Here is a 60,948-nt window from a genome sequence, read left to right on the forward strand (position 1 = left end):
CTGGGTCACATTATCTCTATCGCAGGCATCCAAATGGACCCCGTAAAGGTTGAGGCCATCGCCATTTTATACGCAACTTTGGTGTGGTGGCAGCTCTCTCACGGTCCTAACCCGCAAGTCCCAGACCCATTTTTGCTGAACTCCCGAGGTTGACAGGGAATTCATGGAGCTCAAGGGATATTTCACTTCTGGACCCATCCCCGTTCATCCTGATCCTCCCTTTGTGGTAGAGGTGGACGCCTCGGACACAAGAGGAGGGGTGGTCCTTTCACAGTGGAACGAAGAGGACAAGAAACTGCACCCATGCGCCTTTCTCTCCAAGCGATTCTCGCTAGCGGAACACAACTACAATGTAGGCAACCGGGAGCTCTTGAGAGTTAAGTGGACCCTTGAGGGTTGGAGACATGGTTGTTGGGGGCACCTCATCCTTTTGTGACCTTTCACAAGGGCTATTAGCAGGACAATAGGCATGATTTGTTCCCCAAAACACCTCTCTAACATAGGGTCCAGCATATCTTGAATGTCATATAATATCTTGCCAGCTTTGATCCATGCCTGGGCCTGAAGAACGCAAAGTTCAAATTGAATAATAAGATACGTGTTGCAAGATTTATTTTTCCTTATTTACATTTTTTTTTATGGCTGACAAATTTTGCCATTCCGATGAATAAGGGCTCTATGACATCATCCTATCTGTTGTTCTCACTATGTGTGTAACAACATGATCTGAATGGTTACCATGACCTAAATATTGGAATAAAGTATGCTAATGAAGGCAACTAATTGTTTCCAAAGTCATACAATTGTTATAATAGGATTTGAAGCATTAGCCTACCCGCATGTGGTCAACTATTTCGGCACCGTTTCGCGCTGCTCTGGGACAAGCATGGGGACTGGTCTTGATAAATCAATGAGATTTTATTTTCACTGAATCTCCGTTTGGGTATTGGTTAGACTAAAATTAGTGTGTGCAAATGTTAGAATTATTTTGCTCTTAGTACTGTAGCCTACTCCCGACCGGTCACGTTGTACAGCGCCATATTTTCCTAACGGAAAGCCTGAGGGTTTCTTTTTTTCTTCTTCTTGGAATAGAAGCACCATAATATTAATCAAATGAATTAACCAGTAATGCATTAGGGGGCGCTATTAAACATTTTGGATGATATTTTAAACAAGATATTTTGTCATGAAAAGATGCTTGACTATGCATATAATTGACAGCTTTGGAAAGAAAACACTCTGACGTTTCCAAAATTGCAAATATATTGTCTGTGAGTACCACAGAATACTGAGGTAGTCATTTTTCCAATCGCTTCTTATGAGAAACCAATTGCCTCGACGGATATATTATCGAATATATATGTTAAAAACACCTTGAGGATGGATCCTAAACAACGTTTGTCGTGTTTCTGTCGATATTATGGAGCAAATTTTGAAAAAAGTTTGCCGTTATAGAGGAAGGAACATTTGCTATCTAACTTGGAGTCTCCTGAGTGAAAGCATCTGAGTTCTTCAAAGGTAAATGATTTAATTTGGTTGCTTTTCTTATTTTCGTGAAAATGTTGCCTGCTGCCAGCAGAGCTAGCATAGCATTATGCTATGATAAACTTACACAAATGCTTGTCTAGCGTTGGCTGTAACGCATATTTTGAAATCTGAGATGACAGTGTTGTTAACAAAAGGCTAAGCTTGTGTTTGAATATATTTATTTCATTTCATTTGCGATTTTCATGAATAGGAAAAGTTTCTAGGGGCATTTATGTCCGCTGCGTTATGCTAATGCATTTGAGGCTATAATTACACTCCCGGATACGGGTTTGCTCGTCGCAAGAGGTTAATGTACATTTCTTAAAATCAATCACATATATTATGTTCTTACTTAACTTCTTGGCGCTACCCCCGTTAGCGGGATCATTTTCGTCAGCAACCGCTGAACAGCATAGCGCCACAGTCAAATAATATTGTCAGGGATTTCCTCCTCTTCTTCCGAAGAGGAGAGGCGAAAAGGATCAGAGGACCAATATGCGGCGTGGGAAGTGTCCATGGTTCTTTTAATATGTAAATGTACACATGAACACTACAAAACAATAAACATGAAAAACCTAAACAGTCCTATCTGGTGCAAAGACAGAGACAGGAACAATCACCCACAAACACACAGTGAAACCCAGGCTACCTAAGTATGATTCTCAATCAGAGACAACTAATGACACCTGCCTCTGATTGAGAACCATACTAGGCCGAAACATAGAAATACCCAAATTATAGAAAAATAAACATAGACTGCCCACCCAACTCACGCCCTGACCATACTAAATAAATACAAAACAAAGGAAATAAAGGTCAGAACGTGACAAATATTACAAAAAAATATTTATATTCATGAAATCACAAGTGCAATATTGCAAAACACAGCTTAGCATTTTGTTAATCCACCTGTTGTCTCAGATTTTGAAATTATGCTTTACGCCGAAAGCAATCCAAGCGTTTGTGTAAGTTTATCGATAGCATAACATAACATTATGTACACTTAGCATCAGGAAGCTTGGTCACGAAAATCAGAAAAGCAATCAAATTAACTGTGTACCTTTGATGATCTTTAGATGTTTTCACTCACGAGACTCCCAGTTACACAACAAATGTTCCTTTTGTTCCATAAAGATTATTTTTATACCCAAAATACCTCCGTTTGTTTGTCGCGTTATGTTCAGAAATCCACAGGAAAGAGCGGTCACGACAACGCAGACGAAAATTCCAAATAATATCCATAAATCCTGTTGGAGCAAGGCGTTCCCCTTGGGGAACTTCACCCCTCCCCCCGTTCAGCTGAAAAGGTGGCGCAGGGAATTCAAAAATATTCTTTAGAAATAATTAACTTTCACACATTAACAAGTCCAATACCTCAAATGAAAGATAAACACCTTGTTCATCTACCCATCATGTCAGGTTTTTAAAATGTTTTACAGCGAAAACACAACATATATTTATGTTAGGCCACCACCAAACCAAAGAAAAAACGCAGCCATTTTTTCCAGCCAAAGATAAAATCACAAAAGCAGGATTAGAAATAAAATGAATCACTAACCTCTTGAAAATCTTCATCAGATGACAGTCATATGACATGTTACACAGTACATTTATTTTTGTTCGATAATATGCATTTTTATATCCACAAATCTCAGAAATTCCTCCAAAATATCCGGAAGAATTATAGAAAGCTACGCCAGATAACAGAAATACTCATCATAAACTTTGACTAAAGATACATGTTCTACATATAAGTAAAGATACACTGGTTCTTAATGCAACCGCTGTGTCAGATTTTTTTTAAACGTTACGGAAAAAGCCTAACATTGCAATAATCTGAGACGGCGCTCAGACGTAACAATATTTCTCCGCCATGTTGGAGTCAACAGAAATACGGAATTACAACATAAATATTCCCTTGCCTTTGATGATCTTTCATCAGAATGTAGTGCAAGGAGTCCTAGTTCCACAATAAATCGTTGTTTTGTTCCATAATGTCCAATACTAGTGTCCAAGTAGATGCATTTGCTATCACTTTCAGCTCACGTGCCCAAAAACTGACTGCTGGTCCAAGATAAATCGCACAAAAACTTCCAAAATATATATTCCAGGTCGAATAAACTGGTCAAACTAAGTACAGAATCAATCTTCAGGATGTTATTATCATATATATCCAATAACGTTCCAACCGGATCATTCGTTTTCATCTGGGGCCGATTGGAACAGCCATAGCACCCACAGAGAAATGCGCCACAGCAAAATGGCATTCTGTTGCGACACTGACTATTTTCCCTCCCATTAGGTCAAAGTTCAGAGCAAATGCGCCATTACACTTTCTACTGTATGAGGACATCTAGTGGAAGGCGTAGGAAGTGCTTCCAGATCCATATCTTGTTGGGAAAGGAGGGGGCGATAACGTCAAAGTTGCCCCAACTTTCAGAATTTCAAAACTTGTTTGGAAGATTGCCTGCCCTATGAGTTCTGTTATACTCACAGACATTGTATTGTATTTATTAGATTTATTTTACCTTTATTTAACCAGGTAGGCAAGTTGAGAACAAGTTCTCATTTACAATTGCGACCTTGCCAAGATAAAGCAAAGCAGTTCGACAGATAAAACGACACAGAGTTACACATGGAGTAAAAACAAACATACAGTCAATAATGCAGTATAAACAAGTCTATATACAATGTGAGCAAATGAGGTGAGAAGGGAGGTAAAGGCAAAAAAGGCCATGATGGCAAAGTAAATACAATATAGCAAGTAAAATACTGGAATGGTAGTTTTGCAATGGAAGAATGTGCAAAGTAGAAATAAAAATAATGGGGTGCAAAGGAGCAAAATAAATAAATTAATTAAATACAGTTGGGAAAGAGGTAGTTGTTTGGGCTAAATTATAGGTGGGCTATGTACAGGTGCAGTAATCTGTGAGCTGCTCTGACAGTTGGTGCTTAAAGCTAGTGAGGGAGATAAGTGTTTCCAGTTTCAGAGATTTTTGTAGTTCGTTCCAGTCATTGGCAGCAGAGAACTGGAAGGAGAGGCGGCCAAAGAAAGAATTGGTTTTGGGGGTGACTAGAGAGATATACCTGCTGGAGCGTGTGCTACAGGTGGGAGATGCTATGGTAACCAGCGAGCTGAGATAAGGGGGGACTTTACCTAGCAGGGTCTTGTAGATGACATGGAGCCAGTGGGTTTGGCGACGAGTATGAAGCGAGGGCCAGCCAACGAGAGCGTACAGGTTGCAATGGTGGGTAGTATATGGGGCTTTGGTGACAAAACGGATTGCACTGTGATAGACTGCATCCAATTTGTTGAGTAGGGTATTGGAGGCTATTTTGTAAATGACATCGCCAAAGTTGAGGATTGGTAGGATGGTCAGTTTTACAAGGGTATGTTTGGCAGCATGAGTGAAGGATGCTTTGTTGCGAAATAGGAAGCCAATTCTAGATTTAATTTTGGATTGGAGATGCTTAATGTGAGTCTGGAAGGAGAGTTTACAGTCTAACCAGACACCTAAGTATTTGTAGTTGTCCACGCATTCTAAGTCAGAGCCGTCCAGAGTAGTGATGTTGGACAGGCGGGTAGGTGCAGGTAGCGATCGGTTGAAGAGCATGCATTTAGTTTTACTTGTATTTAAGAGCAATTGGAGGCCACGGAAGGAGAGTTGTAATGCATTGAAGCTTGCCTGGAGGGTTGTTAACACAGTGTCCAAAGAAGGGCCAGAAGTATACAGAATGCTGTCGTCTGCGTAGAGGTGGATCAGAGACTCACCAGCAGCAAGAGCGACCTCATTGATGTATACAGAGAAGAGAGTCGGTCCAAGAATTGAACCCTGTGGCACCCCCATAGAGACTGCCAGAGGTCCGGACAGCAGACCCTCCGATTTGACACACTGAACTCTATCAGAGAAGTAGTTGGTGAACCAGGCGAGGCAATCATTTGAGAAACCAAGGCTGTCGAGTCTGCCGATGAGGATGTGGTGATTGACAGAGTCGAAAGCCTTGGCCAGATCAATGAATACGGCTGCACAGTAATGTTTCTTATCGATGGCGGTTAAGATATCGTTTAGGACCTTGAGCGTGGCTGAGGTGCACCCATGACCAGCTCTGAAACCAGATTGCATAGCAGAGAAGGTATGGTGAGATTCGAAATGGTCGGTAATCTGTTTGTTGACTTGGCTTTCGAAGACCTTAGAAAGGCACGGTAGGATAGATATAGGTCTGTAGCAGTTTGGGTCAAGAGTGTCCCCCCCTTTGAAGAGGGGGATGACCGCAGCTGCTTTCCAATCTTTGGGAATCTCAGACGACACGAAAGAGAGGTTGAACAGGCTAGTAATAGGGGTGGCAAAAATTTCGGCAGATAATTTTAGAAAGAAAGGGTCCAGATTGTCTAGCCCGGCTGATTTGTAGGGGTCCAGATTTTGCAGCTCTTTCAGAACATCAGCTGAACGGATTTGGGAGAAGGAGAAATGGGGAAGGCTTGGGCGAGTTGCTGTTGGGGGTGCAGTGCTGTTGACCGGGGTAGGAGTAGCCAGGTGGAAAGCATGGCCAGCCGTAGAAAAATGCTTATTGAAATTCTCAATTATGGTGGATTTATCAGTGGTGACAGTGTTTCCTATCTTCAGTGCAGTGGGCAGCTGGGAGAAGGTGTTCTTAATCTCCATGGACTTTACAGTGTCCCAGAACTTTTTTGAGTTAGTGTTGCAGGAAGCAAATTTCTGCTTGAAAAAGCTAGCCTTGGCTTTTCTAACTGCCTGTGTATAATGGTTTCTAGCTTCCCTGAACAGCTGCATATCACGGGGGCTGTTCGATGCTAATGCAGAACGCCATAGGATGTTTTTGTGTTGGGCAGTCAGGCAGTCGGGCAGTCAGGTCTGGGGAGAACCAAGGGCTATATCTGTTCCTGGTTCTAAATTTCTTGAATGGGGCATGTTTATTTAAGATGGTTAGGAAGGCATTTAAAAAAAATATCCAGGCATTCTCTACTGACGGGATGAGATCAATATCCTTCCAGGATACCCCGGCCAGGTCGATTAGAAAGGCCTGCTCGCTGAAGTGTTTTATGGAGAGTTTTACAGTGATGAGTGGAGGTCGTTTGACCGCTGACCCATTACGGTTGCAGGCAATGAGGCAGTGATCGCTGAGATCTTGGTTGAAGACAGCAGAGGTGTATTTAGAGGGCAAGTTGGTTAGGATGATATCTATAAGGGTGCCCGTGTTTAAGGCTTTGGGGAGGTACCTGGTAGGTTCATTGATAATTTGTGTGAGATTGAGGGCATCAAGTTTAGATTGTAGGATGGCTAGGGTGTTAAGCATGTTCCAGTTTAGGTCGCCTAGCAGCACGAGCTCTGAAGATAGATGGGGGGCAATCAGTTCACATATGGTGTCCAGAGCACAGCTGGGGGTAGAGGGTGGTCTATAGCAGGCGGCAACGGTGAGAGACTTGTTTTTAGAGAGGTGGATTTTTAAAAGTAGAAGTTCAAATTGTTTGCGTACAGACCTGGATAGTAGGACAGAACTCTGCAGGCTATCTTTGCAGTAGATTGCAACACCGCCCCCTTTGGCAGTTCTATCTTGTCTGAAAATGTTGTAGTTTGGAATTAAAATTTCAGAATTTTTGGTGGTCTTCCTAAGCCAGGATTCAGACACAGCTAAAACATCCGGGTTGGCAGAGTGTGCTAAAGCAGTGAATAGAACAAACTTAGGGAGGAGGCTTCTAATGTTAACATGCATGAAACCAAGGCTATTACGGTTACAGAAGTCGTCAAAAGAGAGCGCCTGGGGAATAGGAGTGGAGCTAGGCACTGCAGGGCCTGGATTCACCTCTACATCGCCAGAGGAACATAGGAGGAGAAGAATAAGGGTGCGGCTAAAAGCAATAAGAATTGGTCGTCTAGAACGTCTGGAACAGAGAGTAAAAGGAGGTTTCTGGGGGCGATAAAATAGCATCAAGGTATAATGTACAGACAAAGGTATGGTAGGATGTGAATACAGTGGAGGTAAACCTAGGTATTGAGTGATGAAGAGAGAGATATTGTCTCTAGAAACATCATTGAAACCAGGAGATGTCATTTCATGTGTGGGTGGTGGAACTAATAGGTTGGATAAGGTATAGTGAGCAGGACTAGAGGCTCTACAGTGAAATAAGCCAATAAACACTAACCAGAACAGCAATGGACAAGGCATATTGACATTAAGGAGAGGCATGCTTAGTCGAGTGATCCAAAGGGTCCGGTGAGTGGAGAGGTTGGTTGAGGGTCACGGAGAATTAGACAGCTAGCCAGGCCATCGGTAGCAAGCTAGCATAGGATGGAGGTCTGTTATTAGCCACCTCTTGCGTTCCGTCAGTAGATTAGTGAATACAATGAATACCAGATGAATAAGGTCGACCATTTGGAAAACTACAGTAGACGAAGCAACATTAGAATTATCGGTCTCCACGAGGGCTGTGAGGGAACGGACCCCATTGATTTCTCTGCTGCCATTATCCCCTCCCTACTGGACAAAGAAAATTTTGCTGAACGAAGGTTACGTATGTAACCAAGGTTATTTGAGCTATATGGATCACTTCAATATATTGGCATCACGCCGTGGCGGAGGGACACATTCGAGGTGAGGATTTACAGATTTACACCTGAGTACACCTGTGTCACGGCTGGGGTCCACCCCTATATATAGACTCCATGGCCGTTCTACATCATTTTTCAGGCGCCTCTAGCAATGGAGAGGATTGGAGTGATCCATATAGCTCACATAACCGTGGTTACATACGTAACCTTTGTTATGTTTAACTATATTGGATCACTCCAACATATTGGTATACCCATACCAGATTTAGTTGGTGCTAGAGGGACCTGGCCAGCTTGAGGCAAAGTCCCAGCATGGAACCGAGACGCAGGGGCCATCAATGTGGAAGGGGGGTCCCGGCACAGTCCCCGGAAGGGGAGGTGACGCCCAGGACCGCTGAACCCACTCGCGCATGGCCTCCAATCGCGACAGGCGCAGGCGTTCTGAGAACACCACACAAAACAGGCATCCAGTAGGGCGCTCCACCGCCCTCTCCGCGTGGCTCAAACCCAGGCATTGCATACAGGTTGTATCACAGGCTGTATCACAACCCATAAGGCTCCTCACAATTGGCCCAGCATCGTCCGGGTTTGGCCGGTGTAGACCGTCATTGTAGGAATAGGAGCAATAGGAACCCGGTGAAGGATAAATTACCCAGTACCTCTGCAAAAAACAGGGAAGACCCATGTGGGAAAATCAGGCAGATAAAAAAAACTCAACCAGGTAATGGATTTGATTTATTTATATTTTTGTTTTTGTTTTACACCAACTGCAATATTACCTAGCCGGTTTAATATCCAAGCAGTAAAAACAGCACTATATGATGGAGTAACTCCGTTAAGGAACTCCAAAGTTAAAGTCTCAACGTAGTGGCAAGCCCACCACGATACTCTAACACCCTGCAGGGTAATTAGCACAGAACCCAAGCCTATGGCATGGGGAGCAATTCACAACACACACATAGAACAAGCCAGTCGGCAAGTTGTGTAAGATAAATTATAGTTTGTGGCTCTTGCTGCATGAAACATAACCCCTGATTATAGAACGGGCACACAGGTAACGCGCCCCTCGTCCATCCCCTGATCAGAACCCACAACCCTTCCTCGTTCGGATCGTGAGGTACAAGGACAGAGAGAAAGTTCTCAGAACCGCGGCCAAACATTTCAAGGAGAAAGGAGTGATCGTATACAGCAGGACGGCAGGTAGCCTAGTGGTTAGAGTGTTAGGCCAGTAACTGAAGGTTACTGGATCGAATCCCTGAGCTGACAAGGTACAAATCTGTCATTCTGCACCTGAACAAGGCAGTTAACCAGCTGTCATTGTAAATAAGAATTCGTTCTTATTAACTTTATCGAACTAGGCAAGTCAGTTAAGACCAAATTCTTATTTTCAATGATGGCCTATGAACAGTGGGTTAACTGCCTGTTCAGGGGCAGAATGACAGATTTGTACCTTGTCAGCTCGGGGATATGAACTTGCAACCTTTCGTTTACCAGTCTGGTTACTAGTCCAACGCTCTAACCACTAGTCTACCCTGCCACCCCACTGACTTGCCTAGTTAAATTTGAAAATAATTATTTCCAGACATGATTCCAGGGATGGTCAAATGCAGGAATGTCACATCTGCTCCTGCAACACCCTCTACTGCTCATCCTGTGTCTCCTTGACCTGCCGCCACTCCCCCAGTTCCCTCTCTCTTTGTGTGTGTGATTGTGTGGGCGGAGACAGGTGTGCTGGAGTCAGAGCAGATCCCCACCAGCTGCAACCTGTTCCATAATCAAGACCTCTATAAATACTCAGCCCTGCCACTTCCACGCTGCCTGAACGTAATCTCTCCTCAGTCAGTCTACGTCTCTAGCCGTTTGTTACTATTCAGATCCTGTTATCCTGTTGTGCCTGTTTTCCTTGCCTGACACTGTTTTCCTCTCCGCTACAGTTCTGCCCGCTCGGACTCTGGTCTCTGTCTCCAGTCCCATGTCTCATCATCCTGCTACTCTGTCCTGGATTCCCCACTCTACTACTCCCTCGGATTCCCCTCCAGACCTGCTTACCCTGTCTCAACCCATCTCGCTCCAGCCTCAGCCTCCGCACCTGGTTTCCAGCAACCCGCCCGAGCTTCCCCTGACCTGCACTCCATCTCCCCCCTGTGTTTCAATTAATACCTTTGTTACTTCACTGGCCACTGGTTACTTCACTGGCCACTTTAAGTAATGGAATACTAGTCGTTTTGATAATGTTTACATATCTTGCATTACTCATCTCGTATGTATATACTGTATTCTATACTATTCTACTGTATCTTAGTCCATGCCGCTCTGACATCGCTCGTCCAAATATGTATCTATTGTTAATTACAGTAACATCTGCTAAACATGTGTATGTGACCAATAAAATTTGATTTGATTTAATGATGGACTGTCATTTCTCTTTGCTTATTTGAGGTGTTTTTGCCATAATATGGACTTGGCCTTTTACCAAATAGGGATATCTTCGGTATACCACCCCTACCTTGTCACAACACAACTGATTGGCTCAAACACACTAAGAATGAAAGAAATTCCACAAATGTACTTTTAACAAGGCACACCTGTTAATTGAAACGCATTCCAGGTGACTACCTCATGAAGCTGGTTGAGCGAATGCCAAGAGTGTGCAAAGCTGTCATCAAGGCAAAGGGTGGCTACTTTGAATAATCTCAAATATAAAATACATTTTGATTTGTTTAACCCTTTTTTGGTTACTACATGATTCCATAGGTGTTATTTCATAGTTTAACAATGTTGAAAATATAAAAAATAAAGAAAACTCTGCAAGGAGTAGGTGTGTCAAAAAATGTTGTCTGGTACTGTATCTGCTCACTTGAGTTTTTCATGCTTAAATTCCTCCCCCAGAAAATAGTCAATGTATAATTCGACAGTCTTTTCAGTATGAGCCCATGTATCCATATCCTATTCAAAAGTATCAACTTGTTATTGAACACTTGAGAAGCATGCCATGGGAATGAAGGACACATTTGGTCTTAAACTATTACACTGTGAACTTGTAACCATATCACAATGTCATGATCAGTTGTTGGTGAAGTTGGACCTTTAAGAAAATAATGTAGAGAGTGCTTTTAGTATTAGTGTATACAATTTGTTTTAGAAATGCATTTAAGCTAATATGTATGCCTATATTTCTGACACTACAGTAGTTCACACATTTCATATTAATGTGTTCAAATGTGAAATTGTTGCAATATTGCACATTTTTCCACAGTGACTGACTATAGAAACACTGAAATGTTAGGACAATAAACAAGTAATGCTGTGTAAACAGTTTTCTCTTGAAAATACAACCTCTAGATCAGTTGTTTTCTGAGGGAATTTGGCCTATCCACAGGGGCTACTTGTAAAAACTCATAAGATCATAGGACTACTGGTCAAATGCACGAGGGGATACATTGGTGGTACTCTGGGCAGAGAAAATGTGATGGTTGGTACAGTAATCACAAAAGATAGAGATCCACTGCTCTAGATGTGTGACTATGTAATGACACACTAATTGACGCCCTTTACTGAGCGAGTAAACAATTGTGTCGAATGTCAATATCAGGCATGACCCTTTTGTTTTAATAATTATTCACAGACTTTATTGTAGTTGTAATTACTTTCAGTAATGTCATATTATCAATCATTATGAAGTATGTCAATTATACAATAATATGAACAATGGAAACAATATTAATTAAGAGGAAGAGGAAAACTTTTATTGTTTCAAAAAGCAAAGGCGCAGGTATTTCATAATACATACTCAATGTTTCACTCTTGATTTTAAACTTTTCAAACAATTGTGACAGCACAATACTGGTATGCATGTACGATTAGTAAGTGACAGGTTGGAAACAAAGAACTTTTTAACTTTCTCTCATAATTAATGGCATTATCATCAGGACAAAAGCAAGGAAAATGTCAAGATGTAGACCTACAGTAAATACTGTTACAAATCAGCAGAGGATCTAAATTAATATATTAATATCTCAATCTAAATTAATATATTTAATTCCACACAAAGCACAAATGTCTAATTTTACAAATGATATTGGTAAGACACGCTTCGCTTAAAGAAACTGGTCATCTAGGAGACCAAGCTCGCCAGTAATGGCTGAGACTTGTTTATTGACATCCTGCAGGCTCTGAATGGCCATTTGTATGTCCCTGTCCTGCAGGAACTGATTACACTTCCCACCTACAGCTTGATAAAAGAGGCCCACAATCTCTGCCATTACAGTGCACAGTGGCTCCAGGAAGATGACAGATTGAGAGCTCACAACCATGGCAACATTAGCTTTGCCAGCCAAGACACTTAGAAAGTGGACAGCGTTCCTCAACTTCTGCTGAAAGCCAGCTATTTTCATCCGCTTACTCTTCATCTCCTTGAGACTCACATGGGTTTTCCAGATGTTGCCTTGACATTCTTCAATCATCCTTTCTTGCTCAGTCTTCTCTTGCTTCTTTGTAGCTAACTGTGAGGTGAAGGAATTAACCAAGTTCTGAAAACGGTTGACTTCCTCTTGTGCTTGCTGTGCCTGCATATTAGCTTTATTTAGTTCTACTTCTCCAACACCAACCATCACTGACCCTGAGAGGGAAAGTCGTTTTTAGCATTTTTATCATGATTACTTCTAATATTTTGATGTTAGTACAGTAGTAGTGCTAGTAAAAAATATGGAAAATTAGTATTACTAAGTGTGGTAGTTAGTAGTTAACATATTATCTGATAAACAAATGTGTTTTTATCAACTCTGTGTGAAATATATCAAAGAATAGCCTTTTTACCTGCGATGAGGCCTAGGATGGGAATAAACATAATCCCAATCCCAGCATTCCTTATTCCTTCGTTGTAACTTGCCCTGTCAATGCACTCATCCAGAGCATTCTGGGTGGACATCTTGTTCCAGTTAGCTCTGTCTAAGGCATGACTGTAATTCTGCAAGGAATCGTTGATAGCTTGACGTTGACTCTCCAGATTAGCTAAACAGGTTTTCAGACATCTATCCTCAGACTCAAGCTTTCCTTTCTTACATGTCAGCTCCTCATAGTACTTGTCTACACGTGCTAGTTGTCGACCAGCAGCAGCTTCAGATTGCTGAAAGCTATTTAGTCCTTTCTGAATCTCTTGCTGTAGGGCCTTTGTTTGATCTTTATCAAAGTTGAGTAGAATATCTGCCATATCTCTGAAATGAACCATTCCATTTTTCAAACTAGGGACAACTTCTCTCAAAAAGTCCTCCTCTCTTCTTTCTTGTGACAGCATGGTGTCTGTTTAGAGGGAAAGTGATAACAGTTCAAACATTAAACCCTTTTTTTCATGACATCATAGAAATCATGGACTAGGTACTGTTAAGGAATGACGACAATACATATAAAATAGTTGTAATTTACTTAGAATAAATCCACTTTTAAACAACACTTACAAATTGAGTTATTCAAAAGTGTTTTGTACTGACATCAGAAGTACTAAACTTATCAAGTGACAAGTTTACATTAGTAAAAGGCAAGACAGACGACAATTCTTATTTTTGACTCACCAGTCAGTAGAGGATGTTCCCTTCTTTTGGTGAGGATGGTGTGTGAGATGTATTGCCCAGATGGTAACAGCTTTTATACTTTGCATGTATGGTGGTTGTTGTATAATATGTACAATACAGTTTAACCAATAATGTTGGGATCTATAAATGCTCATACAGTTTTGTGTGGAAAGCTTATGAACTATAGTTCACAAAATTATACTATATTTAAATCATACATTGAAAATAAGATTTGAAACTATTTTGCTGTCAGTACACTTTGCTGTCAAATACTGCTATTGTTTTGTTTCTGTTTTAATAGTCTTACTTCATAAGACAAAAAAATACAGGTGGATATTTCATTGTACTTTTCAAGTGACCAAATATATTGATTAATTCAATCATTCAGCAAAATGTAAACATTTCTAGAAAAGTAGAATTGACTTGACACTGCAAATATGCAAATATTTCATATTTAATATAAATACCGAGGTAAAGCCAGTTTCAGGTTGGATATTCGCCTGTAGTTTTCCTTACGTCCACCAACAGCAGTTAGGGACCGTCAACGTAGTGACAAATCAAATTGGTCAAATTTCAATAGCTCTATAAACATGACTCCTAACACTTTCAAAATTGGTTGTAGACACACATCCCGTTAGTTTGTCAATTTTCATCTCACATGGTGTTACATGCATTTAAAAAAATGTAAAATGTCAATATCTCCTTGGTCATGTAACCTGGTGACTTCAAACAAGGTGCAGAATGTCCGCTCAGTGGCCCTACACATTGCACACCCATTAGTTGGTCAATTTTCATCTCACATGGTTTTACAAGAATCTTTCAAAATGTAGAATTTCAATACTCTGATATCTCTGTTTTCTATATATTTTGGTTAGGTCAGGGTGTGACTAGGGTGGGTGCTCTAGGTTTTTGTATGTCCAGGGTTTTTGTATGTCTAGGGGTTTTGTATGTCTATGTTGGCCTGATATGGTTCCCAATCAGAGACAGCTGTTTATCATTGTCTCTGATTGGGGATCATATTTAGGCAGCCCTTTTTCACACTTTCTGGTGTGGGATCTTGTCTACAGTTAGATGCCTGTGTGCACACTAGTAGCTTCACGGTTCGTTTGGTTGTTTGTTGTTTTGTTTTGGTGAGTTTCAGTTCATTCAAAATATGTGGAACTCTATTCACGCTGCGCCTTGGTCTCATCATTACGACAATCGTGACAGAAGATCCCACCACAAAAGGACCAAGCAGCGTGTTCAGGAGGAATGGACCTGGGAGGAGATCCTGGATGGAGCAGGACCCTGGACACAGGCTGGGGAGTATCGCCGTCCGTCCGAGGGAGGAAATTGAGGCAGCGAAAGCGGAACGGCGACGTTAAGAGGAGTATTACCAACGAGGCAAGCACGAGAGGCAGCCACAAAATAGTTTTTGGGGGGGCCACACGGGGAGGTTGGCGGAGGTAGGGTTTAGACCTGAGCCAACTCCTTGTGCTTACCGTGGGGAGCGTGTGACTGGTCAGGCACTGTGTTATGCAGTGATGCGCATGGTGTCTCCAGTGCGCATTCATCACGAGGTGAGCCCGGTGCGCTCTATTCCAGCTCCCGGCATTTGCCGTGCTATAGTGGGCATCCAGCCAGGATAGGTTGTGCCGGCTCCGCTCCTGGTCTCCAGTACACCTCTTCGAACCAGGATATCCTGCGCCGGCTCTACGTACTGTATCGCCAGTACACCTTTGTTAAGAGAATTATGTTCTCAATGTTCATAAACTACTCAGTCTGCAACCCAGAATTTGTAAGATACTGGTCGAAATGAAAACAGACAGAGGCCCAGCCTACAATAGTCAAATGTTTATTCACGAGAACGTTCTGAAGTCCACAATACAAAGACATCCATTTTATAGCGGCGCACATACTTCCAAACAAACAGTAGGTATCCTGCGCACTTACTGTCTCCCTACCCAGGCGACATAGATTACAGAGACCGTGAGAAGCACTCCCTATCCTCCCCCAAGTTTGGGGAGGCCATGAGACCAAATCTCTCAGTGGCCCCTAGCCAAGGTCAGCACCGAATTTTGCTCAGACAGTCTGTGTTTAAGATGCTATAGAGACATATTGTACAGATGTATTGTTTTACTGACTAAATGTGTTTAAGATACTGTAGAGACATATTGTACAGATATATTGTTTTACTGACTAAATGTGTTTAAGATACTGTAGAGACATATTGTACAGATATATTGTTTTACTGACTAAAACTACACACATCATTAATTATAATTTTATGATTCTAATCAATTTCATACAATTATATGGTTTCAGGGTGGAGTATTCTAATCATTCATTTAAACATATAAATCCCATGAACAGCCTTCACAGCCCAGTGCGTCCTGTGCACATATCGAGCTAAAGTGAGCATCCATCCAGGCCGCATTGTGCCAGCTCTATGCTCCAGGTCTCCAGGGCATCTCCACAGACAGGAAGTCCTCTGCCTCCTCTCCGCACTCGCCTTAAGGTGCATGTCATCAGCCCGGTGCCACCTATACCGGTCCCACGAATCAGGTTTCCAGTGCGCCTACACAGTCCAGTAAGTCCTGTGCCTCCTCTCCGCACTCGCCCTGAGGTGCGTGTCATCAGCCCGGTCGGTGCCACCTGTACCGGTCCCACGCATCAGGTCCCCAGTGCGCATCCACAGTCCAGTACGTCCTGTGCCTCTTCCCCGCACTCGCCCTGAGGTGCGTGTCATCAGCCCGGTCGGTGCCACCTGTACCGGTCCCACCCATCAGGTCTCCAGTGCGCATCCACAGTCCAGTACGTCCTGTGCCTCTTCCCCGCACTCGCCCTGAGGTGTGTGTCATCAGCCCGGTGCCACCTGTAATGGTCCCACGCATCAGACCTCCAGTGCGCCTCCACAGTCCAGAGCTTCCGGCGACAGTTCCCAGTCCGGAGCTTCTGGCGACAGTTCCCAGTCCGGAGCTTCTGGCGACAGTTCCCAGTCCGGAGCTTCTGGCGACAGTTCCCAGTCCGGAGCTTCTGGCGACAGTTCCCAGTCCGGAGCTTCTGGCGACAGTTCCCAGTCCGGAGCTTCTGGCGACAGTTCCCAGTCCGGAGCTTCCGGCGACAGTTCCCAGTCCGGAGCTTCCGGCGACAGTTCCCAGTCCGGAGCTTCCGGCGACATTTCACAGTCCGGAGCCTCTAGCGACGGTCCCCAGTCCGGAGCCTCCAGCGACGGTCCCCAGTCCGGAGTCTTCAGCGACTCGCTGCAGTCCAGATCCTCCAGCGGTGGCTCCCAGTTCTGAGACTCCGGCGATGATCCATGGTCCGGTTCCACAGAAGCGGAGGGATCAGTGTAGGGAGCCGGAAGTATGTCTAGGGTTTTTGTATGTCTAGGGTTTTTGTATGTTGGCCTGATATGGTTCCCAATCAGAGACAGCTGTTTATCGTTGTATCTGATTCAAATCAAATCAAATGTATTTATATAGCCCTTCGTACATCAGCTGATATCTCAAAGTGCTGTACAGAAACCCAGCCTAAAACCCCAAACAGCAAGCAATGCAGGTGTAGAAGCACGGTGTCTAGGAAGAACTCCCTAGAAAGGCCAAAACCTAGGAAGAAACCTAGAGAGGAACCAGGCTATGTGGGGTGGCCAGTCCTCTTCTGGCTGTGCCGGGTGGAGATTATAACAGAACATGGCCAAGATGTTCAAATGTTCATAAATGACCAGCATGGTCAAATAATAATAAGGCAGAACAGTTGAAACTGGAGCAGCAGCACGGCCAGGTGGACTGGGGACAGCAAGGAGTCATCATGTCAGGTAGTCCTGGGGCATGGTCCTAGGGCTCAGGTCAGTTGAAACTGGAGCAGCAGCACGGCCAGGTGGACTGGGGACAGCAAGGAGTCATGTCAGGTAGTCCTGGGGCATGGTCCTAGGGCTCAGGTCCTCTGAGAGAGAGAAAGAAAGAGAGAAGGAGAGAATTAGAGAACGCACACTTAGATTCACACAGGACACCGAATAGGACAGGAGAAGTACTCCAGATATAACAAACTGACCCTAGCCCCCCGACACATAAACTACTGCAGCATAAATACTGGAGGCTGAGACAGGAGGGGTTAGGAGACACTGTGGCCCCATCCGAGGACACCCCCGGACAGGGCCAAACAGGAAGGATATAACCCCACCCACTTTGCCAAAGCACAGCCCCCACACCACTAGAGGGATATCTTCAACCACCAACTTACCATCCTGAGACAAGGCTGAGTATAGCCCACAAAGATCTCCGCCATGGCACAACCCAAGGGGGGGCGCCAACCCAGACAGGATGACCACATCAGTGAATCAACCCACTCAGGTGACACACCCCTCTCATGAGAGAGCCCCAGTAAGCCAGTGACTCAGACCCTGTAATAGGGTTAGAGGCAGAGAATCCCAGTGGAAAGAGGGGAACCGGCCAGGCAGAGACAGCAAGGGCGGTTCGTTGCTCCAGAGCCTTTCCGTTCACCTTCCCACTCCTGGGCCAGACTACACTCAATCATATGACCCATATGATTGGGGATCATATTTAGGCAGCCCTTTTTCCCACTTTCTGGTGTGGGATCTTGTCTACAGTTAGGTGCATGTGTGCACACTAGTAGCTTCACGTTTCGTTTGGTTGTTTGTTGTTTTGTTTTGGTGAGTTTCAGTTCATTAAAAAAATGTGGAACTCTATTCACGCTGAGCCTTTGCACACCCTTTAGTTTGTCCATTTTCACCTCACATGGTTTTACATGCATTTTTCAAAATGTAAAATTTCAATTGCTCCTTGGTCATGTGACCTAGTGACTTCAAACAAGGTTCAGAATGTCCACTCAGTGGGGCTACACATCGCACACCCTTTAGTTTGTCCATTTTCATATCATTCTACATTTTGAAAAATTTATGTAAAACCATATGAGATGGAAATGGCAAACGAAAGGTGGTGCTATGTGTAGGGCCACTGAGTGGACATTCTGAACCTTGTTTGAAGTCACCAGGTCACATGACCAAGGAGCTATTGATATTTTAATGTAAAAAACAAGTTTGCACTTTGTTTACACTCCCTAACTAATTCAACTTGGAATACAAAATGCTGCTCACATTTCCACATGTTTATTAGCTTTGGAAAGCATATTAATGTCCAAATCGTGAAAATAAGACCTGTGCATTGTTGTGCGCAATTTTTCCAACACCATGACACTTATTTGGAGGCTGTGGCTTAAGTGATTTGAAAGCTATTGAGGTTTGAAAGCGCGAATATCCGTCGAATATCCAACTTCAAACTGGTTTTACCTCGGTATATTAAATGAGCAAATGCCCCCTATGGCAGGTATATAATCAGTGTGGACTGAAAATATCCCACAACCTAGATCATCAAGACCAACAATCGCAAATCCTCTGGAGAAGAGAACTGCTTAGTGGTAAGATGGAATAGCCAATAAACAATAACACGTGGAACAGAATAAATCATTAATTTATAGCATGACTATCTTGCTGGCTATTTGGCTTGTTTTGCGCTGTTTCAACTGTCATGTTCTGCATTTAGATTGATTGCTTTTCTATTGCCGTTAAACTGCTTGCCACACAATTTGCCAATTTGCAAAGTGTATCCAGTTCAAAGCTATTTAGTTATTTTTTCTCTTCTGTGAAACGCTTAAAATTAGGAATATAACGTATGTTATCAAAGAAACTTGTTAAGAATTTCAGCATAATGATAACTACTTTTGTCGGCAGTCTTCACAGTCCAGGTCTCTTTTGAGAGACCAATTTATGACGAATATATTATTTTTCTACTAGCATTACGATATTTCCAAACTCCTTGCCAGGTTATTCTGGATATTGGTGAATAACCAGTTAACAAATTTAAGAATGGGTTGTATGAAACAACATCCCAGGAAAAGTTGAAAATTAGCGAAAATTTTTAGATATTTGTAGAGAAAAAAGTACAAAAACATTTTTTTTAAATGTTTAACTCTTAACGATGTCTAACATTAGTGGACCAAGTTTAATACTTTTATCATTAAGTTCATACAGTCCGATGTTTAATTTTCCATCTATCATCATTTTAAGTCAAAGAAAAAGAACATTCTCCATTAACCATGGTTTAGTTCAAGTTTATGATACATTTAGATAATTGTGTGGTAACACTTTATAACGTTCAGTAATAAACCATTTGTAAAACATTTTCAGTTTGCTCACAATTGATGAATCATTACTCCCATATTTGTAAATGTTAGTAAGCTGGTTATTCACAGATTTGTAAACAATTGTTTAATTATGTTTCAATGATTCATAAGATCATTCATAAGATGTTTAATGTAAGTCCTTATAAACCATTTACTAATCATTAATAAAGATTTTGCAGTCCCTAATCTGAAGTAAGGGTTATTTATTACTTAGTGTAATTTATTACAAAAATATGGACATGCCACTGGTAGACATTCCAGCAGTACCTGATGCTCCTTAATTAAGGTCTCAAAAATGTCCTAGAACATATCAAAGGTAATAGACTAATCACACAACACAGGATGTGTAAGGAAATGTATCAAATATTTTATTCACTAAAGCTGTTGTAAAACAACTGTTGCAAGGACATGAAGAAGTGTTGTATTGCGAAGGTTTTGCTAATGTATCACCTCGGAGAACGCAAACTATTCATAAAACAGGGAAATGCAGCCTACACACAGGGGCATCATGCACCCATTATTTTAGAGAGGGCATGAAGTAAGTGAGGATGGAGGAGAGATAGGAGGATCATTTTTCAAACAGGTGAAAAAGTTTTTGGAAATGGCTAGCTAGTTAGCGGTGTTCACGCTAAATAGCGTCTCAATCGGTGACGTCACTTGCTCTGAGACCTTGAAGTAGTAGTTCACCTTGCTCTGCAAGGGCCGTGGCTTTTGTGGAGTGATGGGTAACAATGCTTCGTGGGTGACTGTTTTTGATGTGGGCAGAGGGTCCCTGGTTCGCGCCCGGGTATGGGCGAGGGGACGGTCTAAAGTTATACTGTTACACAGGGTTCTCCAACCCCACGATAAAACGTGGGCTTAAAAAGTTAAGTACAGTAGTAATTAATTTAACACCTGAACATTTTTAAAACAGGACAAATCTGAGGGGGCACGTGTCCCTTGTGGGCATGATGCTTCTCCCTACAGACAACAACCGGCCAGACCGGCCAGTTTTTCTCTAGTGGATTGTTATTACTTCATTACTAAACTCTTGGAAAAAAGGGTTCCAAAAGGGTTCTTCAGCTGTCCCCATAGGAGAACCATTTTTGGTTCCGACTAGAACCCTTTTTGGTTCCAGGTAGAACCCTTTTGGTTCGATGTATAACCCTCTGTGGAAAGGGTTGTATATGGAACCCAAAGGTGTTCGACCTGGAACCAAAAAGGGTTCTTCGAAGGGTTATTCTATGAGGACAGCCGAAAAACTATTTTAGCTTGTACTAATATGTGATTCCCATTTAAAGGTACATGTATTTGCAGATAGACATGTTACAGTACATGCGTAGGCCTAACCTTGAAATACTTCCAGTTCTTCAGTCTTTTGACCTCAGAGTATTTTCACACTTTGCTTTGTTGGACTGCACTGTTAGTGGGCCTTTAAAGATAGTAACCCTTCAAGCTAATGGGATAGTTCAGCAAAATAATGTATTTAGATATTTTTTTCCTCACCTTGTAGTCTGTGGACTGCTCTAAGGAGTGACTGCATTCCACTTCACTTCACAAGTCACTGTCAACAAATGCTAATGTTAGCATTTTCAGACAAAACTTTACTCAGCATAGAGTGTGTATGAAATTACACATCACACTACTACAACATTGTGACTGTTTTGGAATAAAATTAAGCAATAAGTCATGAGAACCTGGTAATTATTGTGTGAATACCTCCCGACTAAGGGCTGCTCTAAGGCTGTTCTAAGTGAAGCCGGAGGGCCGGGGAAACAACCCTTAGGAGGGTGTTATTCACGATAATTCCCAGGTTCGAGGGCCTTATTGCTTTTATAAAACGATTGCCAACTTATTATAAAAAGATTAATGACATGTTTTCATGAAAAACTTTATTTTAATGAGTAAATTTGTTTTACTTAATCCTTCCACCATACGATATAGTCCAGGCAAAATCCAGTCATTACTTCTGAGATCCTGAAGTTGCTAGCCAAATGAGCTGGTTGTCCATTGTATTGTCATGGACATTCTAAGCAAAAAATTTGCTATGGAGGTTAGCTACTTCTCCTTTGCTAGCTGGCCAACTAAAGCTAACACACAATCACATAAAGCAGCTAAAATTACAGCAAATGTTATGCATTTTCTATTGCCATTTCTTTGGATATATCAATTATAATGATCCTGATAAATGAATCGCCTTAGTTGAGAAAAGCTGTCAGTCTTATCATATGCATGGTATGGGGGAGATCGCAAAAAAAAAACGGACTAATTGTTGCACAGGTCAGAGAGGCATGCAGTAAGGTTTAGACAACAAGCATGGATAAATATTGTCTAGACGCTTCTTTTCAGAGGAGATTAAGTTTTTAAATTGCCTGGCTGGTCTGTGGGACAGTGGATGCGTATTGATAAATCAAATGGAACCGTTAACAGGCGTTGCGGGATTGTGATGAATAACTCCCTGCTGTCAAACGATCAGCATCCAGGATCCAAATAACCTGTTTTATAATGTTAAATATATTTGCTTAATATTTGCTTTATTCTTTAAACATTTATATGTTTTACGGGACATTTTGAGACCTTAAGGAGCATCAGGTGCTGCTGGAATGTCTACCAGTGACATCATCCATCTTTTTGTGAGAAATTACACTGATCATTCAAAACGTTAATGAAGTCTTTATAAAGTATACATACTGTAGAGCTTACTATAGACAAGGGACTGCAAACAGACTGATAATGTTCAGTAAATGGATTATAAAGACCTATATTAAACATCTTATGAATGATCTTATGAGTCGTTAATGCATAATTTAAAAGTAGTATAAATGTGTGAATAACTAGCTTCATAACACATGTGGGAGTAATGATTAGTACATTGTGAGCACACAGTTTGTAAATGCCTTATACATGGTTTATTACCGAACATTATTATAAAGTGATACCGATTTTGCTTCTTCGCAGCGTAAATAGAAATGTCAATAGTGACCAGTGTAATTTGTTGTTATATATCCTTAGGATCCATGGCATCCAAGGAGCTCATCAAAGCTACAAGTAGCTTAACCAAGGCATCTCAATGCAGAGAGGACACTGCAATCCTTACTCAAGCTCATGCTAACTGGGAGAACTACTTGACTCCAGCCCCAATGTCAATAGCCTTCCTGGGTGAGCTAGTCTTCATCTCCTCCAACCAAGACTTCTCTATCAGGGATGGAAATCCAGAAGGCGGATTCAAGTTCATCAAATATCCTGATTCATTCCGTGCCTGTCTCATGCAGGTGTGCAATTCAGGTTGGCGAGCCTTTAACCAAGCCCACAAGAGCATGGACCAGATTTTCTTACACACACAAAATGTGCCAACATACATCAAGAGAACTGTAGAGATACTTCTCCAGAATGATGATGTACTTGTTAAAAGCTTTCTCCCTGATACATTAGATAGCATTGCCAACATATCAACCAGCTGTGTAGAACTGGCCAAATCTGTTGAAAGTAAGTTCCTTGATGTCACTGAATTGATTACAGAGCTTCTAGAGACTTGCACATGCGCCAAACAGAAATATGGCAGTCACCTGAAAGAGGTTAGGGAGATGCTGGAGAACGAAAAAGGCAAGAAAACCACGCTACAGGAGGAAAATAGACAAGCTGAAGAGGCATATAAGAAATATGGCAAGAAGCTTGAAGAGGCTAATAAAAACTTCCAAAAGGCTATCGACTCCATGCCGTCAGGATGGGACATCATTGGAATGAACTTTGTAGAGGCATTCACCAATTCAGTTAACTCTTTAATTGGAGGAGCAACAAATGCCACAATTGCAGTGGGCAGTAGTGATACACATACAAAATATGATACATCAGGAAGTCCAAAAGACATGTTTGCAACAAACAATATAGTTAGCAAGTCTTCTATGCTTCTTGCTATTGCCCAATCCTTAGTTGGCCTTATTCAAAAGGATCAAATCGAATGGTCAAAGATTTTAGATGAAAAGACAGGACAGTTGATTCTTGATTGGTTGAAGACACGAATCGAAGATGTGCAGTCAAACATAAAAGACGTAGACCAATGTCCCGAAAAACCTCAGGCAGAGAAAATTTGTGAACAGGGCATTACCATCTGCTCTGACCTGAGTGCATTGGCTCCTGAGGGCAAGCATGACGATGAGGCCAAGAACAAAGAACTGATCCAGAGAATCAGGAAGCTAATGACCTCTGCACAGAAGTTTGATTCCTCAGGAAAAAAATACACAAAAACATCTGCCTTTTCTGTTAATCCGCCCGGAATGAGCAAAGCACGAAGCGCAAGCTCAGGATCTGCAAGTCAGACTGCAACAGAAAATGCCCACTTCCGCATAGAGCAGATGAAAGCCCAGCTTGCACTAGCCAGCGAGATGTTTGAAAAATCCCTGGAAAAAATGGAGGAAAAGAAATTAAGGCTAGCCGAAACCCTCAACAAAATGAGACAACTTCATGTAGAGGAAATTGACTTTGACACCACCATCAGGATTCTGGCTGAAGGTCTAAATGCAATGGGAGAGCTGCAGGAGAAATGGCAAAAGATGGTGCAATTCTTCCAGATGGTGTCAAACATCATTGACACCTGTCTGAAGACATCCCTGCAGGATTTTGTCAAAACAGCCAGGAATCCACACCTGAAATATGACTCAAGTATGTTCTTGAAGGATATGATATACCAACAGGCATTTCAAGCTTCCAACATTGCACACATGGTGAATATGATCTCTGGAACCTACACTGAGGTCTCCAGCAAGTACTTGATGGACAGAGTTGGCAGCCTAGGAAGACTCATGGCTTTGGATCCCAAAGACCCACGTTTCAAGGCTGAACGGCAAATATTTGCTGCATCTTGTGATGACGCCGAACATGAAATCAAAGCTCTTGTCCTGAAGAACAAGGAACTTTACAAGGCAAGGACCAAAGCAAGACTTGAGAAAATTGAATATGAGCTAAATGCAGTATTACCCCCACCATCTGAAAAGGAAACAAATAAACTGCGAGAGATAGTGGCCTCTGGATTCCAGGACAACCCAGAGGATATGGATCAGTTTGAATGAAGATTTATGGAGGTAGTTGAGTCTAATCAATCCCCCCCCCATCCCATGCCTTAAAGACTGTGTTCACACATGCAGCCCAATTCTGATGTTTTGCCCATTTATTGGTGAAAGAGCTGATCTGATTGGTCAAAATACCAATTTGTGGAAAAATATCAGAATTGAGCTCTCTGTGTAAAATCAGTGCCTGGAACTGCTTTATGGAAACTAGCTGTGCCTTTTGCAAAAATCTGAATGTTTTATACATTTGTTGTTGTTGTTGCTGTTTGGATAACATTTGGATAATATTCAAGTAGGCTACTGTATATCTTCCTATACTAATAATAGCCAATGAGAATATGATTAAGGCAGGAGACTCCAACTATATGATTATTGGTAATAAACCCTTATTCAAAAATAAAACTTTATAAAATGCCAAACCAATGAAACGTGTCATGTAGATGCCCAGCCTTCATATTCCATGGCTTAGTCTCTTAGTTTGTTGTCAACATTTATTTTCTTGAATTATTGTATTATTTCTACTGATAAATCAATTTTAGTCCAATATTTGTTTTTTATTTCAATGACAAAAAAAACACTTGTTTTCTTATTAAAGTAAGATGTATTTTGCATTTGTGTGTGTGTGTGTGTGTTAAATAAATTGTGATCTGTTTTTTTTGTGGGGAGGATGTAGTTAAAAAGATTAACAATGTCACGGATGTTGAATTTATTGCTTAATGCATGTTCAATAAAGTCAAGTGTGAAAGCTGCGGTATCAGTTGTAATTGGTGATAAATTCTATTCAGACAGTATACTGGTGTCACTGGAATTTCATCATTCCTATTAATTATACATTCATTAAATCACTCAGTCTATTTTATAAGAATTTGTAAGATTCCTATTTGCATAAAATAGACAGAGACCAGTCTTATCAAAATTAGATAATAGTATTTATTCTCGGAGCGCGCTCCCATGTAACCACGAACAACAGTTTAAATACAAAATATGACGTCATAGGGTATAAAACTTTTTCCTCCTATCAACCAGGACCCAACAAGTTGAAAAGTTCATTCCAACCCACTAGCTCCAGACACACACTTGTTTTTTTATTTTACCTTTTTTTAACTAGGCAAGTCAGTTAAGAACAAATTCTTATTTTCAATGACAGCCTAGGTTAACTGCCTGTTTAGGGGCAGAACGACAGATTTGTACCTTGTCAGCTCAGGGGTTTGAACTTGAAACCTTCCAGTTACTAGTCCAACACTCTAACCACTAGGCTACCCTGCTACCCTGCCACCCCCTACTAACTTCTGGAATCTTCACCTTCATCCATCACTATTTAGAAGACAGTTTCAGATCATGGAAAAAACTGGAAAACACTCTCTGCCTTATCTAAACATCCCTGAGCTAAGTTGAGTCGGTTCAACCATAGGTTAAAGACCCTTTTGCTTACTTAAAACCCCACAATTCCAGTCTTCTCCAACCTGGCTGGAATGGTATTTATTTAATTGAATTACCTCCTGTTTTATGCTCCACAATCCCTTCCTTATGAATTAATATTATTAATCACATATAATAAAACAGAGTATAAGTTTCATTAGTTATAGTTCTATTTAAAATGTAGATATTGTTTAGTCATTATTCATAAAATTCCTAACAACTGGTTTGAGCCAAATTGCCAAACTGCCATGCTCATCCATCATGAAAGTGTCCCCGTCCTCTTCACCTGTCATTGTTCTCATTGGACACTCAGCTATCCAGCGGCCTCAAGCCTACTTAGCCATCACTGCAAGGCCAATATTGTTGATGGGGCACCTAGTCTATTGTAATGGTCGTTCTTTAGTCATCAGTAACTGTGAGTTCAACCCTGTATCATCAGAATGTCAATATTGGTTCCCTGCTTTAAAAAGTCAGTCGTAACAACAAACAGTAATCATTGTGGCAGTAGTAACAATAGCCATAGCAATAGTGTTAGATATATGGTAGTGAATTCTGCATTATAGTATTGCGACATTTAGTCTCCACACATTTTTGATCTGCAAATACAATCCTGCTATATGTCACAGAGAAAGGGACTGGGGGTTATTAAGCACAGAAACTGGTCAGGGCCCAAACTGAACACACACATACAGCCATCCATTTAAATAACTTTGCATAACAAGGCTCTTCAGACAAAATATCACTCCACTGCATTCACAACTGCAATTGTTGCCTTATTTCTGTTCCCCTATGCAGCTCTAATGTTCAGTCACTCACGTGGGTTTCAACTCCATTATGAAAAGCTTCCATGTGACTTGTAAGCCTCTCTTGTGTTCCCCTTACCCATGTTACGCACAAACAACAACCTCCCCAGTATTTGGTAAGAAGGGGGAGAAAGTTCGCTCTAATCCTTTAATACTCCCCAACACACATGCATACATGCAAACACACTATTCGGAGACTCAAAAACTTTCCAGAATCACCCTCATTCTCTGTTTTTGGAGGAGAGGTAGCGTTAGTTTCAGCTTTCTTATTCACAGGCTCCCATCCTTTTGCATGGACCACTTTTTTACTGTGGACTCAAAAAGAATCTGGAAGGTATCTTGCTGGTGTAGAATATTCCTATTATTTCACTGTTAGTGTATAGGGTCTTTTTCACTGAGGCAACTGAAACACTGGAATGGAGTCTGGAGTCAACACCACAGGGGAGGTCATTCCCTACGGAGGAAAAAGTGCCTTTTCACAATTGGAGCACAACATAGTGGCGGCATACCTTATCACTGCAGGTACAAATGCACTGCATAGCATCCACAACACTGTCAATCAACTGAATTATTTTAGTATAGGTAATGTCGTTTTGTCGTTTGTTTGTCATGTTTTTCTGTGTGTTTATGTGTTTCTCAGAATTATTTATAAGCTACTCTAACTGCTATTCTAATTATTTTCCAACATAATTCATAATTGTTGTGATGATAAAACAGCTCCCTCTGTGATAGAGTTTGGATGATGGATTGTTGATGTCTTCTTAGATTGATTTATACAGTACTGTAAACTCTTCATGCCTGACTGAATAATATACCTTTGTAGCATCTCTCCCTTGGTGTGACAAGTTATGACAATATTAGTCAAAAAATGTAATACTACTGTTATAATCTACATAAGTGATTTAGAGTTACTTCAACATGGATTGATGATTGCTATAGCAGTGGTATCACTGGGAAACCAAAATGGGTATTGTTTTTGGAAAGGTGCAGCTGTCAAATAGATGCGTGTTCTCTCCCCTCTGTATGGTAAATCACCTGACATGACCTCTGCACTTCATCAGTGTGTGTTGGCCAAAGGTGTCTCTTGTCTCTGGGTGCTGTTAGCATTTCTCAATGAGGCCTACCCCACACAGTCGTTCTCATTCATAAGAGGCCAATCTAGCTCTGGCACACTCTTACTGCTCAGGCGGCTGGTGTCATTATGTAACAAGTAGGCCTACCAAGCAAGTGTGACCTTTTGAAATAAGTTTTCCCCATGAGTTGGCATTAATTTACCTGTGAAACAGTCTTGCTAAACTATTGTTGGGCAACATCACTTGAATGGCTGCTGTGTCTGGTATAGCTAGGCCTGAGATTCTAGTCTGATTCAATAGAACAGAAGGTGTTTTTTATGGGGGGAGAGGGGACCAGAAGGGACAATTTTCGAGAATAATAAAGATGACACCAGAGCCATTCAATTGAGTAGGCTGAGTAGGCTAACACCCATTTATCAGAAACAGAGGTCGATTGGCCATCTGTCCATTCTGTGAGATGGACTGGATCATTATTTTGTTGGGTGGGCTGGTAGTAAAAAATGGAAACTCAAAGCAGTGACATGGCCAGCAGGTCATGGGCCTGTTAAGATCATTTTTTACGATTTTTATGTTATAACAATATACAATGAGCTTTTGAATGATCAGTTTTCTGAGCTGAGGTCACACAAACTCACATTCGAAGTTAGACGCAGCATTATCAAAGAGACCTGCTCCGACTCTGTCATCAATTAGACAGCCAAGATAATGGATAATAGGCAACGGAAAGTTGGTGCCGATAAACTTAGAAAGAGCACATTCTACATTGTCACCTCACTCAAAATGTCCTATTTTTGGTTAAAGTGCATTATCCTCATGATTCCTGTAATGAAAGTGTCTGCCCTGCCACTGTGCCTGTTTTGCTGGGGGCTGCTGCTGTGATGAGTGAGGCACCCTCCACCTCCCATACGCTCGAGAAAAATGCGTTCTGATGGTATAACATTTCTAAATGCAATTGCAGGAAAAACACAGCCTTGGAAGCTTCTCAACTTTCAATATTCAGCTCAATAGCAACTATTTTACAACCAAGATATTTTATTTGGCTTTGAGATATGGAGCTGCAAGCGTGTGCAAAATGTGCAATGGCTATTAGGAGGGCAGTTAGGTCTCACGGGTAATAGCCTACAACTGCAATGTTTTTTTAGGGCATAACACTTACTGTTGGATGAATACATGGCTACTAGCAGTGGGTATTATATTTAGAGTTAGCAATCTAGTTAATGTGTTTTGAGTTTCTACTTCCTCAGCTGTTGAACCCCAAATTAATTAGCCTATGATTTAAATTAGTACAGATAAAGATGTATCTAATTCATCTCCATTGAACTAAAATAATCTGGAAATTCTGTAGTCCTATGTTGACAGGGTAACACATATGACAGGCCCTAATTTGCAAAATAGCCTAAATCTTTAGCTTGGTGGCTCACCCAGTGATGTGGGATGGTTTGGAAAAAATACCAGGGCCGAATTCTTGTCCCAGTTTGGCCCTGATTGGAAAATATAAACATTTCAAGCTTAGGTTTCTCTTCACCAGGTGTCATCAGTTTGGCCAGCAACATTGTGGTACTGGTGATGTTTGTCAAGTTCAAGGAGCTGCGAAATGCCACCAATGCCATCATCATCAACCTGGCCTTCACTGACATTGGAGTGGCTGGCATTGGCTATCCCATGTCTGCTGCCTCTGACCTCCACGGGAGCTGGAAGTTTGGCTACACTGGATGTCAGGTTGGTGTAATGAGCCCACTGTGCTAGTTAATGGTTCTGTTTGAATGAACCTGCCATTTGAAAAACTTAACTCTATATCACATATTAACATATTAACTCTATAGCAGGAAAATGGATTTAACATTTGCTGGATTGGTTTGAGCTGCCCCTCAGTGCTTTAACACCTCACGTGGCCAAGCCAAAAATAGCATTTCTTACAACATTTTCTAGACTTCTCTAATGATCTGAGGTTATGGTGTTTAGGAGGTGCTGTGTGAAATCAGGAATTCGGTGCCATGTGACACTAATCTGGGGCTGAAGCCTTGAGTTTGAGAACCACATATTGGACATGAGGTGAGCTGGTGAAATTGACAATGGCCTTCTGATTAGATATGCTGACTGAGGCCAAAGTCCAGTCTGTGGTTATGTTGAGCGCTCCCAAGTTGTATCTCAATAGTGTAAACAGACTTCCTCTTAATCTCCTTTAGGAGTTCTGAAAGACCTGGACAGGAGAAAGTCAAATCTGTGGGGGTATCCACTCAATTTCACCTGTTCTTTGTTTTCAGACCACGTGAAACCAATGTTTTTATCCTGCTAAACAGATTCTGAAATGAGGGATGCTGCTGACTGTTTTCCCCTCCAGATCTATGCAGCTCTGAACATCTTCTTTGGGATGGCCAGTATTGGACTGCTGACAGTGGTGGCCATTGACCGCTACCTAACCATCTGTAGACCTGACATAGGTATTTACAGTCTTCTATTACTTTCCATGGAGGTTTGTAGTTCATCTGCCTGTAGTCTCTTGGTAGTAGCTGCTATTGACCTGGTAAAAGATAGGCTAATCTCTGTGAACTGACAAGAGGCTAATACATCTGCATGACCTCTAAACCTTTTCCCTGCTTTTCCTACTGTTCTCCAGGGCAGAAGATGACCACCCGCTCATACACACTCCTCATTCTGGCTGCATGGCTCAACGCAGTTTTTTGGTCGTCCATGCCCGTGGTGGGTTGGGCCGGCTATGCCCCTGACCCAACTGGTGCCACCTGCACCATCAACTGGAGAAATAATGATGCGTGAGTTGGGACGCACTTAAAATAACTTTGGGTAATTTCAAGGATTATATGGCATGAAGATAAAATTAATATTATGTCATTAAACATATACAGTGACTCTTTTCCAGGGGCTTTGTCTCCTACACCATGGCAGTAATCGCTGTGAACTTCCTCATCCCTTTGTCAATGATGTTCTACTGCTACTACAGTGTGTCTGTCACCATGAAGAGATACAAAGCCAGCAACCGCTTGGACAGCATTAACATGGACTGGTCAGACCAGATGGATGTGACTAAGGTAAGCCAGTGTTTATCCATACAGTCCTGTGTGTTCACATGTTTCTTCTTCTAACCCAGCTTTGCCTCTCAATATGGACCATTTTAACCTCACAGTTTGACTGACACGCAGGATTCTAGGATTCTATGGTTATAACAATCTGCAGAAGGTTATGTACAGTATATTACATCTACATGAATCTTTCTCTCTGATCTGTCGTTGCTGGCTAGATGTCGATAGTGATGATTGTCATGTTCCTGGTGGCGTGGTCGCCGTACTCCATAGTGTGCCTATGGGCGTCCTTTGGGGACCCCAGAAAGATTCCTGCCCCCATGGCTATCATTGGTCCTCTCTTTGCCAAGTCCTCCACCTTCTACAACCCCTGCATCTACGTTATTGTCAACAAAAAGTAAGCTTTCGCCCTTTCTTCTTGTTGATCCCACTTTATAGAAGTGACCATAATACCTATGTGTATTTAAAGTGTAATTACAGTATAGGTACACAGTGTATAGTAGTTACAACCTATTAACATCCTGTCCTTGTATACTTTCTATTCAGGTTCAGAAGAGCGATCACAGGAATGCTCCGATGTCAAACCCGACAACGGATCACCATCAACAACCAGGTTCCCATGACGATTTCCCAGCTCCCTTTGACCCAATGAGGGAGGATTGCTAGATGTTACATTATATGATGATTTTATTCCCCCAAACTCTGATTACACTTGTCATTGAGTATACTGTTAGAGGATGGGATACGTGTAAGAAAGTTTAAAAGATCCCACCCTACCAAGCTTTTTAGACCATACCAGTGGTCATGAGAGAACTGGAAAATACTAAATTCAAGAGTACTGAGGTACATCCCAAGTCACCCATTATTTATAGGTACCTCAAAATATACTAAAGTTGTTTTATGTAATTAGAGACACAGACATCATCAACCTTACAGTTTTGCCCTACATTGCTGTACATCAATGAAGAGTCTGTCCAATACCAGTGTTTCTGGACCACGTGGGTAGGTGCTTCTATATTAACTGGATTTTATTTTGATATGTTGTGGTTTACCATGTAAATTGCTGTTTTTATGACATTCTAGCCATTGTCTTCCCAATGTGTTTTACCTTAGTGTAATATTAGCATAAACAAACAATAAAGTATGTTTGTGTACAACATTACACTTTCTTTATTTCCTTTCCTGTGGCAACACATCTCCAGACTGCAGTATTCCCAGTAAGTGCATATACGCTCTTCTTTTTTTCTAATACAGTTGTACATTCTAAAAAAGTATATACAGTTGTAAACTTTGCATTGTTTGAAACATTATTTAGAAATGCATCTGTACATATAGATCAATATACCTGACCCAAAATTAAAAGTAATCATGGTTATTTGAATATGACATCTGAAATTCTGTCCAAGCACTTAATAAGAAATTAAATATTTGTATGTCAAAATGTTTATTTTATTTGTCCTTAATTTTATTTGTCCTTAATTTAACACAAATATACCATAGGTAATGCAGGAAAGGTACTAAGTACTGTAAATGGATTCCACTTGAGTAAAGAGTAAGCGGCTCACTGAGTTACAATCACATCAAAAGTGTGTTTGATTTGCACAACAGCATATGGAGGACATAGGGACTTGATACTTGATTTAGAAAGGCAGTCCTGTGGTGTGCTTTCACTGCCATTGAATTCATTCATGAATGGAAACAGCATGAAGGTTTTATATTTGGATTAGGCATGGGTTCTTTAGTCTTGTTGACCTGATGTCATCAGTAGGCGACGTTGCTCTCCAGCCAAGAGCTGATCTCTGCCTTGTTTCTCCTGACCCACTCGATGTTGTTCTTCACTGTCTCTAGAGCTTGCTGCCTAGGCATCTCCCCAGCCCCGGCATTAGGGTTCAGCTTGAAAAAGTGTGCCATCTAAAACACAACCACACAGTCAACATAGTCAGTCATAAATCAAGTCACCATAAAAAGACAATCCACAACAGATATCACGGTCAATCTTAAATTCAAGCACACCAGTGCTAGTCTCAACTGAAGTGGTATATTGTTTGATTTACTTATTCTAATTCTATGAGTAGTATGTCCCTGTTCTAACCTGCCACAGCTGTAGCTCTGTATTGTAGGTGGTGCTGATTCTGGTCAGCAGGCGCCCCAGGCTCCTGTCATTGATAGTGTATCTGTAACAAAACAAAAGGAAATTGAAAACTGTCACAGTATTTACATGAGTCAGTCACTCTAGGCTCAGTTGCTACTGATTCAGTAAATTTACTTACAGCATTCCATTCATTCACTATCACTTCAATGACTCGGAACTCAGTAACTCTCCATTCAGACTCAGAGAAGTGACTCAGAGAATGGGCTCACCTGTTCACTAGGTAGTCCCAGTTGAGGGTGACCCAGTCCCAGGCCATGGTCTTGCCGTAGCGATTCAGAGAGACATATTGGACCACAGTGAACAAATCCTGAGTCCTCACAATACTCTCATCTTTGGACATCTCCAGTAAGCTGAAAAACAACGCCATTCTAACAAGCAGCATTATCTCAAGTCATATCTAGCTAAATAAACTAAAATGTTTGCTAGAAACAATTTTGCACACTCTTGCCAACAAATGTGCTGGGGTTCTAGAAATAACTTTTCACTGGATTATGTTTAAAAGCAATTTTGAATAATGCATGTAAAAAATAATTTCTAAAGATAATGAATGTTTTTTATTTACTTGAACAGAAGAGTGATGTTCTCCACGGATGCCAATCCATACAGGAGCTTGTCCTTCTCTTGGGCCAAGGTCTCTGTTTTGTACCTCTCAAACATTAAGTTCCACTTCGCCTCAGTGCCCGAGTTCCTCATGCCATAGCGATACACCAACAGGCGCAGGTTCACTCCAACACTGCTGGAGGTCAAAGGTCATGTTATCATTAGGGCTTAGTGGAATAAACATGCTTTTAAGAATAGGAACGCTAATACAGTAGTTAGTTGTGTCCATCAGTTTAGGCCTAACATTAGCATGTACTGCAGCTGGATTAGTAAGTAGATCATGTGTCATTGAATGATTTAATTCAAGACTAATATTTACCTGATGTTTCCTGAGATCCATTGGTCAAATAAAACAGATGTCTCATTTAGCACTTCCTGGTCGCCCATTTGGCAAGCAATTCCCTGGACTGTCTCACGCAACAGCCTATACAAAACCCATATAGACAATACATTTTACGATCAATATCCAGCAAATACGCCCATGATCTATCAAATACAGTAGATTGTCTCTCCTTGTTTCACCTATCTCTCTGGCTTCCCTTGTCGTCCCATCCCAGCTGCCTGGAGATAGTCTGCACATGCTCACGGAATAATTTCTGTAGGGGAAATAAGCGACATGACTAGTGTATTCCTGAAACCTCCTTAGGGAGTTTCCCCCAAAACACCCCACCATGGAGCTAAACAAGGGACATGTTTTAGACCTATTGTCTAGTTTGCATTATTATCTCATACGTAGAGGTAACTGACAAAGTAACCCTTAAAAAATATATGTTTGTTGAGGCAAACTTCCCGCAGGTTTGTGGCAAATTCGATGCAAACTAAATAGTCTGCCACAAAATGTTGCCAGAAGTTTGCAATATTTGTCACTAGTGGTGAATCTGCTGCAAACCTTTTGCAACAAGTTCGCCAGAGTTAAAAAAATACTAAATAAATTCTCTTCAAGATTCAACTTGAATTTATGGCAACAAGTTCCAAGACCAGTAACCGTTGATGACCAATCAGGGGGACATCTGTTGGAAAATGGAAACCAAGCTATCTAGCTAGGTAGCTACCAGTTGTCCTGTGAGTGTCTAACTTACTAATTAGACTTCCTAATGAACTTTAACATTTTATTAGCTAAATTATGCCTAGTTAGGAATGTCATGTTTTTTGAGATAGAGTGAAACATTTTGTTGATACCAGTTTCAATCTGTCAGTGCCACTGACTGGCTAGTGCTTAGCTAGCTAACGTTAGCTATCATATTTTTGCACAATTATTGTGATAGCTAGCTAGCTAGCTAATGATTTGCCTAAACACTTATTTTTAGGTGAATGCGTTTCTGTCTTAAGACCAATACGCATGTCAATAAGCTAGTGTCAAGGTTCACTTGTCACGGTTGTCGTAAGAACTGGACCAAGGTGCAGCGTACGTCGAGTTCCACATCTTTAATATGAGCGAACAACGAAACGTGACTACGTGGTGCACATGCACAAAATAATATCCCACAAACACAGGTGGGAAAAATAGTTACTTAAATATGATCCCCAATTAGAGACAACGATTACCAGCTGCCTCTAATTGGGAATCATACAAAACACCAAGATAGAAAAATAAACTAGAACACAACAGAAATGTTAAAACTAGAACACCCCCTCGTCACACCCTGACCTACTACACCATAGAGAAACAAGGGCTCTCTTTGGTCAGGGCGTGACATCAGTAGCATGTTAGCTGGCACAACAGCTAAACTAAGGTAGCAACAATATGAGTTGATATGACATCAGTAAAACATAACTTTTGCAGGTGGATAGATACTCCTCCCCAACCCGTAGTGTTGGAAAAAGCTAGGAGGAGGATGCACCAACACCCTGGAAATATGGTTGCAGTGCAATCACTAATAACAGTTTTGTGATAAATTAGTGTATTGTCTACAGGATTGATAAGGTGAACAAATGCATGTATTCTCAAATGTAGCCCATTCATTCTTTGTAACAATTAGATTTGAATTGCTTTAAACTAATAATAGCTAGCTCATCTTGATACTGTTGTTACTTCTCTCATTTTAGAAGCAATCAGTTACAAGGTAAAAATACAGATTGAGGCCTTCAATCAAACTGAGGACAGAGAAATGTGTGTGCACCAGAAAGGTCGAAGCTTCTTGCATGCATGGCTTTAAGATGTAAGTTACACACAAAACAAATTCTGGGTTGTTTTGATGACCCAATTGTTGCGTTGCAGGCATTGGGTCAATAGTTGGGTTGTTATGTTTCTCTATATTGGATCACTCCAATATATTGGTATCACTCCACGGCGGAGGGATACATCCGATGTGAGGATTTACTCCCGTGTACACCTGTGCCTGGGGTCCGCCCCTATATATAGACCCCATGGCCACGACACACGTTCTCTTTCATTTTCTCGGCGGACGTCTGTAGGATTTGAGGTACAAACTTTCTGAAGTTTGCTTGGTAAGTCACTGGTACGTGTAATATCTTACGTGGAAGTATACTAACTGGCTGTTTGCAGCCTGGAGCAGCTGGCCACATGGCCAGCCCCTCATTTTGAGTGCTCCACTCGCTGTGCTCTGTTGATCTGTATCTTCCGCCCGTGGTTTGTCGTGTTTTTGTTTCGTTAGCGTTACACTACGACTCCGTGTGCATCCATAGGAGTACCGACTCTAATTCCGGTGCCGGCCCCCATCCTTCAGGGTCCTTTGTGTCACCACTGTGGCCGACCCCCTGTGGCCGACCCCCTAAAGAAAACCTTGTGGCTGGAAGATCTCCTCACTCCTGGCCAAGGGTGCCATTCGCAGGATCGAGACATCAGAACAGCTAGGTGGGTTCTACTCCACTTATTTTGTGGTCCCAAAAATGAGACTGAGCGTTTCGACCAATTCGGGACCTCCGCAACCTCAATGGGTACTTGAAGGTACTGAGGTTCCACATGCTGTCCCCGGCCTGCATGTTGAAGGCCGTGTCCCGGGACCAGTGGTTTGTGACACTGGACCAGAAGGATGCGTACTTCCATGTTCCTGTTCACCCAGCTCTTTCGAAGGGAGGGCTTGCGAATTCATGGTTCTTCCCTTCGGCCTCTCCTTGGCACCCCGGACTTTCACAAAGTGCATGGACGATGTCCTGGTACCTCTCACGTCCCGAGGGTTGTTGATCCTCAATTACCTGGACGATTGGTTAATTTGTGCCCCGAACAAGACCCATGTCCTGTCAGACAGAGACATGCTCCTTAACCACATGGGCGGGCTGGGCATTACTGTAAACGTCAAGAAGAGTCATCTGACGCCCACCCAGAGGGTGGCCTTCATTGGCATGGAACTGGGCTCAGTCCTCATGAGAGCCCGCCTGCCCGCCAGAAGGGTTCAGGTGATCTTATCTTGCCTCGACCACTTTCGGCAGGGGTGAGTGGTATCCGCCCTAACCTGCCAACGCCTGTTGGGCTTGCTGATGGCGGCCTCGTTGTTGATTCCCTTGGGCCTGCTCCATCTCCGGCCTCTTCAACAGTGGTTCAACTCCCACCGGTTGCACCCGAAGTGCCACCGTCACCGCCAGCTGTGGGTGACCACACAGTGCCTCAGGGCATTGTTGAGGTGGCGCTGTCACTCCTTTCTCTCAGGTGGGGTGGAAATGCTGAGGATATGCCGCTGGGAGCTGATCAGCACAGACGCCTCCCTGATCGGCTGGGGGGTGTGACCATGGGAAGGTCGGCCAGCAGCTGTTGGCAGGCACATCAATACACTAGATGTCAGAGCTGTCCTGCTGGCCCTGCAGTTTTTCCTTCCACATTTGAAGAGAAGACATGTCCTTGTGAGAACGGAGAACACCACAGTGGTGGTTGATACATCAACCATCAGGGTGGACTGAGGTCCCACCGTCTCCATCTTATGACACGGAAGCTCCTTCTCTAGGCTCAGGGAAGTCTAACGTCTACACGCTGTATCCTGAATGTGGCAGCGGATATGCTCTCAAGGGAGGGCCCGTCACCTTGGGACTGTAGCCTACATCCCCAGGTGGTGCAGCACCTGCAGGACAAGTCCGGGAGGGCGCAGCTGGACCTGTTTGCCTTCCTGGACAATGCGCACTGCCCCCTGTGCACTGCCCCCTGTGGTACTCCATGTCAGAGCCACCAGGGCCCCTGGCCAGGCCTGGAGCTTTACGCATTCCCCCATTTTCTCCTGATCCAGGCTGTGCTGGACAGGACCAGGATGGCAGAGCATAATCTGCTTCTGGTGGCCTCATACTGGCCCAGACAACCCTGGTTCAGCCTTCTCCTGTCCCTGTTGTCTGGGACACCTTGGCAACTTCCCCTGAGACAGGACCTGCTGTCTCAGGCTGGGGGAACTCTGTGGGCTTGGCCACTGAACGACACCAATGGTCCATGTTAGGACTACAGGAGGATGTAATGAACACCATGCAGAGTGCATAGATACCGGCTACAACCGCAGCACACCAGTTGCGCTGGCGGTTGTTCTGCTCTTGGCGTACTGGTATTGAGGTGGTGCCCGAGTCATGCAAGGTGCAGTATGTCCTCCAATACCTGCAGTCTCGTTTGGATGAGGGCTTAGCAGCCTCTACACAGAGGGTATTTGGCTGCTATGGACAGGCCAGTGGGGCGCCATCCCTTGTTCTCCAGGTTTATGAAAGGGGTTCGTTGCCTGCATCCAACTAGGACCCGCTCAATGGCGAGCTGGATGTGGTTTTGGCTGCTTTGGCAAAGCCGCAATTCGAACCATTGGAGTCTGCCTCCCTGAAACACCTCTCTATGAAGGTTGCTTTCTTGGTAGCGATTACTTCCATGAAGAGGGAGGGTGAACTCCATGCTCTTTCGGTAAGTTCTGAGTGGTCCCGGTTGGACCCCGGTGGGAGGGGTATATCTCTCCGCCCCAACCCTTCATTCCTCCCGGCAGTGGCGGGGGAGTCTGGGCCTCCCTCCGGCATGCTGTGCCCTGTAAGGGCACTGGCTGCCTATGTGGAGAGGACACAGTCAGTGAGAACAACAGACCAGCTCTTTGTCTGCTATGGAGAGAGAGTCCTGGGGGCCGGGCTATCAAAGCAGAGGCTCTATCACTGGATCGTGGACATGTTTTCGACAGCACACCGCCTGGCTGGCAGGCCAGTGCTGGGATCTGTGGTGGCACATTCAACACGAGGGGTGGCTGCATCCTGGGCTCTAATGAGAAGAGTGCCCCTCGCTAATATCTGTGCTGCGGCCAGCTGGGCTTCCTTTTGCACCTTTGCTAGGTACAATCGGGTAAATGTGGCACCTCCCTTTGCGATTGGTTCAGCGGTCCTGGGCATCACCTCCCCTTCCGGGGACTGTGCCGGGACCCCCCTTCCACATTGACGGCCCCTGCATCTTGGTCCTGCACTGGGACTTCGCCGCTGGCTGGCCAGATACCTCTAGCACCGACTAAGTCTGGTACCGGTACACCATTATATTGGAGTGATCCAATATAGTGAAACATAATGAAGGTTACGTATGTGAGCTATATGGATCACTCCAATCCACTACGGCGCTAGAGGCGACTTAAAAATGATGTAGAGAATGTGTGTCGCGGCCATGGGTTCTATATATAGGGGCGGACCACAGCCGTGATACAGGTGTACACAGGAATAAATCTGTAAATCCTCACCTCGGATGTATCGCGGAGTGATACCAATATATTGGAGTGATCCAAATAACTCACATAACCGTGGTTACATACTTAACCTTCTTTTCTGTAACAGCAAGGTTGGATTGTTGGTGCTGTGTTAATTATATTATATTATGGCAGTGCCATAATATTTTAGAATGTACAGTTGAAGTGGGAAGTTTAGATTACACTTAGGTTGGTGTCATTAAAACTTGTTTTTCAACTACTCCACAAATTTCTTGTTAACAAACTATAGTTTTGGCAAGTCGATTAAGACATCTACTTTGTGCATGACACAAGTTTACAGACAGATTATTTAACTTATAATTCACTGTATCACAATTCCAGTGGGTCAGAAGTTTACATACACTAAGTTGACTGTGCCTTTAAACAGTTTGGAAAATTCAAAAAAATGGTCTCATGGCTTTAGAAGCTTCTGATAGGCTAATTGACATCATTTGAGACAATTGGAGGAGTACCTGTGGATGTATTTCAAGGCCTACCTTCGAACTCAGTGCCTCTTTGCTTGACATCATGGGAAAATCAAAAGAAATCAGCCAAGACCTCAGAAAAAAAACATTGTAGACCTCTACAAGTCTGATTTATCCTTGGGAGCCATTTCCAAATTCCTGAAGGTACCACATTCATCTGTACAAACAATAGTATGCAAGTATGAACACCATGGGACCACGCAGCCGTCATACCGTCATATCTCCTAGAGATGAACGTACTTTGGTGCGAAAAGTGAAAATCAATCCCAGAACAACAGCAAAAGACCTTGTGAAGATGCTGGAGGAAACCGGTACCAAAGTATCTTTATCCACAGTAAAACAAGTCCTACTTCGACATAACCGGAGAGGCCGCTCAGCAAGGAAGAAGCCACTGCTCCAAAACCGGCATAAAAAAGCCAGACTACGGTTTGCAACTGCACATGGGGACAAAGATGGTACTTTTTGGAGAAATGTCCTCTGGTGTGATGAAACAAATACAACTGTTTGACCATAATGACCATTGTTATGTTTGGAGGAATACGGGGGTGACTTGCAAGCCGAAGAACACCATCAGAAAACACCAGAAAATTTGTGGGCAGAACTGAAAAAGCGTGTGCGAGCAAGGAGCCTACAAACCTGACTCAGTTACACCAGCTCTGTCAGGAGGAATGGGCCAAAATTCACCCAACTTATTGTTGCAAGTTTGTGGAAGGCTACCTGAAACATTTGATCTGAGTTAAACCATTTAAAAGGCAATGCTACCAAATACTAATTTAGTGTATGTAAACTTCTGACCCACGGGGAATGTGATGAAATAAATAAAAGCTGAAATAAATGTATATTATTCTGGCATTTCACATTCTTAAAATAAAGTGGTGATCCTAACTAACCTGAGACAGGGCATTTTTACTAGGATTAAATGTCAGGAATTGTGAAAAACTGAGTATAAATGTATTTGGCTAAGATGTATGTATGTAAGCTTCCGACTTCAACTGTACCTATAAATAGTAAAACCAGAGAAACGGATCATTTTGCAGAAGTCTCATTTTTCCAGAGCTGTATATGTACAGTGCATTCAAAAAGTATTGACTCCTTTTTCTACATTTTGTTGTTACAGGCTTATTCAAAATGGATTAAATACATTTTCTCCTCTTCAATCTACACCCAATACCCCATATAGACAAAGCGAAAACAGATTTTTAGAAATGTTTCCTAATTTATATAAATCAAATTTCTGCCTTATTTACATAAGTATTCAGACCCTTTGCTATGAGACGAAATTGAGGTCAGGTGCATCCTGTTTCCATTGATGATCCTGGAAATGTTTCTACAAACTTGAATGGAGTCCACCTGTGGTGAATTCAATTGATTTGACATGATTTGGAAAGACACAAACCTGTCTATATAAGGTCCCACAGTTGGCAGTGCATGTCACAGCAAGAATCAAGCCATAAGGTCAAAGGAATTGTCCGTAGAGCTCAAAGACAGGATTTGTGTCGAGGCACAGACCTGGCGAAGAACACAAAAAAAAATCTGCAGTATTCAAGGTCCCCAAGAACACAGTAGCCTCCATCATTCTTAAATGGAAGAAGTTTGGAACTACCAAGACTCTTCCTAGAGCTGGCCGCCCGGCTAAACTGGGCAATCAGTGGAGAAGGGCTTTGGTTAGTGAAGTGACCAAGAACTCGGTGGTCATTCTCACAGAGTTCCAGAGTTCCTCTGTGGAGATGAGAGAACCTTCCAGAAGGAAAACCATCTCTACAGCACTCCACCAATCAGGCCGGACTTGAACCCGATCGAACATCTCTGGAGAGTCCCAAAAATATCTGTGCAGCAACGCTCCCCATCCAACCTGACAGAGCTTGAGAAGATTTGCAGAGAAGAATGGGAGAAACTCCCCAAATACAGGTGTGCCAAGCTTGTAGTGTCATATCCAAAAAGACTCGAGGCTGTAATCACTGCCAAAGGTGCTTCAACAAAGTACTGAGTAGAAGGTCTGAATAATTATGTAAATGTGATATTTCAGGTTTTATTTTTTTAAATAAATGTGCATAAACAATCTTAAACCTGTGTTTTGTTTGTCATTACAGGGTATTGTGTGTAGACTGAGGGAAAAACTCAATTTAATCAATTTTAGAATAAGGCTGTAACGTAACAAAGTGGAAAAAGTCAGGGTCTGAATACTTTCAGAATGCTCTGTAACTATGATGGGCAGGCCATTATTTTGGCTACCATGGCCATGCCCCCATATGATGACAATGCCCCCATCCACAGGGACAAGAGATTACTGAATGGTTTGATGAGCATAAACTATCTTAACCATATGCCATGGCTGTCTGTCACCAGATCTCAACCCAATTGAACACTTATCGGAGATTCTGGAGCGGTGTCTGAGACAGCGTTTTTCACCACCATCAACAACACCAAATTATGGAATTTATGGAATTTCTCGTGGAAGAATGTTGTTACATCTAGAGGTCGACCGATTAAATCGGAATGGCCGATTAATTAGGGCCGATTTCAAGTTTTCATAACAATCGGAAATCGGTACTTTTGGACACCGATTTGGACAAAAACATTTTTTTCCACCTTTATTTAATCTTTTAATCTTTAATCAGTATCGGCGTTGAAAAATTATCATCGGTCGACCTCTATTTACATCCCTTCAATAGAGTGCCAGACACTTGTAGAATCTATGCCAAGGCACATTGAAACTGTTCTGTCTCGTGGTGCCCAATGCCCTATTTAGAAACTTTATGTTGGTGTTTCCTTTATTTTGGCAGTTACCTGTATGAGCAAACTCCCAAGATTATTATTTGGTGTGTGTTCTAGTTGGCCAGCAGAGGGCATAATTCACCTGTAAAAAAAAATATATATATATATATATACACACTATATACAAAAATTAAGTGGAAAACAGACCCACCTGGAATTTAGGGTAAAGAACAGTGTCGTCAGACAACATGTCTCGCACATAGGCAATGGAAGAAGACACACGTTCCCAGACGATGTACTCAGTCTCATTGGTCAGGTATTTTGTCAGGTTGAATGCATTTCCATAATCGACAACATCTGCCCTGATGAGGCCGATAAGAACAAGACATTTCATCACAGTTTTCTAAAGGTCAGAGCAACTGAATTGACAGATGTACTTCAAGTGAATGTCGTTAATGTTGGTTTACCTTCCCAGAGCAAAGACATCATCTATGTAACTGCATCGGTCAGCAGCGTCAAACTCCTAGTAAAGAAAGTGTCCTGCCGATTAAGATAAGTGCAACCTATGAACTGGTAAGATTAAAACGTAATATTACCTCTGATACTATAGTAGCAGATTTGATTGATATTTACCTTGTGATTTGTTTGAAGCTGTTGACTAATGGTGCGCCACATGCTGTCATGGTGATTGACTCTGTAGAATCCGATATGGTCGTTATTGATCTTCAGGAGTCCATCCGTTGCAGGGAAATAGTCAGCTAAGACTTGCTCTAGATATTAGTGTGAGAGACAAATTTCTATTTAATGAAATACATGTTGTCACCAGAGGCTGGAACTGTAATTTTAAAAAGGTCAAGCAAAGTGTTTAGACAGAAGTATCTTTACCTGGACTGGACTTGTTGAACATGATGGACATATTCTTATTACTATCCACTGAGTGCCACTTAACAGGGATGGTCCACTTGTAGCTGAAAGAAAAGCATAGCCCTTTTAGGATTTACAGGTTTATCCTAAGAAATATAGCTGACTTCCATCGGGAAATCAACCAACGATCACAAAGGGACTTAATAGTGTGTTGAATCACTGACCTGAGTGGTGAGGGTGGCTGGGTGGTATCAGCATTGGGGTCCAACAGGAATCTGCGCTGGGTGAGTTTGGTCTGAGTACCGGCAGTAGACAGGTCCAATACCGGGTAGCCCATCTGTTTGGTCCATGTGTCCATCACATCTGCCACAGGCAACCCACTCACCTGCAACCCAAAAATGTTAGTGTGTAACACACAAGTACACTAGATGTATTGAAATATTAACAATAATATCAACAATAATATCAACTTTGATATTTTGAAACTACTATGACTAAATTAGATATGACAAACATACGTTAGCAAGGGATGCCCAGAAGTTGGCTGTTTTGGCATTCTGAAAATGGAAATCTTTCAAATATTTCTGTTGAAGGGAGAGAAAAACAGGTTACTATCCATAGATTTTATGATAAATAAAATACAAGCTACGTATCTGACAGTAATCATAATTTTAATTCAACAGTAATTGTTGAGTAATTGCATGTCCCTAACACTCACTATTACCAAATAATTCTGCTATTGACTGAATAGGGATCAAGAGACTTGGTGTAGGGATACTTCTATCCACTTTACGTCAAATTAAATGGATTCTTACCCGACAACCATCTCGGAAGTTGTCTCGACCCAACCAGTCCTCCACCATCCTGAGAATTGATGCCCCCTACAGGAAGATGTTTGGAACAAATTTCAAGACAAATTTAATTGAAGTACATTTTATTTCATCCCATGTAGTAGAGTGAAACGTGGTGGTTTTAGATTACCTTGTTGTAGGATATACCATCAAACACAGAGGTAATCTCAGCCGGAGTTGACACATCCACAATGATTGGATGGGAGGTGACGAGGGCGTCGTCCACCATGACAGGTAGTACATCACTGATGATCATGATGTCACGCTGGTAAAGACAGAACGAAGTAGATGTAGAATCTATTCATAACCAGAATTGGGATTAAAACAATTCCATTTCAGATCACTCAATTCAGCATCTGTCAGATGGACTCACCATTCCCCAGAGAGGCTCAGCCTTCTCTACACCGATGTACTCAAAGAAACTGGCAAAGCCCTCATTTAGCCAAAGGTCATCCCACCAATCCATGGTCACAATGTTTCCAAACCACTGCAGGAAAATCCAACATACAAAGTTATCTGACAGCTGAATTGATTTCAAAACAAGTGTGTATGAGTGAGAGTGTGGCAGGGTTAGGAAAATGTGGAGCCCGACATTTGCCATTTGAGAAATCTGCCAGACCCATATGCATTGGGTACGTAACCTGATTAGGGCGTCCACCCACGGTGGCAAAATTTTTTCATTTGGTCCCTTATTCCTAGTACGCAATGACTACATCAAGTGTGTGACTCTACAAACTTGTTGGATGCATTCGCTGTTTGTTTTGGTTTTGCTTCAGATTATTTTGTGCCCAATAGAAATTAATGGTAAATATTGTATTATGTAATTTTGGAGTCACTTATATTGTAAATAAGAATTTAATGTTTCTAAACACTATTACATTAATGTGGATGCTGCCATGGTTATGGATAGTCTTGAATGAATCGTGAATAATTATGAGTGAGAATGTTAGATGAACAAATATCATACCCCAAAGACATGCTAACCTCTCACCATTACAATAACAGGGGAGGTTAGCACTTTTGGGGGGGTATGATATTTATCCCTCTAACTTTCTCACTTATCATTATTCACAATTCATTCAGGATTATCCAACGTGATGGAGTACAGAGCCAAAACAAAGAATTTGTCACTGTCCAAGTACTTTTGGAGTTCACTGTAAATACATTTTCATGCACACAAAATATCAAAACATTCAGTGTAACACTCTTTGGCTCTGCATACAATATAAAACACAAAACAAAGCTACAGGCACAAAAACAGGCACAATATGAACAAATAAACCTACAATTTCTACTGGTATTTACCAGGTATTTTGTAAATTCAAATCCTACCGAACAAGCTTTTTCACATTCACCTTAAACAGTTATCTTATGACATATCATTTTGTGTGGATTTACATGCTTGTTTTATTGCTACTGATTGAATATGACAGTGTTTTACATGTAGTTCACTACTTGCCAGTGTTGGAGAGTTGTGAACTACATGTAGTTCAACTAGTAATTAAACAACATTTTACTGTAGCTCGGTACTAGTTTAACCAAATTATAATCTTGTTCGTCTTGTCAGTAGTTAATTACTTGTTTTGGTGGTGTAGCTAACTACTGGAACTACACACTACTTGTTTTGCTCAAATAAAATAAGGCAAGTATCAGACCTTCCTAATTCTCACTTGAAACATGTTTTCTGTGTTTATTAGGCAAAATTACACATTCTGTTAACATCTGACCTCAGATTGATATTTTCTTGAAATTTGTAGACTATGACATTTCAGATTTAGATATGATAATATTTCACTAAGTGGCTTGGATGTAGTGAACCATTTTTTCAAAATAGCTTTAGTTCAGTAAACTATATTTTTCTTAAGTGTAGCTTAACTTCTTCCAGTGTGAAGTAATTGGTCAACTATGATTTCAGAAAAGCTTCCCCAACAGTATTTATTACTTTATGATTTGATCACTGTCTGAACTGCACATTGTGATCATTGTGATCCAGGTTGTTTGTATCTAAGCATTTCGTATTATTCTGTATGTAACTCCGAGACACTCCATTTAGTATATGTTAAGTTTCGTATGGTATGTATTAATTTGTGGATGTCCATCCCCAATTTTGTATGATATGTTCCAAATTATAATTCATATTATGTTGTGAATTTGAAAAACGTACAATATGTTATAAATATACAAAATGTGACGCCGATAGAGATAGTCGCCTCGCTTCAAATTCTTAGGAAACTATGTAGTATTTTAGAAAATCGTAAGAATTATTACTTACAACCATGAAGAACTATTGTATACAAGGGTGACGTCAACTTACCAACATTATGACCAGGAATACGACTTTCCCGAAGCGGATCCTTTGTTCGGACCACCACCCATGACAGTGGATCTAATCCCAGAAGCCGACCCAAAAAAACGTTGCCGCAGAAGAGGCAGACTGAGCGGCCTCCTGGTCAGGCTCCGTAGGCGTGCATACCGCACAATGCTTCAAAGTATACTACTCACCAATGTCCAGTCTCTTAACAACAAGGTAGATGAAATTAGAGCTAGGGTTGCCATCCAGAGAGAAATCAGAGATTATAACATTCTCTGTTATACGGAAACATGGCTCTCTTGGGATACGTTGTCGGAGTTGGTTCAGCCACTGGGCTTCTTCATGCGTCACGCTGACAGCGATAAACACCTATCTGGGAAGAATGGCGGGGGTGTATGCTTCATGATTAACGACTCATGGTGTAATCATAACAACATACAGGAAATCAAGTCCTTCTGCTCACCCAACCTAGAATTCCTTACGGCCATATTATCTCCCAAGAGAATTCTTGTCAGTTATCGTCACAACTGTGTATAAATACCCCATCAAGCAGACTCCACAACGGCCCTCAAGGAACTTTACTGGACTCTTTTTGTAAACTGGAAACCATATATCCTGAGGCTGCATTTATTGTAGCAAAGCAAATTTGAGAACAAGGCTACCTAAATATTGATTGCAGCACTCACGCGAGCAATACAATCACTGCTACTCTAACTTCCATGATGCATACAAGGACCTCCCTCTTGCTCCTCTTGCTCCTACCTTTTTATAGGCAGAAACTCAAACAGGATGTACCCGTGACTAGAACCATTCAACGCTGGTCTGACCAATCGGAATCCACGATTCAAGATAGTTTTGATCATGCGAACTGGGAAATGTTTCCCGGGCAGCCTCAGAGAAGAACATCGATCTATACACTGACTCGGTGAGTGAGTTTATAAGGAAGTGCATTGGAGATGTTGTACCCACTGACTATTAAAACCTACCCTAACCAGAAACTGTGGATAGATGGCGGCATTCACGCAATTCTGAATTCTGACCATCGCATTTAACCATGGAAAGAGGAGTGGGAATATGAATTAATATAAACAGTATAGTTATTCCCTCCGCAAGGCAATCAAACAAACAAAATGTCGTTATAGGGACAAAGTGGAGTCGCAATAAGAAATGAGACGTATGTGGCAGGGTCTACAGGAAATCAGACTACAAAAGGAAAACCTGCCACATCACGGACATCGACGTCTCGCTTCCAGACAAACTAAAAACCGTTGCACGCTTTGAGGATAATACAGTGCCATCATCGAGGCCCGCTAACAAGGACTGCTCCCCCCCCCCTCCTTCGTCGTGGCCGACGTGAGTAAGACATTTAAAAATGCTAACCCTTACAAGGCTGCTGGCCTATCCCTAGCTACGTCCTCAGAGCATGCGCAGACCAGCTGGCTGGTGTGTTTACAGACATATTCAATCACTCCCTATCCCAGTCTACATTCCTCACATGTTTTAGGCAAAGATAACTAAATTACTACTGCCCCATAGCACTCACTTCTGTCATCATGAAGTGCTTTGAGAGACTATATCACCTCCACCTTACCTGCCACCCTAGACCCACTTCAGTTTGCATACCGCCCCAACAGGTCCACAGACGATGCAATCCCATCAGGACAAGACGAATACCAATGTAAGAATGTTGTTCATTGTCTACAGCTCAACATTTAACACCATAGTACCCTCCAAGCTCATCATTAAGCTGGAGGCCCTGGGTCTCAACCCCGCCCTGTGCAATTGGGTCCTGGACTTTCTGATGGGCCGCCCCCAGGTGGTGAATGTAGGAAGCAACATCTCCACTTCGTTGATCCTCAACACTGGGGCCCCACAACGATGCATGCTCAGACCCCTCCTGTACGCCCTGTTTACCCATGACTGCGGGGCCAAGCAAGACTTCAACTCAATCATCAAGTTTGCAGATGACACAATAGTAGTGGGCTTGATTACCAACAATGACGAGACAGCCTACAGGGAGGAGGTGAGGGCACTCAGAGTGTGGTGTCAGAAAAACAACCTCTCACTCAACATCAACAAAACAAAGGAGATGATCGTGGACTTCAGGAAACAGCAGAGAGAGCACCCCCCATCCACATTGAAGGGACAGCAGTGGAAAGCTTCAAGTTCCTCAGCGTACACATCACAGACAAACTGAAATAGTCCACCCACACAGACAGTGTGGTGAAGAAGGTGCAACAGCGCCTCTTCGACCTCAGGAGGCTGAAGAAATTTGGCTTGTCACCTAAAACCCTGACAAACTTTTACAGATGCACAATCAAGAGCATCCTGTCAGACTGCATCATTGCCTGGTACAGCAACTGCACCGCCCTCCACCGCAAGGCTATCCAGAGGGTGGTGTGGTCTGCACAACGCATCACCAGGGGCAAACCACCTGCCCTCCAAGCCACCTACAGCCCCAATGTCACAGGAAGGCCAAAACGATATTCAAGGACAACAACCACCCGAGCCACTGCCTGTTTACCCCGCTACCATCCAGAAGGCGAGGTCAGTACAGGTGCATCAATGCTGGGGCCGAGAGACTGAAAAACGGCTTCTATCTCAAGGCCATCAGATAGGTAAACAGTAATCACTAACTCAGAGAGGCTGCTGCCTACACAGAGACTCAGATCACTGGCCACTTTAATAAATGAATCGCTAGTCACTTTAATGATGTTAACATATCTTACATTACTCATCTCATATGTATATACTGTACCTTATACTATCTATTGCACCTTGCCTATGCCGCTTGGCCATCGCTCATCCATATATTTTTCCATCCCTTTAGATTTGTGTGTATTAGATAGTTGTTGGGGAATTGTTAGATATTACTGCACTGGGTTTGGCAGAACTAGAAGAACTAGAAGCACAAGCATTTCGCTACACTCACATTAACATCTGCTAACCATGTGTATGTGACCAATAACATTTGATACGAATTTGCAAAACATTAAACATGTTATGAATTGCAAAATGTATGATATGTCATGAATTCTAGCTAGCTCGCTAATGTTAGCTAGGCTAGGGATTAGGGTTAGGAGTTAGGTTAAATGGTTAAGGTTAGGGGAAGAGTTAAGGTTAGGGGAACATAACATGCTAAGTAGTTGCAAAGTAGCTAAAAAGTAGTAAGTAGTTTAAAAGTTGCTAATTAGCTATAATGCTGAAGTTGTCTGTGATAACTTTTGAACTCGCAAACTTTGGGTTGCTAGGCCTTGACGTTTGGTATGTAACCATACCACATACTAGCTGGAGCGTCTCCGATTTACCTACAGAATAGCATGAAATGCTCTGAGACCAGGTTGGGTTCTAACTCTGGTTTGGTTGCAACTATGCTGATATTCACCTTCCTGTTAACAGACTATGGAAACAAGGAAACAGCAGCCAGCTCTCACTTGCCGCTCAGTCCTTTAACTTTGGACAATTCATAAAACTTTATGGACAGCACCATCACCGTCTTATTGCCGAACAATAAAGAGATGATATCTTGGAAAAAGGTCTTATTGTGTTGCCTATCATAAAAGGTTTGATGGATAACTGGAGGGCTGACGTACTTCAATAGAACACTAGTATTTTCATGACCAAATTCAGGGTCAGTGTAAAACCTTTCCAAGCTATTGATTGGAACAAAGATATGGTGGTTCTCTTTTCTAAACATTGAGTTCTGCCGCTAATGGTTGCCTCATGACTTTACATCCTCATTTAGGCTTCATCATGGTGACACAATACCGTAATAAAAATCTTGGGTGATTGAGCTTTGGGTCACTCTATGATTATAAATATTAGATCTGACTTGATTTTCCACTATAAGATGTGTTCCAGTAGTTTTCCACTGTAACATGAATAATGAAGAACTCTGGAGCGTTCTTTAGTGTTTCTGTTGTGGTAGTGTTTCTGTTGTGGGAATGTTGGGGACATGAGTCTCTCACCTGGTGGACCAGCTCATGAGCAATGACACTGGCCACACGTTGTTTGTTGTACGACGAGGACTGGTTCTCATCATAGAGGAGGTTGGCCTCCCTGTAGGTGATCAGACCCCAGTTCTCCATGGCCCCCGTGCCAAAGTCAGGGATGGCAATCTTATCTGGTAGAAGAGAAAAACATTTTATGCAACCATGTGTGTGTATAACGCATTATTAATACATTTTATCCAGTGGTCACAACAGTTTACAGACAGAGGAGATCGCAAATTACCTAGCTTTGGGATGGAGTAATTCATGTTGAAATATTCCTCAAAGTAGTCAAAAATAACCTTTGTCGTGTCCGCTGCATACTCCGCAGTCCTGATTTGTGCAGGCTGTGCATAGATTCGCAACTGGAATAAAAGGATTTGAAAGCAGAGTTGTTAAGTGTGTATACACTACAGAATGTGTAAGTGTGTGTGTGTTTACATTTAATCAAGACAGTATAATTCTTTATATTGTCCAGTAACAAACATTTGCATTGTAAAATGCCACTAACGGCTGAAAACTCAACACAAAAGACTAACAGCTGTGACGCAGATCAGAGACCAAAGATAGATAAACTACACCATTTAAAACATTGTACTTACACTACATTCGAAATCATATGCATTAATATGGAGTTGGTCCCCCCCATTGCTGCTATAACAGCCTCCACTCTTCTGAGAAGGCTTTCCCATAGATGTTGGAACATTGGGCTCCCGAGTCGCGCAGTGCAAGAGGCATCACTACAGTCCCTGGTTGGAATCCAGGCTGTATCACATCCGGCCGTGTTTGGGAGTCCCATAGGGCGGTGCACAATTAGCGTCGTCGTCTGGGTTTGGCCGGGGAATTTGTTCTTAATGGACTTGCCTAGTTAAACAAAGGTTAAATAAAAAAACATTGCTGCGGAGACTTCCATTCAGCCACAAGAGCATAAGTGAGGTAAGGCACTGATGTTGGGCCATTAGGCCTGGCTCGCAGTCAGCATTCCAATTCATCCCAAAGGTGTTCGATGGTGTTGAGGTCAGGGCTCTGTGCAGGTCAGTCAAGTTCTTCCACACCGATCTCGACAAACCTTTCTATATGGACCTCGTTTTGTGCACAGGGGCATTGTCATGCTGAAACAGGAAAAGCCCGTCCCCCAAGGGGCCTAGCCCAGGCCAAACCCAAACATATGGCAGCAGATCCACAAGGTCTGCCATGAGAGGTGACTGTATAGTTCCCTTAAGGAAAAGCACCTTTAGTAAATCCGTTTTCTCTGTGAAAGCTTCCCATGTCTGGAATACACTGCCGTCAGACACACATAACTGCACCACATATCACACTTTCACAAAATGCTTGAAGACATGGCTAAAGGTCAATCAGATTTGTGAACATGGTCCCTAGCTGTGTGTTGCCGCTTTCCATGTCTGTTGTCTGTAACTTGTGAGGTGTGGAAACACTGTTGTTTTTATGAATTTTGTCTTGCTGCTTTTTGTTCTATGTCTGTATGCTATGTCCTGCTTGTCCTATGTTGCTATTGTCTATATTGTAATTGTTTTTAATAACCTGCCCAGGGACTGCGGCTGAAAATTTGCCAGCTTGCTAAAACAGGCACTTTTACTGAAACGTTGATTAAAGTGCACTGTCCCTGTAAAAATAAAATAAACTCATTATTCCTCAACCACCAAACTTTACAGTTGGCACTATGCATTGGGGCAGGTAGCATTCTCTTGGCATCTGCCAAACCCAGATTTGTCTGTCGGACTGTGATTCATCACTCAAGAGAGCACGTTTCCACTGCTGCAGAGTCCAATGGCGGAGAGCTTTACACCACTCCAGCTGATGCTTGGCATTGCGCATGGTGATCTATGGCTTGTGTGCGGCTGCTCGGCTATGGAATCTTTTCATGAAGCTCCTGACGAACAGTTCATGTGCTGACGTTGCATCCAGATGCACTTTGCGGTCCCGTTCTGTGAGCTTGTGTGGCCTACCACTTCGCGGCTGAGCTGTTATTGCTCCCAGATGTTTCCACTTCACAATAACAGCGCTTACAGTTGACCGGGGCAGCTCTAGCAGGCCAGAAATTTGATGAACTGATTTGTTGGGAAGGTGGCATCCTATGAAGGTGCCATGTTGAAAATCTTCAGTAAGGCCATTCTACTGCCAATGTTTGTCTATGGCGATTGCATGGCTGTGTGCTCGATTTTATACACCTGTCAGCAACGGGTGTGGCTGTCAGCAACGGGTGTGGCTGAAATAGCCAAATCCACTATTTTTAAGGGGTGTCCACACACTTTTGTGAATATGTAGTGTAGCTTTTCCACCATTTAAAACATTGAACTTCACAGGCTTAAATTGTTACAACATTTACTCTCAACTGTAGACTATACAATGATTTACAACATGTTATACAGTCAGTCTTTTCTTAGTTTAAGTTATGGAAGGACCAATGACTGCTGAGAAAAATAGCAAGTACTTACAGGAATTCCTCGGGACGAGTTCCTTTCCACAAACGTGAACTGGTGCACAGCAAAACATACCAAATAGGTACTCATTGGAACGGACCTCTGAAAGAACGTTTTGATCTTATTGCCAGGAAGCGTTTCTGGGGTGCCCTGGAAAGGAAGAGGTTCTGTGGTTTAATGAAGATGTCAGACAGCATCTTATAGTTGTGTTCTCAGTACCAAAGATCCAGAGCAGAAGATTGATGGCTCCTGCTCTTGCATTCATGACACTCACTCTCCTCTCTCTCTGTGTGCGACTCCCATTGCAGTTTCAAGAAAACTAACCGGTAACACTATATGCCACCTGTTTTGTGATACATTCAATAAGTTGTCGATACATTTATGCATTTTATAAATTGGGTGGCTCGAGCCCTGAATGCTGATTGGCTGACACCCGTGGTATATCAGACCATATACCACAGGTATGAAAAAGCCTTTCTTTTAGCAATAAGGCACCGCGGGGGTTTGTGATATATGGAAAAGATACCACAGCTAAGGGCTGTATACATGCACTCTGCTTTGCATCGTGCTTAAGAACAGCCCTTAGCCATGGTATATTGGCCATACACCACACCCCCTCATGCCTTATTGCTTAAATATAGAATGTTATATAAGGAGCAATTTGTAGTACTTGTGTTGATATTTTTTTTATGCATAGACTGTACCTCCATTGGCATATTGGCGAGGGCTCCATAGTCCTTGTCGTGGGTGATGGAAATATTGTAAGTGGACTTTTTGTTCGGCTCATCAAAACAGGGGAAAGATTTGCGGGCGTCTGTTGGCTCATGGTCGGTGGCAGCAATTTTTCTTGGGAGAAAAAGAAACATGGCATGATTCCATGAACAACTAAGCCTCCCCATTTTGCTATTATGTTGTTTGCAATTAATGTTGAACTATGCAGTGTTTACTGGATTGTGGCTGTCTAAATGTACCTAACCTGTACCCCCGCACATTGACTCGGTACCAGTACCCCCTGTATATAGACTCATTGTTATTTTATGTTACTTTAAAAAAATTATATATATATTTTATTTATTTTTAGTAAATATTTTCTGAACTGCATTGTTGGTTAAGGGCTTGTAATAAGCCTTTCACGGTAAGGTGTGAAATTGTATTCCGCGCATGTGACATTAAATTTGATTTGAAATGGTTTTTACAATTTTTATTTCACCTTTATTTAGCCAGGTAGGCCAGTTGAGAACAAGTTCATTTACAACTGCGACCTGGCCAAAATGAAGCAAAGCAGAGCGACAAAAACAACAGAGTTACACATGGGATGAACAAACGTACAGTCAATAGCACAATAGAAAAGGTATATGTACAGTGTGTACAAATGTAATAAGATTACGGAGGTAAGGCAATAAATAGGCCATAGAGGTGAAATAATTACAATTTAGCATTAACACTGCAGTGATAGATGTGTAAGTAGAGATACTGGGCTGCAAAAGAGCAACAACAACAAAAACTATGGGGATGAGGTAGTTGGATGTGCCATTTACAGGGCTGTGTACAGGTACAGTGATCAGTAAGCTGCTCTAACAGCTGATGCTTAAAGTTGGTGAGGGAAATAAAAGTCTCCAGCTTCAGTAATTTTTGCAATTCGTTCCAGTCATTGACAGCAGAGAACTGGAAGGAAAGGCGGCCAAAGGAGGTGTTGGCTTTGGGGATGACCAGTGAAATATACAGTGGCTTGCGAAAGTATTCGGCCCCCTTGAACTTTGCGACCTTTTGCCACATTTCAGGCTTCAAACATAAAGATATAAAACTGTATTTTTTTGTGAAGAATCAACAACAAGTGGGACACAATCATGAAGTGGAACAACATTTATTGGATATTTCAAACTTTTTCAACAAATCAAAAACTGAAGAATTGGGCGTGCAAAATTATTGGGATTTGACCTCTGTCATTGCCAACAAAGGGTATATAACAAAGTATTGAGATAAACTTTTGTTATTGACCAAATACTTATTTTCCACCATAATTTGCAAATAAATTCATAAAAAATCCTACAATGTGATTTTCTGGATTTTTTTCCCTCATTTTGTCTATCATAGTTGAAGTGTACCTATGATGAAAATTACAGGCCTCTCATCTTTTTATGTGGGAGAACTTGCACAATTGGTGGCTGACTAAATACTTTTCCCCCCACTGTATATGGGGCTTTGATGACTAAATGGATGGCATTGTGATAGACTGCATCCAATTTTCTGAGTAGAGTGTCGGAGGCTATTTTGTAAATGACATCGTCGAACTCAAGGATCGGTAGGATAGTCAGTTTTGCGAGGATGTTTGGCAGCATGAGTGAAGGATGCTTTGTTGCGAAATAGGAAGCCGATTCTAGATTTGGATTGGAGATGCTTGATGTGAGTCTGGAAGGAGAGTTTACAGTCTAACCAGAAACCTAGGTATTTGTAGTTGTCCACATATTCTAAGTCAGAACCGTCCAGAGTAGTGATGCTAGTCAGGCGGGCAGCAATTGGTTGAAGAGTATGCATTTAGTTTTACTAGCATTTAAAAGCAGTTGGAGGCCACGGAAGGAGTGTTGTATAGTATTGAAGCTCGTTTGGAGGTTTGTTAACAGTGTCCAAAGAAGGGCCAAATGTATACCGAATGGTGTCGTCTGCGTGGGTGGATCAGAGAATCACCAGCAGCAAGAGCGACATCATTGATATATACAGAGAAAAGAGTCAGCCCGAGAATTGAGCCTTGTGGCACCCCCATAGAGACTGCCAGTGGTCCGTACAACAGGCCCTCTGATTTGACACATTTAAAAAGCAAAGAGAAAATGGACACATCATGGCCAATGCTGTAGCTTACTACACTTGTCCACCTTTCAAGTTTTACTTCCGAGACCTAAGGACTAAGGTTCTATTTGCGCAATCACAGTTTTCACATCCCAGATCTCAGAACTGTTTTGTAGTGAATTCTTCCTTTATAACCCATAAAGGTACCTGCAGTGCTGAGTATCAAAAGACATTTGTAAATACATGTTTTTAGGGGGGTGCAATCGCAAATAGAACCTTATGGCTCTGAAATGTCAATCTGGGTTCCGCAATAAAGTTCTATCTGCCACAGAATGTTACAATTATTGCAATTTTAATAGAAAAGTACAGACATTTAATGATTAAATGAAAGTGAATATCATTACTTCTTTCTAATCACATCATCAAATATACTGAACAAAAATATAAAGGAAACATGGAACAATCTAAGATTTTACTGAGTTACAGTTCACAAGGAAATCAGTCAATTTAAATTAATTAATTAGCCCATAATCTATGGATTTCACATGACTGGGAATACAGATATGCATCTGTTGGTCACAGATACCTTAAAAAAGGTAGGGGCATGGATCAGAAAGCCAGTCAGTATTTGGTATGACCACCATTTGCCTCAACTGTGCAACACATCTCCTTCACAGAGAGTTGATCAGGCTGTTGATTGTGGCCTGTGGATTGTTGTACCACTCCTCTTCAATAGCTATGCGAAGTTGCTGGATATTGGTGGGAACTGGAATATGCTGTCGTACACATGCGGTGATGGCGGCGGATAAATGTCCCGACAATGGACCTCAGGATCTGGTCACGGTATCTCTGTGCATTCAAATTGCCAGCGATAAAAATTTAATTGTGTTCATAGCTTATTCCTGCCCATACCATAACCCCACTGACACCACGGGGCACTCTGTTCACAACATTAACATCAGCCATACTTGTGGATGTGAGGCTGGTTGTAAGTACTGCCAAATTCTCTAAAATGACGTTGAGGTGGCTTATGGTAGAGAAATGTACAGTGAATTATCTGGCAACAACTCTGGTGACATTCCTGCAGTCAACATGCCAATTGCACGCTCCCTCAAAATAAAACATCTGTGGCATTGTGTTGTGTTACAAAACTGCACATATTAGTGGCCTTTTATTGTCCAACACAAGGTGCACCTGTGTAATGATCATGCTGTTTAATCAGCTTCTTGATATACCACACATTTCTGGTGGATGGAGTATCTTGGCAAAGGATACATGCTCACCAACATGGATTTAAAATAAATGTGTGCACAAAATTTGAGAGAAATAAGCTTTTTGGCCTTATGGAAAATTTGAGATCTTCTATTTCAGCTCATGAAACATGGGACCAAAATTTTACATGTTGCCTTTATATTTTTGTTTAGTGTATATTAATTCCTGTTCAACGTTAGATCAGATAGATAACTAGCAATATTGCTAAAGGTTAGCTCTGGATGAGTAAACTGATATTTTTTCTGGTCTCTGACACCCAGTCAGTAAACTCCTTGCTAGTTATCAATAAAATGTGGTAAGTGCACCTCCTTCCAAGTAGGTTTGTGTATTAGTATAGAACAAGACAAAAACAGGAATGCTTCTCCTAAAGGTGTTAAACATGCTCTAATCATCTGTATTTATTTGTTTTTACCATGAAGAGTTTACTTTATGGTCATTCTTCTGAAAAAGTAGTGGGAAAGAAATTGAAGTAATTGAAAGAGGACCAGAACCAAGGATATGACTAAGTATAAATTCCAGATCGCAGAACTGTTTTGTGACATCTTCCTCTTTCATGACTCAATAAGTATCACCTTACATACAATTATTTTTGATTGACAACTCAGCATTGTGTGATTGGATTGCAGATAAAATTGGATTTTTCACATCATAAATGGACTTTCTTTTCACATGTAAAAGGACCACCTAAAGAGCAACTCTGTGAATAACTGATTTATGACCAAAATGTCAGATATAGTCCTTTGGACTATAAGGTTCTTATTGACACACTGAAAACTACACATCATAGACGCTATCATTTGAACTTTGTATAACAGCAATTTTACAGACAATCTGTAACAGGTAATTATGGATTTTCAGATACACTCTGACCTTATCAAGGTTTAACCATGTTCGCATTAATGCTAAGAATCACTGCACTCCCTGGGAAAAATAAGTTAATTTTTCCCTCAGTGGTTTCATCCCATTACACCCATGTTTGGAGTAGGTCTGTAGTGTGATATAAAGCACTTACAGATGGTATTTTGCATTAACCATTCTAAATAGTTGCTTTTTCTTGCCACCTGTTCCAAAAATTTACTTGGAATACTGGGCAGCATATCTGCCAAGATGGAAATCCCCAATGAGGGATTGTTGTACATTCCCGTCAGAATCTGCACGTCGTTATACTACAATTAATAGTAGTCATGGTGGTAGTAGTAGTAGCAGCAGCAGTTACTAGAGTGAACAATATTTCTCTCTAACATTAATGGCATTTTCCAGTGAGCTGCTGGGCCTCATGTGCACTCATACACATGCATGTACACACACACACACACACACACACACACACACACACACACACACACACACACACACACACACACAGCAACACTCAGTTGTCAACACTCAGATTACAACTTGTAAACTTGTTCCCAAAAGGACATTTTCCTTAAAGAAATTTGGCTGAGGATCTGTCTGAAGTTGTGCAGATTTTCTTCCCTCTCCCACATTTTACATCGGAGTCATGGTTATAGATCTATTAAAATGGGTACAAAGTAGCATATACAGCACACATAACACTGAGCATGAGGGATTTAGTTACGTTGTAACCATTCTCATGAATTTATTAATTTCGGTCTTCATAAATATTGTCTTCCCCTAACTGGTGGATGGTTAAATTTTTGAAAAATTATATTACATCAGAGTCAAACAAAAACTGAAATACACCCAATCTATTACCAAACATTCATGCCTCCAATGACTTACTTGATGGCTCCGTTCTCTGTGTAGGTGACTCTGTAGAAGCCCACCAGAGATCCATTGAGCCAGCCTTGAAAGTCCAGGCTGAGAATGTACACCTCATGGAGCTTGGTGGCCACAAGCTCCTCTGCCGCTTCGACTACCACATACTCCTGTGGTTTGAACTCAAAGCAACCCTTGATGGCCACGGTGACCTCCCTCTGAGCCTGTGGGGTTTTCAGGACGAGCCTGGGGACTGCACTGATGAACGTCTCTCGGATGTGGAGCCACAGGTGCCTCGTGGGTCGGCTCACCTCCAGGTGCACGGACACGATCCCCGTGTAGAGGTCAGTGGTCAGGTCAGGCTCCAGATGGAGATCATAATGCACTGGCTTCACGTAATCTGGCAGCCGGAAATTCTTCCAGTCCCCGTCAGTGTTGTTGGAGGGTTTACAGGGCCCCCTGTCAGCTGGTGGGGGGGTGGGCTTGGGGGTTTCCTCTGTGGGGGCCGGGTCAGCCAGGGTACTGTCCAGCCGCGTGAGGCCCACCCCCAGCCCAACAGCAATGGCCGACACCACCACTACCGCACAGATGAGGGCCACATGCTTTCCGCGGATGGAGTAGCGCTTCTCCTCCTTTTCAAAGTCCATGCTTTCAACCATGGTGCCCGGCTTGGTGGCGCAAGACCATACGCTGTGGTCTCAGATATCCTCTGAATCCCCTACAGGAAGAATAACGTGGGAGAAAACAGCTGTTTCCAGATCAGATTTCCAGTGGGTTGCAGCAGAAGCAGAGCACAAAGCCAAACTGATTTAAAACTGACTGCAGATCAGTTTCTTGGAGAACTTGATAAGAGGACCCTAGAGTTCAAGCATATCTAAGAGGAAAAACTATTGGTCTGAGTTGATCCAAGCTCTGTCTGCCTGTCACCGAGCGCAGGGCAGCCTGTGGGAGGTGGAGAGAGGTTAACTGGAGTGGTGAAGAGGAGGGTTGCGGAGGGGGAGTCTACAACACAACAGAGAGAAGGACTCCCACACACTGGAGGCAAGCCTTATACTCTAGACAGAAAACTCAGTGCACCGCTATGCATACCCTGTTGGGGTTAAACATCTATCATTCCCTGTTAATCAACAACAGGGAAGCCAAAGTCATGTTTCAGTTGGGTTTGTCTCTCTCCCCCAGAGGGTGCGTTTCTGGTGGGGGGAAGATTCTACCTCACTTTTAAAAACACGTCTCCTGCGCCACTAGGGGTGCTAAAACCCTAGACCACTTTTATTCTACCCACAGAAGCGTATATAAAAAAGTCCCTCAGCCATCCTCCCTTCTGTAAATCTAGAATAACTCTATTCTCCTGCTTCCTGTTTACAAACAAACAACTCAAACAGGAAGTACCAGCTCAATACGGAAGTGGTCCGATGAAGTAGAAGTGAGGCTACAAGACTGTTTTGCTAGTATAGACTGGGATATGTTCCAGGATTCATCCAATAGCATTGAGAAGTTTACCACATCAGTCACGGGCTTCATCAATAAGTGCATAGATGTCGTCCCCAGAGTGACTATAAGAACATATCCAAATTCAATATCCAAGCTGGGCTAAAGGCTAGAGCTACCACTTACAAGGCGGGACACAGATACATACAGGAAAGCCTGCTACGACCGCCGACGAGACATCGAAAATGCAAAAGGAAAATATAGTAGGAAGGTGGAATCCTATTACACCAGCTGCGAAGCTCATCATACCTGTGATGCAGAACTCCCAAACGAGCTAAAAGCCTTCTATGCTCACTTCGAGGAATACAACAATGAGTCTTGGGTGAAAGCCCCTGTTGTTCCGGATGGCTGTGATCTCTCTCTGTGGCCGATGTGAGTAAAACTTTTAAACAGGTTAACACTCGCAAGGTCGCTGGGCCAGACGGA

The 60,948-nt window shown here is 42.2% G+C and overlaps 4 protein-coding genes across 5 annotated transcripts; 2 read left to right on the plus strand and 2 right to left on the minus strand.

The window, feature by feature from the left end:
• Window positions 1–11,816: 11,816 nt before the first annotated feature.
• On the minus strand, window positions 11,817–14,041 carry LOC109903204 (uncharacterized). The gene is made up of 3 exons (XM_020499851.2): window positions 13,664–14,041; window positions 12,912–13,394; window positions 11,817–12,714 (listed from the first exon to the last, which is right to left on the minus strand). The coding sequence occupies exons 2-3, from the start codon at window positions 13,387–13,389 to the stop codon at window positions 12,194–12,196; spliced, it is 999 nt and encodes a 332-aa protein (XP_020355440.1). The 5' UTR covers window positions 13,390–13,394; window positions 13,664–14,041; the 3' UTR covers window positions 11,817–12,193.
• A 4,907-nt stretch (window positions 14,042–18,948) lies between these two features.
• On the plus strand, window positions 18,949–25,639 carry LOC109904151 (uncharacterized). Its single transcript, XM_020501330.2, has 2 exons — window positions 18,949–19,078; window positions 22,835–25,639. The coding sequence occupies exons 1-2, from the start codon at window positions 18,964–18,966 to the stop codon at window positions 24,886–24,888; spliced, it is 2,169 nt and encodes a 722-aa protein (XP_020356919.2). The 5' UTR covers window positions 18,949–18,963; the 3' UTR covers window positions 24,889–25,639.
• A 1,597-nt stretch (window positions 25,640–27,236) lies between these two features.
• On the plus strand, window positions 27,237–32,663 carry rrh (retinal pigment epithelium-derived rhodopsin homolog). Its single transcript, XM_020499900.2, has 7 exons — window positions 27,237–27,629; window positions 29,709–29,899; window positions 30,522–30,621; window positions 30,798–30,951; window positions 31,059–31,227; window positions 31,437–31,615; window positions 31,765–32,663. The coding sequence occupies exons 1-7, from the start codon at window positions 27,524–27,526 to the stop codon at window positions 31,868–31,870; spliced, it is 1,005 nt and encodes a 334-aa protein (XP_020355489.1). The 5' UTR covers window positions 27,237–27,523; the 3' UTR covers window positions 31,871–32,663.
• enpep (glutamyl aminopeptidase) lies at window positions 32,360–60,079 on the minus strand. 2 transcript variants are annotated; one of them, XM_020501329.2, is made up of 20 exons: window positions 59,059–60,079; window positions 53,961–54,102; window positions 53,272–53,406; window positions 51,060–51,180; window positions 50,795–50,949; window positions 44,889–45,002; window positions 44,646–44,780; window positions 44,480–44,545; window positions 44,183–44,248; window positions 43,889–44,049; window positions 43,686–43,768; window positions 43,434–43,570; window positions 43,268–43,323; window positions 43,012–43,162; window positions 34,493–34,566; window positions 34,290–34,394; window positions 33,933–34,103; window positions 33,580–33,720; window positions 33,311–33,392; window positions 32,360–33,129 (listed from the first exon to the last, which is right to left on the minus strand). In XM_020501329.2, exons 1-20 carry the CDS (start codon window positions 59,691–59,693, stop codon window positions 32,980–32,982), a joined length of 2,880 nt encoding a protein of 959 aa, XP_020356918.1. In that variant the 5' UTR covers window positions 59,694–60,079; the 3' UTR covers window positions 32,360–32,979. The 2 variants fall into 2 exon arrangements, with proteins under 2 accessions (XP_020356918.1, XP_020356916.1); XM_020501327.2 differs by having other exon boundaries at window positions 33,933–34,106.
• Window positions 60,080–60,948: the final 869 nt, after the last annotated feature.

This window comes from Oncorhynchus kisutch, linkage group LG14 (genome assembly GCF_002021735.2).
Source record: "Oncorhynchus kisutch isolate 150728-3 linkage group LG14, Okis_V2, whole genome shotgun sequence".
Lineage (NCBI taxonomy): Eukaryota > Metazoa > Chordata > Actinopteri > Salmoniformes > Salmonidae > Oncorhynchus > Oncorhynchus kisutch.

Bases quoted from the DNA above. Each gene is read 5' to 3' on its own strand.
- LOC109903204 (XM_020499851.2), bottom strand. From the start codon at position 13,389: ATGCTGTCACAAGAAAGAAGAGAGGAGGACTTTTTGAGAGAAGTTGTC. The intron at 12,715-12,911 runs GTAAAAAGGCTA...TTTCCCTCTCAG, and splicing joins CATCCTAGGCCTCATCGCAG to GGTCAGTGATGGTTGGTGTT.
- LOC109904151 (XM_020501330.2), top strand. From the start codon at position 18,964: ATGAGCAAATGCCCCCTATGGCAGGTATATAATCAGTGTGGACTGAAA. The intron at 19,079-22,834 runs GTAAGATGGAAT...ATATATCCTTAG, and splicing joins GAGAAGAGAACTGCTTAGTG to GATCCATGGCATCCAAGGAG.
- rrh (XM_020499900.2), top strand. From the start codon at position 27,524: ATGGAGTCTGGAGTCAACACCACAGGGGAGGTCATTCCCTACGGAGGA. The intron at 30,952-31,058 runs GTGAGTTGGGAC...ACTCTTTTCCAG, and splicing joins AACTGGAGAAATAATGATGC to GGGCTTTGTCTCCTACACCA. The intron at 31,228-31,436 runs GTAAGCCAGTGT...GTTGCTGGCTAG, and splicing joins ACCAGATGGATGTGACTAAG to ATGTCGATAGTGATGATTGT.
- enpep (XM_020501327.2), bottom strand. From the start codon at position 59,693: ATGGTTGAAAGCATGGACTTTGAAAAGGAGGAGAAGCGCTACTCCATC. The intron at 44,781-44,888 runs GTGAGTCCATCT...TGTCTTTACCAG, and splicing joins CTGAGCCTCTCTGGGGAATG to CGTGACATCATGATCATCAG. The intron at 34,567-43,011 runs GTGGGTCTGTTT...TTTCCCCTACAG, and splicing joins TTCTTTACCCTAAATTCCAG to AAATTATTCCGTGAGCATGT.